This window comes from Lactuca virosa, chromosome 8 (genome assembly GCF_052849685.1).
Source record: "Lactuca virosa cultivar CGN04683 chromosome 8, Lactuca_virosa_CGN04683_v6, whole genome shotgun sequence".
In the NCBI taxonomy this organism is placed as follows: domain Eukaryota; kingdom Viridiplantae; phylum Streptophyta; class Magnoliopsida; order Asterales; family Asteraceae; genus Lactuca; species Lactuca virosa.
The window spans coordinates 316,780,055-316,852,143 of NC_136433.1; the positions used below are offsets into that span (position 1 = coordinate 316,780,055).

Below are 72,089 nucleotides of genomic sequence, written 5' to 3' on the forward strand. Positions count from 1 at the left end.
GATAGTAAAAGTAAACCCACCAGGGAAGGAGTCATTTATGGTGTACGGGGACAAACGCAGGGTAAGTTCTGGAATCATTTCTCTAATGAAAGCCAGAAAGTGTTTGGCCAAAGGATGTACATCATATTTGGCATTGGTGATTGACGCAAAGAAGGAGAAAAAGGAGATGAAGAGCATTCCTGTCGTGTGTGAGTATCCGGAAGTATTTCCCGAAGATCTTCCTGGATTACCGCCTGATCGACAAATAGAATTTTGTATCGACTTGTTACCAGGAACAACGCCAATAGCAAAAGCACCTTACCGATTATCACCAACGGAGATGAAGGAACTAATGATGCAACTTCAGGAGTTATTGGACAAAGGTTTCATAAGACCTAGTTCATCACCCTGGGGAGCTCCGGTGTTATTCGTGAAATAGAAAGATGGGAGTATGAGGATGTGCATCGAATACAGAGAGCTGAACAAGGCAACGATAAAGAATAGATATCCGTTGCCGAGGATTGATGACCTGTTCGATCAACTACAAGGTTCAAGTTATTTTTCAAAGATCGACCTAAGGTCAGGATATCTTCAGCTGAAAGTAAGAGAGCAGGATATCGAGAAGACTGCATTCATAATACGATATGGACACTACGAGTTTTTGGTTATGTCGTTTGGACTAACCAATGCTCCAGCAGCATTCATGGATTTAATGAACAGGGTTTGTAATCCGTTCCTTGATAAATATGTGATAGTGTTCATAGATGACATTCTGGTTTATTCGAAAAACCAAGAGGAGCATGGCAGACACTTGCGCGAAGTGTTAGAAGTATTGAAGAAGGAGAAGTTGTATGCTAAGTTCTCCAAATGTGATTTTTGGATTCGAGAAGTCCAATTCTTGGGTCACGTGGTCAACCAAGAAGGGATAATGGTTGATCCAGCAAAGATCGAAGCTGTGATGAAGTGGGAACAACCAAAAAGTCCCACGGAGGTCCGAAGCTTTTTGGGATTAGCCGGATACTACCGGAGGTTTATCCAAGGCTTTTCTTCGATCGCTACTCCATTAACAGCTTTGACTCACAAAGGAGCTACTTATGCTTGGAGTGATAAACACAAAGAAGCATTCGAGTTGCTAAAGAAGAAGCTATGTGAAGCACCGATTCTTTCTCTACCCGATGGAGTTGAAGACTTCGTTGTCTATAGCGATGCGTCTGGTGTTGGATTGGGTTGTGTGTTGACCCAAAGAGAAAAGGTGATAGCATATGCGTCTCGACAGCTGAAAGAGCATGAAAAGAACTACCCTACTCACGATTTGGAGTTGGCAGCGGTAGTATTTGCTCTGAAAATATGGAGGCATTACCTCTATGGCTCGAAGTGCAAACTTTTCACTGATCATAAGAGTCTCCAATATCTCTTTAATCAGAAAGAATTGAATATGAGGCAAAGACGCTGGCTAGAATTACTTAAGGACTACGACTGTGAGATACTTTACCACCCCGGTAAAGCCAATATTGTTGCTGATGCTCTCGGTCGGAAATCAATCTTGAAAGAAAAAGGCCAAGAACGTTGAGAATAGAAGTTGTCTCGACAATTGTGGAGAGTATAAAGAAGGCTCAAGAAGAAGCTTCAGAGAAGAATGACCGAAAGGAGGAACGTTTGGGCAAAACGTTAGTGTTTGGTACAAACGGTCATGGACTGAAGGTATTCCAAGATCGTATTTGGGTACCTAAGTCAGGAGGAATAAGAGATCTTCTGATGGAAGAAGCTCACAAAACCATGTACTCGATTCATACCGGTAGCACTAAAATGTGTAGGGACCTAAAACCGTATTACTGGTGGCCGACGATGAAGCTTGACATTGCGAAGTATGTGGCGGAGTGTGTGACCTGTGCAAGAGTCAAGGCACAACATCAGAAACCATACGGGAGTTTAGAACCCTTACATGTGCCTATGGGTAAGTGGGAAGACATCACTATGGATTTCGTCACTAAACTGCCCAGAACAAAGAATGGTCACGACATGATTTGGGTGGTCGTTGATCGCTTCACTAAGAGTGCGCACTTCATAGCAGCCAATGAAAATGGTCTATGGATAAGCTTGTGAATTCTTACGTGAAGAAAATTGTGAGGCTTCACGGTGTTCCGTTAACGATTGTATCAGATCGTGACAGCCGTTTCACCTCAAGATTTTGGAGAAGTCTACAAGAGGAGTTGGGTACCAAGTTGTGTTTGAGTACAGCTTACCATCCATAGACTGATGGTCAGAGCGAAAGAACGATACAAACACTTGAAGATATGCTGAGAGCATGTACCCTAGAATTCCAAGGTAACTGGGATGAACATTTACCTTTGGTAGAATTTTCCTATAATAATAGTTTCCACTCGAGCATAAAAATGGCACCTTATCAAGCTTTGTATGGACAGAAATGTCGTACGCCGTCTTGTTGGCTGGAGGCTGGGGAAAACCAGTTTATGGGACCGGAGATAGTCCATCAAACTGCTGAAAAGTTGAAAATAATTAAGGAGAGAATGTTAGCAGTTCAGGTTCGTCAAAAGAGCTATGCTAACAAGAAAAGAAGACCGATGACTTTTGAAATTGGAGATTCAGTTTTGCTTAAAGTCTCGTCGTGGAAGGGACTTATAAGATTTGGTAAAAGGGGAAAGTTAAGTCCAAGGTTTATTGGACCGTTTAAAGTTCTTCAGAGGATTGGGAACCAAGCTTACAAGCTCGAACTACCAGAAGAACTGAGTGGAATTCATAACACTTTTCATGTGTGTTATTTGAGGAAGTTCACGGGAGAAGTTCCCGACATGATTCCACTTTCGGAGTTGAGAATTGATGAGAACAAAAGATTAATTGAAGAACCGGAGGCAATCGTTGACCGAAAGACTAAGAAGTTACAACGTAAGATGGTCAAATTAGTGCTTGTCCGTTGGAAACATGCGAATGGGCCAAATCTCACCTGGGAAACGAAGAGTGACATGATGAGTCGCTATTCACATTTGTTCGTTGATGTGTGATTCCGTGGACGGAATCATTCTAAGGTGGGGAGAATTGTAACCCCCGTGTTTCTGGGCTAGGCATTAATGTTGTTGTAATAGTCTAGGTTAACCCTTGTAACTCATTTTGAAATAATAAGAATGTGTTATTTGAGTATTATGTGTTTTACCCTTAATTATGTGGCTTAATTGAATCAAGGATAAAAATAAGCGATAAAATAAAATATTAGATAAGCCCGATATTGATGCATGAAGGCGTAGGGTTCGTGACAAGGTTTCCGAACATATAAAGAATGCCGAAATCCGAGTTATAACGAAGAAGTTATGACCTGTCGAAGTTTCGCGACGGAACCGACACGACGCTGCGTGACGTAAATAGTTAATTTGCGATAGAGCGATATTTAGCCTTAGTGATCTAAACGGAAGTAGTAGAATACGTTAAACCGAGAGCATGCATAAAAAGAATGCCCAAATCTGACTTCGTATGAGGAAGTTATGATTTTTCTAAGTTTCAGCTTAGTAGTATGCAACCCGAAGTTCGAATATGAGATCGAGTGATTTCTAGCCGAAACAATCTAAACGAGAATCGAAGATCTCGTCAATAGTAGTGCAACGGTAAAAAGACAGACGAAAACGGACGTCGGATGAAGAAGTTATGATTTTATAACGGAGTTTTCCTGTCCCGGCCTACTAAAAATAATATAATAAAAATAAAGTCAAAATTAGCCGACGGAGTCTAAACGAAAGTTGTAGAGCATAATCTCACCTACGCGTGGATATAAACAACGTCGAAAACGGAGATCGTATGCAAGAGTTATGATTTTTAGAAGTTCAAGGCACGCACCCCGAGGAGGGAACGCCCCGCGTTCGGAAGCTTGGCCTCGGATTGGCCACGTCGTCGCTGACTCAGCTGGCATCGGATATGACCCTCGCCTCCGCTCCTGCGCGCTGCGTCCAAAGGAACGCCCAGCGTTCGGTGAACGCGCTGCGTACTCTGAAGGAACGCGTTGCGTTCGCAAGGCCAGCCTCCCCTATAAATAAGATGCGAGGCCAGCCGTCCATGGTTGCCAAATTTCTTTCTTTCACTCCATTTTGCCTCGTTTTGCGTGCTAGTCATACCCCCGAAGCCCCGGTATCATTCCCGAGCCCCGAAGCAAGTTCCAAAGCCCGAAGATCCCGAGAAGTAAAGTTTCCGAGCCGAGACTCTGCCCGCGTAAAGCCCGGTTTTGGAGAAAATATCCCGGTTTCATCAAAGATTATTGTTTTTAAGAGACGAGGTGCTGTCCGATCATCGTGTTATCATGTGAGTGTATATTCGTTTTCTTCTAACACATAAATATGAAGTATTCTTTATAAAAATACGTGCTATGTGTTTACATATTATTTGTTTATTTGAACTAGTTGTTGAATGGATGTTTGTACATGTTTTTAAGCTTTATATAAATGTATTTATTTTATCTACTAATATGTTGGGTAGAACATGGGTAGACAGTTGGTGTGTGAAGAAATAAAATGATGAGAGGCCTCGATGTCGTTGTTGATCTAGTCATCTAGCGGAGTATGGATGACGACCATGGACTCATTCTAGACAGTCCAGTGGAACACTAGCAGGCTGATAACCTGTAGGTGTTGTGAACGATGTGTTCACCGGTGTACTCTATCCCCCTCATGGTTGCCTTTAGGACATCTATTGCGAAGGAAGCCCCTTTGCAGTAATGTCCGTCCCGATGAAAATCCTAGATTAGGTCCCTTGTAATAGTTGTTGTTTTAGGGACATAAAGTGAGGATAACGGGAATGGGTAATCGGGTTATTGTTGGTTGGTGAAATTAAATATAATTATTTATTGTGGGTTGAAAACCCTATATGCTCACCAGGCTCCCAAGCCTGACCCACTCAGTTTCCTTGTATTACAGGTAGTGGCGCAAGGGCATAAGTTGGATGACATTGTCAAGATATTTTTGGATTATAGACCTATAGTTATGTATAACTGTTGTAAGGTCTATTTTGTATTGTTCATGCTTTTGGTCTGTATCGGAACATGACATCCCGAAATTTTGTTATATAATGGAAATACATTTCTTTATGAAATGCTTTGATAAATTTTTATCATATTTTGTTTTGGGAACAAATTCCGCAACTCTTTTAATCAAATGATTACTCTGATTTTATTTAAAAGCATAAATAAAACCGGTCTTTTCTGGCCGTGATTTTGGGGATGTCTCATGGCATCACCTGTCATGGCTCGATTTGTAGCCAGAATCTCCTAGAGGGAGAGCATGAATTTGGGTATAATCATATACTGGATTGACTATTCTACACCTTGCTGTTCGCTACAGTGGGCCTTGCAAGTCTACGGGTGCCAAATGTCATTTCTTCCGACGTCTTTCATCGTCGTGTTATTAGTCGATAGTATGGTACAATCATATCACATTATACCTTAAATAACAATTGATTTAAGGTAGAAAGTACAGCAGTAGTTACTATAATACAACACTACAATACTTTATTATTTCCCCATTTCATTCACATTGTGATCTTCTCACAATAAACAGTAATGTAAAAACTATATTTTTGGTTAATGATAGTCTCACTTGGGAAAATACACAACTCATGCAAGAAACAAACACACATAACATTAGATGCCTTGGTAGAAGGCTACGTTTAGTAGAGAGGACCATAATGCTAACCTTATGATTCCTTAATGTATACATCAAAGGATATATATATCAATAGGATCCGACAGGTAATAGGATGTGTGCTCTCCGCTTCATTTCATGTTCCTTGTTTGGTTGTGGGCTTGGAACGAATTCACCCAGTCTATTTTCTATTCGCTTCTAGGTATATATATGCTCAATATACATTAAGTCATCATAAGGGTACCAGGTATGGGTCAAGTCATAGGACACAGAGTCAATGCACAGTTTTCTAGTACAAAACATACTTTCCAAATCAGAACTTTTGGTATACAAAACTAGAAACTTACTAGTAAAGGGTTTAATCCATTTTATTAAACTAGTATAAACTTAAAGGACCTTAGGTGATTAACTCTATAATACTTTAGTTTATACATCATGATTATATATAATTAATACCCAATAGGTAGTTGGATGTGTGCTTTCCGCCTTACTTCCTGTTCCTTGTTTGGTTGTGGGCTTAGGGCAGATTCACCCAATTAACTTTCTATCCGATATTAGATCATATATATCCAGTATAAACTAACTGATTATACATGTAATCACTGTGGTCACCATTTTATTATCAGAAATAAGGGTTTTCTTAAAGAATCTTTTCATTAAATATAAAGGAACCATTACAATTAACTCCATGAGTAACAAGTGAATACACCAGGGTTATATACCACAATGATCAAACAAACAATGGGATGTGTGCTTTCCGCCTTACGGTAGATGCGCACAATCAATTGTTTGTTTACTCTGAGTCTTATATAACTTGTATCCATTTAGTACTCATAGAAAGGGTTGTAAAGTCATTTTTACTTATCTTTCATTAAAGTAGGAAATATAGGATTTTCTAGAGGAACATGCAAACTTTTCTAAATAGAACTTACAACTTACTACATCTTTCAACTACATTTTCAAATACATTTTCAACTGCATTTTACAACAACATTTTACAACTTACTTACATCACTAAAATCTTATGAACTCACCAGCTTAATTGCTGATCAACTCTTTCAAATAACTTGTATTCTCAGGAGACTAATAGACAGGTACTCGTGCTGGGAATTCAGAAGATGGAGCATAATAGATTCAAGTCTTGTTTTGTTCTTTGCTTATGAATTCTATGTTTTGTGAACACACGCATTGTAAACACTTTCTTTCTAATGAAATGGTTGTTCATTACTTGCTTACTATAATGCATATCTTGTGATACTAAACATGACGTCCTCCACCCCCGAACATTTCCGCTATTCCGGTTTTGGGTGTGACAAAAGACCCCTGAGTACTTACATTTTCCCATTACTTTCATCTTGAGGCAGTTCCACTTGAAAGTTAATGCAAACTATTTTCGAGTTAAGATAGTTATAAACTAGGGAAAACTCACATCTTTTCAAAGCGACAAACAGAACAGTCGGGTCTAGTACATTCAGTAGAAAGGGACCATAATGCTAACGTTATGATTCCTTAATGTATACATCAAGGGATATATAAATAGGATCCGATAGGTAATAGGATGTGTGCTTTCCGCTTCATTTCCTGTTCCTTGTTTGGTTGTGGGCTTAGAGCAGATTCACCCAACCTATTATCTATTCGATCTTAGTTATATATATGTTCCGTATACATTAAGTCATCATAAGGGGTACCAGGTATGGGTCAGGTCATAGGACACTAATTCAATGCACATTTTTCCAGTACAAAACATACTTTCCAAATCAGAACTTTTGGTATACAAAACTAGAAACTTTCCAGTAAAGGGTTTAATCCATTTTATTAAACAAGTATAAACTTAAAGGACCTTAGGTGATTAACTCTATATTACCTTAGTTTATACATCACGGTTATATATCATTAATACCTAATAAGTAGTTGGATGTGTGCTTTCCGCCTTACTTCCTGTTCCTTGTTTGGTTGTGGGCTTAGGGCAAATTCACCCAATTAACTATCTATTCGATATTAGATCATATATAGCCAGTATAAATTAGGTGAATTAACTATCTATTCAATATTAGATCATATATAGCCAGTATAAACTAAGTGATTATAGAAGTAATCAATGTGGTCACCATTTTATTATAAGAAATAAGGGTTTTCTTAAAGAATCTTTTCATTAAATATAAAGGAACCATTACAATTAACTCCATGAGTAACAAGTGAATACACCAGAGTTATATACAACAGTGATCTAACAAACAATGGGATGTGTGCTATCCGCCTTACTTCCTGTTCCTTGTTTGGTTGTGAGCTTAGGGCAGATGCGCATAGTCGATTGTTTGTTTACTCTGAGTTTTATATCACTTGTATCCATTTAGTACTCATAGAAAGGAATGTAGAATCATTTTTACGTATCTTTCATCAAAGTAGGAAATATAGGATTTTCTAAGAGGAACAGGCGAACTTTTCTAAATAGAACTTACAGCTTACTACATTTTTCAATTACATTTTATAACAACTTTCTACAACTTACTTACATCACTAAAATCTTATGAACTCACCAGCATAATTGCTAATCAACTCTTTCAAATAACTTGTATTCTCAGGAGCCTAGTAGACAGGTACTCGCGCTGGGAATTCAGAAGATGGAGCATAATAGCTTCAAGTCTTGTTTGTTATTTGCTTATGTATTCTATGTTTTGTGAACACACACTTTGTAAACACTTTCTTTCTAATGAAATGGTTGTTCATTACTTTGATTACTATGATGCATGTCTTGTGATACTAAACATGACGTCCTCCACCCCAGAACGTTTCCGTCGTTCCGGTTTTGGGGTGTGACAGATTGGTATCAGAGCATTATTTATAGTGAACTAAGTATATCAACCGATAAAAGATATACAGCTATAAATACAATGGGGCTTAAGTGCTCTGGATAATGATATATTTTAAGAGTATAACGATAAGTTATAAAAAGATACCTACTTGCTTATACATGTACATACTAGACCAAGTATCACAAGAAGAACATAACTAAAGTATTTAAAGGTTGAACACTGTCGTCAAACCTGAACAGTTATGTAATCATAGCTAGGATCAATATAGCCTGATCAACTATATTTATTCGAGATGTGACCGACATGTGTTTGGGAGTGATGTGGTGTTGCAACAGTCTTAAAACTTACCTAAACACCAGTCAAGAGAATACTAGATCAAGTGCATTAGAGTTAGAATACTATAGGAGTATTCTATGATACTATAACACGATAACAAGTTTAAAACATACCAAGTAGATTACATTAAAATACTATAGAAGTATTTTAGGCACTATACAAATAACTTATGTGATAACTTAAAAGACCCTTACGGATAGGTCTATAATCTTACAATGTATACTCCCAAGGTTTTATATAATTGAGATCTTATAGACTTTGAATTTGTGATCTACGCTTCACTACCCATTCCTTATTTGGTTGTGGTTTTGGAGTAAGATCACTTATTCGAAGGTCTATTTAATCTTGAATTATATACAACTTGTATACATTGTACAATTATAGTAGGACTCTGTAAGGATCACCCCCATAAAGTTACCATTAATCTCATAGATTCTTTAGTCACATCCATTCTCGCACGACAAACCCAGATAGATGTAACCACTTCCTCATAGTAGACAACAGAAGAGTCAGGAGGAAACGAGAGCAAGATCATGAGGAGCTTTCAAAGAAGTATCAACCGAAGTAACCAAAACGTCTTATGAGTCACACTAATAAATAATAATCTTGTTTAACTTAATGAGCGAGTGGAAACACTGCTCACATTATCTGTTAGGATTATTTTCTTACATGCAGCTGGTAACAATTATTCAGGTAACAAATATTCATTCGAGGATAGCCATTTCTAATTCATAAAGTTTATGCGGTATAGACTTTTTATGAATTGTTTCCAGAACCCTGTGGAAGTCAGGATCAGATACACTCAGAACTAGGATAACCTTGTCTTTCAGCTTTCGGCTTATCTCCACTGCTATAGACTCATTCCCATCTCATCTTTGTATTCTTTTAGCAAAGATGCCTCCTCGCAGACTAAACAGGCGCACTACTCCGATAACTCCAACACCTCCTCCACAAATCGATACGGCAGCTCTAAATGCTACAGTAGCTGCGACTGTGGCAACAGGCATGGCTCAATATCATCCCACCAGTTCCAGCGGAGGTGGAACACCTGTTCATTCTACTCAAGGTGAGGTCCCTGTGCGCTCGAGAGAGTGCTCCTACAAGGACTTCACCAACTGCAAACCCATTTCCTTTAATGGAAATGGTGGTGTCATCGCTCTGATGCGATGGTTCGAGGAAACAGATTCGGTCTTCGAAATCTGTTCGTGCCCAGAAGGGAGCAAAGTGAAGTTTGTTGCCTGCACCTTCTCCAACAGAGCCCTGACATGGTGGAACAGCCATGTTAAGTCACTGACCCTATCAGTGGCTAACTCAATAGGTTGGGAAAACCTAAAAGAGTTAATGCTGGAAGAGTACTGCCCAAGGGGCGAAGTACAAAAATTGGAACAAGAACTGTTGCAGCTTAAGATGGTCGGCTCAGACATAGTGGCCTACACTGACAGGTTTAGTGACCTGGCAGCACTATGCCCCGGGATGGTTACTCCGGAGAGCAAGAAGATAGAACGATACATTTGGGATCTGACTGCCCCGACCCAAGGAGATGTGTTGTCTTCCAACCCAGCCATATTCGATAGTGCCAAGCGCCTGGCCCAGCGACTCATCGATCATGAAGTCCACCATGGCGTAGAAGTCCCGGTTCCCGAGCCATCGAGGGAAGAGGACTATGGACAGAAGTCGGGGAACAAGAGGAGGAAGAAGCAAACAACACAGGACACCCCGCAGGAGGAACGAACGAGTACTATGTACACCACCACAACACCTGCTACTCCAGCACCTGCCAGTCGATATGCTGGAACCCTCCCAAAGTGTGGAAAGTGCAACTATCACCACACCGGAGTATGCTGGGAAATGCAGTGTCTGAACTGCCACAGAAAGGGACACACAGTCCGTTTTTGTATGGCACCGGCTCAACCGATCTCCCAAGTCCCCGGAGCTGAAGAAAACCAAGCCTGTTATGGCTGTGGTGAGTCTGGACACAATCAGAGGGACTGCCCGATACCAAAGAACTCAGGAGTTGATGGACAAATTCTGATGATCACCACCGGAGAATCAACCCCAGAGTCGTCAGCGAGCAGTGGTACGTTTTTCGAAATGGTAATTACTTTAAAAATTAATTAATTAATATTTATATAAGATTAAAACTTGGGGAAAACACTTAAAAAGTAATTATAATAACTCACATATTGAAATAGATCACAGTATTCAAGAGAACTAAAAGATCTGTTTAGAGAAGTTATGATGGTTTAGCATATACATCAGGGTTGTGCATAACTAAGTTGTTGCAGACTTAGAGTGAGTAATTCCGCCTTAATTCATGTTCCTTGTTTGGTTGTGGATTTGAGGCAGAGTTACTCAGTCGACTGTCTTATTCATCTTAAATATTCATAACTTGTATATGACAGGCGATCGTAGTGGTACCGAGGAGGATCATGATATAAAGTATCATCACCAGATATCAAAGCACTTTCATTTGTATGTATGCGCACATAGCGGTACGATACGTAGGAGTGTTAACATCAAAGGGAAAACAGAAAGCACTGGAACATTTACAAAGAGTACATTGTCGAACACACTAGGAGTACATTTTCGAGCACACTAGGGATACATCATCGTATAACAGACGTTTCTTTCAAATTGGCCAAAACTTTGTTCAGTAAAGAGTCTGTTGCTATCATTCGTCATGAATTGGCGTGGTCCTCACCATACTAAGTTCAGATGTTTCTATCGCCTCGATCGCCAAGTTCTTGAAACCTTCGTCAATCGTATCGACTGTCCGACCTAAACCTCAGTTTTATCTTTCGTATTCTAAACCCCGAAGTACTCATGCGAAGATTACTTTGTCCTCGGAACCTTATCGTAGGATGTCCGCAGATCGTCACGAAATACCACTCGTCCAACAGACCAAGTTCGAGCACAGAGGCTATGGACGAATACAGCCCACCTATCACTATTCAGTGCATACGTGAGGGTAGTATATGATTATGATTACGCAGATCTAGTATGTGTGTTTCCGCCCTATCTCCTGTTCCTTGTTTGGTTGTGGACCTGGGGCAGAGTCGCGCATCCGACCGTCTTACTAATCCTAATTATATATGACTTGTATACACGAGGTAATGATAGATGGACCAAGTACAAATCCTATCATGAACGCCAGGGCAAAGTTGCCAGGTCTACGAGTAGGTATTCTGCCAATCAGAGGAGCGCAACTCCAGTAGTACTGCTAAGAAAGCAAATTTTGGGACGAAATTCCATCTAACGGGGGGATGATGTGACAACCCGAAAATTTTTTGCTTTAAAAGCTCAGTCAGTCAACTCAGCTTAGTGTTAGACTCATTGGTAATGAGTTCTAGCCTAGTTAAAGGTCATTCTAAGGAGTTTTAAGCCTAGTACACTTAAGGAATGAGTGTTAGAATGTACCTGCTAGAGACACTGTTCAATGAATCGAGCCTTAACCTCTTCATTTAGAGTTCACGGCCACAATACTTGAGTTTACGGCCGTAAACTCAAGGTGGGCCGTAAACTCCTTCCTTAAGGACTCATATCCTTTATTTTCATTCATTATCTCACTTTCACCTCAAGAACCCTCCATTTCTCTCTCAACTATCATCCCGATTTTCATCCTAGATCTTCAAAAGTTGTAAGTGTTCTTCCTTAATCTGATGTTAATCCTTCCTAACTAGCTTCATCTAATGATTTCATCAATGGAAATCATCTTTTCTTAGATCTTCAAGAAACACCAAGAACACCAAGAACACACACTAGTGTTCTTGGACCTTAATCACCATTTCAAGCCTCTAGATTGTAAGTACTCTTCCCTATACTTGATATCTAGTTAAGACTCATGCTTAGAACCTTGAAAACAATAAGAATGCAAGACCAAAAGGAGTTTATGGCCAAGCCATCTCCCATGGCCGTAAACCCCTATAAGTAGGCCATTTTGGCCATAAACTCTTCCTAAGGCTTGGATTTGAGGCTAGAACACTCCCTTGTGCCTTGTAAGACCTTGAAACATCACCAAACTCATCATTTAGGGAGTTTACGGCCCAAGAGTAAACACCCTTGGCCGTAAACTCCAATTATGGTCAAGTCTTGGACCTTAAACACATCTAGGCCTTTGCTAACCTTTGGGTCATTTAAGCCTTTGAAACTCCTTACCTTTAAGACCCTAAATGTGACCATTTAGAGAGTTTACGGCCAGGAGTAAACTCCCTTGGCCGTAAACACCTCAACACTCTCCATTGAGTTGGTCCTTCTCATCCTTGTGTAGGCAAAAGTCCCTCAAGCTTCCCTAGCCTTCAAACACCCTCTTATGCATGCTTTACCATGAGATTACGGTCGTAAACTCCCTTGGCCGTAAACCCATGGCAGTAAACTCATGGTAGTGCCATTCCACTTTCCTTTGATGAATCACATGTGATTCCAACACTTGGTCAAAGTGTTTCCTAGTCCCGTGAGGTGTTTCCTTGCATTGGGTTGTTTCCAAACACTATATTTATGTCAGTATATGCCAATATATGTCATTTAGGACTTGTTGTATCTCGGGACTTCATTCGTGGAACTTCTCATCCTTACACGCGTATTCGTTGAATTACCCACATCAGGTGAGTTCATACCCCGTAATGAATCTTTTAACTATTATAAATGCTTTTAAGGGGGGAATACAAGTTGAACACAATGATAATTGTGTAAATGTTTGTTATATATACATCTTTCAAAAGATTGCTTATGTCTTTTATAAAGTGATCAAAACATTTCAAAAACTCTTTTAAAGTTATGTTACTTTATAGTTTAACAAAACTCCGTTTTTAAAGTACAAGCATAACTTAGTAGTAAAATGAGTCTTTTCAATATCAGTTCAAGTAGATTACTAGTAAACTATAAGGGGTATAGTTTAGGGGTTCAGTTCATACTGTAACGAGAACATACTAAGATACTATAACAAGAGAAGATACTAAGATACTATAACAAGAGAAGATACTAAGATACTATAACAAGAGAAGATACTAAGATACTATAACAGAACGAACATACTAAGATGCTATAGCATGGAACAACTACAGGATCTAACTATACCAATGAATCACTAACTCATTGTTCTAAACAAAAGGTGATAGTTATATTGGGTATACATGATCACATAACCTTAATGTGGATTACACGGCCTAGCAACTGGGTTGCGGAAGTCGCGTTTGGTTCCCAGAATCTCTTGACAGGGAGAGCGTATAGTATGGGTACTAGCCTTCACATTATGACCTTGATAAAACAGACATGTTTTAAGGTAACCAGTATTGCAGGTCGTCAATTCAAAAGACCCCTGAGTACTTACATTTTCCCATTACTTTCATATTGTGGCAGTTCCACTTGAAAGTTAATGCAAACTATTTTCGAGTTAAGATAGTTATAAACTAGGGAAAACTCACATCTTTTCAAAGCGACAAACAGAACAGTCGGGTCTAGTACATTTAGTAGAAAGGGACCATAATGCTAACCTTATGATTCCTTAATGTATACATCAAGGGATATATATATAAATAGGATCCGACAGGTAATAGGATGTGTGCTTTCCGCTTCATTTCATGTTCCTTGTTTGGTTGTGGGCTTAGAGCAGATTCACCCAACCTATTATCTATTTGATCTTAGTTATATATATGTTCCGTATACATTAAGTCATCATAAGGGATACCTGGTATGGGTCAGGTCATAGGACGCTAATTCAATGCACATTTTTCTAGTAGAAAACATACTTTCCAAATCAGAACTTTTGGTATACAAAACTAGAAACTTTCCAGTAAAGGGTTTAATCCATTTTATTAAACCAGTATAAACTTAAAGGACCTTAGGTGATTAACTCTATATTACCTTAGTTTATACATCACGGTTATATATCATTAATACCCAATAAGTAGTTGGATGTGTGCTTTCCGCCTTACTTCCTGTTCCTTGTTTGGTTGTGGGCTTAGGGCGGATTCACCCAATTAACTATCTATTCGATATTAGATCATATATAGCCAGTATAAACTAAGCGATTATAGAAGTAATCACTGTGGTCACCACTTTATTATAAGAAATAAGGGTTTTCTTAAAGAATCTTTTCATTAAATATAAAGGAACCATTACAATTAACTCCATGAGTAACAAGTGAATACGCCAGAGTTATATACAACAATGATCTAACAAACAATGGGATGTGTGCTATCCGCCTTACTTCCTGTTCCTTGTTTGGTTGTGAGCTTAGGGCAGATGCGCACAGTCGATTGTTTGTTTACTCTGAGTTTTATATCACTTGTATCCATTTAGTACACATAGAAAGGATTATAGAATCTTTTACGTATCTTTCATCAAAGTAGGAAATATAGGATTTGCTAAGAAGAACAGGCGAACTTTTCTAAACAGAACTTACAGCTTACTACATTTTTCAATTACATTTTATAACAACTTTCTACAACTTACTTACATCACTAAAATCTTATGAACTCACCGGCTTAATTGCTGATCGAATCTTTCAAATAACTTGTATTCTCAGGAGCCTAGTAGACAGGTACTCGCGCTGGGAATTCAGAAGATGGAGCATAATAGCTTCAAGTCTTGTTTGTTATTTGTTTATGTATTCTATGTTTTGTGAACACACACTTTGTAAACACTTTCTTTCTAATGAAATGGTTGTTTATTACTTTGATTACTATGATGCATGTCTTGTGATACTAAACATGATCCATGCATGGATGATGAAAGCCCAAAAGGTGATGGAATAGTTATTACTAGTGGGCTAGAAGGTGGTTTGGGCTTAATGGTTGGGTTGTGCATGGTAACCCACAAATTGAATTAAGGTTGCATGAAGGCTACGAAAACACTTTCAAGCCTTCATAAGTGCTAAAAAAACGTTACTCTTTGCTTCATAAAACCTCCTAGTCGTTTTTGACACTCTTTGGTGGATTAGGGTTACACTTTAATGCTTCTTATGGCTCCTTAATGAAGCATAGACATTTTTTTTTCATTCTCAAGTGTGTTGGACGTTTTTTTGTGTTATTTCAAGAGTTTCCTTAATTTTCATTTACTAGTTTTAATGAATAATTGGTTGGTTGGCTTGTAACCACCAAATTTGTAATAAAGGCTTCATATAAAGCCATGTTTATCCAAGGAAATGTAATAGACGAATTTTAATCAAAGAACCCTTTTGTTCACTTTGAATTATTGTCATAGTTCACAAATTATCATCTTTTGGACGTGATCCTTGAGTTGATCGAATTCAAGCTAATAGGTCTTAGTTTGTCTTCAGATTTACAAGCTATAGGTCTAGTTTGTTTATCAAATCTATCCTTTTATTGTTTTTGTCTCAAACATTATTCCATCTCAATACAAAACAGCCCATACACGTATCATAAGTGGTATCAGAGCCTAGTTTTGATTGGGTGTTGTTGAGTTCCTGTTTAAAAAAATCCCTACTAAGTTTGTTTGATTTCAGTTCCTGTTTAGAAGTTGTTGTCCAAAAATGTTGCGCAAGTTATATGATGAAGAAGACATTAAGGAGGAAGAGGAAATTAAAGAAGAGGAGGAAGAAGATTCCGGTCCCATCTACGACACCGATGGGGAAGGGGAAATTTGTGAAAGAATAAATTTCTTTGTTGAAGAGGAACTTGTAGAAAAAATCAATTTCGTGGTTGAAGAAAAAATTGTTGAAGACTCTAGCCCTACCTACGACGCTGACGGGGAAGAGGATCATGAAGAAGTTGAAGAAGAACAAAATTTCGTGGTTGGAAACGAAAATTTTGAAATGTTTGTGAAAGAAATAGATTTTGTTGTTACAAACAAAATTGTTGAAGAAAAAGTTGACGAATCCGAAGAGGTGGAGCGGTTTCTTGACCACGAAGATGTGGTTGTGGTTAAGAAGGATGATGATACCCGTCTTATAACAAATCATCTTTCTAAGAACCTAGAAGAAGGAGTGACCCATCAAGTTCCAAGTTCCAAGCAGTTACGAGGGAGGGGGTTCATAATGCTTGGATTCCTATTCTTGTGGTGTACCTTCAGTTGGGAAGCCATGTTATTGGAACATGTTGTTCATCAACCCACAAGTACAAACCATGATCCATCATTTCGTATGATAATTGTTAATCCTTTACATTATTGCAAGGATAACTTTCTAGGTCCTAATCTTGTTCATGGGAGTGTACGAAAGTGGTTTTTGATCCACAAATGGAAGACACGGTTTGGATTTCATTCGGCGAGTTCTTTTAGTTATTTGAAGAAGAACATGTTTATGTGGAGAAGAGACCAACTTAGAGTAAAGAAAAGGTCACATTCTGCAATAAAAATATGTTTTCAAGACTTTCTGTCATGGAAGGTTTGTACGGAAGAACAACAAAATTTGGTTTTTACTGAAATGAGGACAATTCCTTTCGAAGAAGGAGGGAATGATACATGTGTGGAAGTGACAAATTCTGAAAATGCTAATGGTTACAATGTGGATTTGGGAGGAGACCATGGAATGCATGCTACCTTTAATATGGGAGATCTTTCACCTTATCTTGATGATAATGGACTTGATGAATTGAGGTCAATTCCTTTCAAAGGGGGAGGGGATGATCCATGCATGGATGATGAAAGCCCAAAAGGTGATGGAATAGTTATTACTAGTGGGCTAGAAGGTGGTTTGGGCTTAATGGTTGGGTTGTGCATGGTAACCCACAAATTGAATTAAGGTTGCATGAAGGCTACGGAAACACTTTCAAGCCTTCATAAGTGCTAAAAAACGTTACTCTTTGCTTCATAAAACCTCCTAGTCGTTTTTGACACTCTTTGGTGGATTAGGGTTACACTTTAATGCTTCTTATGGCTCCTTAATGAAGCATAGACGTTTTTTTTTCATTCTCAAGTGTGTTGGACTTTTTTTTGTGTTATTTCAAGAGTTTCCTTAATTTTCATTTACTAGTTTTAATGAATAATTGGTTGGTTGGCTTGTAACCACCAAATTTGTAATAAAGGCTTCATATAAAGCCAGGTTTATCCAAGGAAATGTAATAGACGAATTTTAATCAAAGAACCCTTTTGTTCACTTTGAATTATTGTCATAGTTCACAAATTATCATCTTTTGGATGTGATCCTTGAGTTGATCGAATTCAAGCTAATAGGTCTTAGTTTGTCTTCAGATTTACAAGCTATAGGTCTAGTTTGTTTATCAAATCTATCCTTTTATTGTTTTTGTCTCAAACATTATTCCATCTCAATACAAAACAGTCCATACACGTATCAAAACATGACGTCCTCCACCCCAGAACGTTTCCGCAGTTCCGGTTTTGGGGTGTGACACTTCTATTGTGGAACTCAAGAATTAAACAATCCTCATCAAATCTTTGCGAAATTACATAGACTACTTCTATTGTAGAACCCAAGAATTAAACAATGCTCACCATAGCTTTGCTAAACTGCATAGACTTCTATTGTGGGACACAAGAATTAAACGAAGCTGCTTTCTCTCTCTACTTTCTCTCTCTTCCCTTGATTCTCTCTATCGGTGGTGCGATCTAGTTTTTGGTTCATCGGTGCTGCTTTTCCGACGAATTTCATTTAGTCGTTGAAGCAATTTCTCTTCTGTTTCCGTTGTCCTAATGGGTGCGTCATCTAAAGCGGATCGATTGAAGGAAGTGAAAGTTAAGCCACCGGATAAAAGTGCTGCTGTCTGGTACGTTAGGACTGAAGTGGATGTGAAAGATCTAGTTCCCCCTGGGGTCATTGATCAGTCCTCAGCTACGATTTATAAAGCTCGTCGTAAGCCAAGTGCTTCTGGAGCTGTTGCTTCGGGGATTGGAAAAGTTGAATGGAAAATGGAGGGGAAAGCTTTTAGAGTGAAGAACAGAGCTCGGAAAATTGTGGATGGGATATCACCGATGGATGCAAAGGAATACTACACTGAAGAAGCTAATGAGGAGGAAACGGAAGATGACTCGGAGTCTGTATCGGCCTGGGAGTCGGATTCTAATATTTCAATTCCTGGAAATGATAGCAATATGAAGGGGTTGAAGGATGGGGGTTCTTGTGAGCTGAAGACTATTGGAGTTCAAGTTGTCTCTATTCCTTCAGGTAATACTGCTAATTTGTTGAAAAATTGGGATGGTTCTAAGGTGAATGATGAGTTATTGAGCCCTAGTTCGGAATTGAAGAGTGTTACTAGTGAAATGATTAGGGTGAATCCTAACATTGCTGTGGTTGATGTCAATAAACATGTATGCCCTGATTTGGTTGATGATGAAGTTGAGAAGTCTAGATCTAATGGTGATACGATGGTTATCAGTAATGAAGAATTTATTTCGGGAGTTGGCTTTCAATTTCTTAATGAGTTGAAGGTGGAAACACCTAAGAGGAAGGATTTAGATAGTAAGTTGAATCAGGAAATGGATGTCGATATGTCAAATTTGAATAAGCAAGTTAATGAGGAAGGAGATGATTCTGAAGATGATGGTTCTTCTGAAGAGGATGGGGAAGATGAATCTAGTGAGGATGAGTCTAGTGAAGATGAGGAAATTGTGATGGAAGAGGAGGTTAATACTAAGATGAGTAAAGAGCCTAGTTTAAAGATGAAGCCTGGTACTGTTATTAATAGTATTAATACGCTTCCTTCTATTTTGGGTGATGCTAATAGTTGTAAAAAGGTGGATGGTGATAGTCAGGGGAACTTGTTGAACTCTTATGCAGGTGTGTTAAAAGGTAATAGACATAAGGGTAAGATTGATGTCAAGTTTATTCCAGGGGAAAAAGGCAAAGAAGAAGGACCTGTTATTATCCCGATTGAGAATTTAAAGAAAGCGAGTATTCCATATACTAATACTTTATATGGGTATATGATTGATAAGAAGTTAGCGTTTCCTGTGATTCAGCAAGAGGTTAGAAGGCTATGGAAGAATGTGGGTCTTGAAGAGATATTCATGAACAGTAAAGGGTTTTTCTTTTTTAAATTTAGTGATGAGCAGGGGATGTTATCTATATTGGAGGGAAGCCCATGGTTGATGTTCAATAATATGCCATTATTTCTTCAAAGGTGGAGACCAGGTCTGAAATTAACCAAGAATAGTCATGATAAAATTCTGGTGTGGATCAAAATCTTTGATTTACCTTTGGAAGTATGGAGTGGAGAGAATTTGTGTATTATAGCGAGTAAGTTGGGGGTGCCTCTGGCTTTTGATTCTTTTACTGAGGAGATGTGTTTGGAACACAAAGGTAGAAAAGCTTATGCTCGAATTCTTGTTGAAATGGCGGCTGATAAGGAATGGATGAGGAAAATTGAGGTTTCTACTTGGGATTTTGTTACTAATTCTGCTGTGGTTCAGAGTTTTGATGTGGAGTATGCTTGGATGCCTTCTAGATGTAATCACTGTAAGGTTTATGGGCATACGGATAAAGTTTGTTTGGCAGCTTTGAATGAAGAGAAAGTGGTAAAGAATGGGGATAATGGGAACAATAAGAGAAATAAAGGGAAGGAAATGGTTAATGATGATGGATTTACGGAGGTTGTTTATAAGAAGGTTGCAGGAAATAATGATGGTGAAGGTACTAGTAAATCTAAGGAGGGTCATGCTCAATTATATATAATCAAAGATATAGTGGGAAGAATGGAAATTTTAACAGGGGAAATAATTTCAGAGGCAATTATGGGAATAGAGGTGGTAATGGAAGGGGACATAATGGGAATTGGAATAATAAAGGGGTGGGTCATTGGAATTTGGAAAAGAATAGACGATATGAGAAGTTTGTTAATGGTCAAGCTGTGGTTGGTAATCAGGGGAAAATGGAGAATAAGATGCAGGGGAATACTATAAAGGATGATAACATAAAAGTGGGTGTTAACAAGAGTCTAGAAAATAAGACTGTTTCTAGTGATGGTTGCAGTATTAAAAATAGTTTTGAAATCCTGGGAAGGTTTGATGAGGAAGTTATGGATAGAATGGAAGAGGATGCTAAGGGGGGCAAAGTTGATGGTTATCACGAAGGTGATTGTGTTGATTATTCTTCTGATGTTGTTGGAATAATGAATAATAAGTTGGATCCTTCTAAGTTTGTTGGGAAGGGTAATGTAGGGAATGAAAGTAATAAAATGAAGAATAGTATGATGGTTCAGGGGAATAGTAAAAGCAAAGATGGGATTTCTCAGGCATTTGAGGAGGTAAATGCCAAAAACTCTATTATTTCCCAATGATGTCTATAGGGGTATGGAATGTCAGGGGCTTGAATAAAGCTATTAAACAGAAGGAGGTTATTGATGTTATTAGGAGTAATAACCTTGGTATATATGCTGTGATGGAGTCTCATGTCAAGGTCTTAAATCTTAAGAATGTTTGTGTTAAGACCTTTGGTCAATGGGATTGGGTTTCTAATAATAGTAGCTGTGAGGCTGGAACTAGAATAATTGTTGGATGGAATCCAAGACTTTTTGATGTGATGGTGATTTCTCAGTCTAGACAAGTTATTCACTGTTATGTTAGATTCTGTGATTCCAATTATAGCATGTATTTGTCTTTTATATATGCTGCTTTGAATTATCTTGAGAGAAGGTTATTATGGGATAATTTGAAGAAACATAGTTTGGTTGTCAAGAAGGAAGCATGGGGAATATTAGGTGATTTTAATGTTGCTTTAAAACCATCGGAATATTCTGAAGGTTGTTCCAAAACGCCTTAAGGAGTTGATGATTTTATTGACTGTATAAACTTTATTGAAGTTGAGGATCTGAATTCCTCTGGGTTTCAGTTTACTTGGAATAAAACTCCTGCTGGGAATAAGGGCCTTTTGAAGAAGTTAGATAGGGTGATGGCCAATTTGAAATTTTTTTCGGATCATCCTTTAGCTCATGCTGTTTTTAAACCTTATAGGGTGTCGGATCATTGTCCTGCTATTTTAAATGTTCCTGTTGGCAAATTGAGATGGAAACCTTCTTTTAGGTTTGCTAATTTTATCACTGAAAAGGAGGAGTTCTTACCCCTGGTTAAGGAAGTTTGGGATGCTAATATTGAAGGTTTTTTTATGTTCAAAGTGTGCCAAAAGTTGAAGATTCTTAAAAAGCATTGTAGGGAGCTTTGCAATAAGCACATGGGTTCTGGGAAGAGAATCCAAATGTTAAGAAAGGAGTTGGAAAGTAAACAATCTGAAATTGATCTTAATCCTTTTGATTGTAAGATTAGGGAGGAGCATACTAATATTCTTTTTGATTTTAATGTTGCTTGTAATGATGAAGAAAAGCTTCTTTTCCAGAGATCTAAGATAAATTGGTTACAGGAAGGGGACAATAATACAAAGTTTTTTCATAGAGTTGTGAAGAGTAGGGGCAATAGAAATCGTATTCTGATGGTTATTGATGAAGATGGAAGATGGGTTAGTGGGAAGGCTATGAAGGATAAATTTGTTACTCATTTCAATAAGTTTTTGGGTTGTAAAGATGTTACTGAGTTTTCATGTTTAAATGATGGTTTCTTTCATAATAAATTGGATAGTAGGGTGGCTGCTAATATGATTAGAGTGGTGACTGATGAAGAAATCAAAGTGGCGATGTTTGATACTGATGAAAATCGTGCCCCTGGACCTGATGGGTACTCCTCCAAATTTTTTAAAAGTTCTTGGAACATTGTTGGGCCGGAGGTGTGTAAAGCTGTGAGGGAATTTTTTTGGACTGGTAAATTATTGAAGGGGATTAATGCTACGAGAATAGTGCTGGTTCCTAAAGTGGAGTTCCCGAGGAAAGTTTCTGATTTCCGCCCTATAGCCTGCTGTAACACTTTATATAAGTGTATTAGTAAGATTATAGTGAACAGAATTAGAAATAGTTTGGGTGATATTGTGAGCAAAACTCAATCGGCTTTCATTCCAGGAAGATCTATTTTGGATAATATTCTCCTTGCTCAGGAGCTGATGGTGGGGTATAAAAATAAGAGGGGAGTTCCCAAATGCACCATAAAGATTGATATTCAAAAGGCATATGATACGGTGGATTGGAATTTTCTTAGTAGAATTCTGCAGGGGTTTGGTTTTCATACGATAATGATTCAGTGGATTATGGCTTGTGTTTCTACTCCTTGGTTCATGCTTAACTTTAATGGTGAAGATCATGGGTATTTTGAAGGAAAGAGGGGTCTTAGGCAGGGTGATCCTCTATCTCCTTACCTATTTACTATAGTTATGGAGGTGTTTAATATCATCCTTTTGAAGAAAATTGAAGCTGGCCAGAATTTTAAGTTTCATAGTAAGTGTATGTCCCTTAAAATTACTCATTTATGCTTTGCTGATGATTTGTTAGTATTTTCTTATGGAAATGGGAATTCTGCTAGAGTTATAAGGGATGCTCTTGATGAGTTCAAAAAAGTTTCAGGGTTGAAGGTGAGCATGGAAAAAAGCCAGATTTTCTTCAGTTGTGTTAAACCCAATATGAGAAGGATTATCTTGGGCATTCTTCCTTTTGATATTGGGAGATTTCCTTTTAAGTATTTGGGAATTCCTATGTGTGTTACAAAATTATTTGATAGAGATTGTAAACAGCTTATTGAGAAGATTAAGATGAGAATTTTCAATTGGAAAAGCAAGGCTTTATCGTTTGCTGGAAGGCTGCAGCTCATTAATTATGTTTTGACATCTATTCATGTGTATTGGGCTTCGATTTTTAAAATTCCCATTGCTACTATTAAAGAGATTGAAAAGCTTTGTAGAAGTTTCTTGTGGGCGAATGGTGAGGTAGTCAAAGGGAAAGCTAAAGTCAAGTGGAATGATATTTGTAAGCCGAAAATTTATGGTGGTTTAGGAGTGAAGAATTTAAGGAAATGGAATGATGCTTTGTTAGCTAAACATGTGTGGAATGTGATTAATAGCAAAAATTCTCTGTGGGTTCAGTGGGTGAAATCCAATTACATTGGAAACAGGAATTTTTGGGATATTTTGCAGAAGAAGAGTATGAGCTGGACTTGGAAGAGGTTCCTTGAGGTGAGAAAAATTGTTAGGCCCCATGTTGTTTCGTGTGTGGGAAACGGGATGAATACTTCTCTCTGGCATGATTGGTGGCACCCAATTGGTATTTTATGTTCTATTATATCTAGAAGAGATTGGGTTAGCAATGGGTTTAGTGATTCTTCCTTGGTCAGTGATGTTCTAGTCTATGATTGCTATACTTGGCCGGTTGAGTGGATTAATATATTCCCTGGATTGAAGGATGCTCCCATGTTTTGTATTGAGCCTAATCTGAGGGATGTTCCAGGTTGGAGAGATAAGAAAGGAATATGTAAACAATTTTCATGCAAACAGGTGTGGTGTGATATAAATAATTTTGGAGACCAAGTTCCTTGGCATGATATTGTTTGGTATGGTAATTGCATTCCTCGAAATTCGTTTATTTTGTGGATGGCTATTTTGAATAGATTGAAGACCCAGGATCGTGTCAGAGGTTGGGAAGTTTCTGGTAACTTACTTTGTCCTTTTTGTGCTGTTACTCCTGATTCACATGTTCATCTTTTCTTTAAATGTGATTATTCTCAACTTATTTGGAGGTATTTTTGTAATAAGATGGGTCTTAATCTTTTTATGGATGATTGGAATGAATTGATTATGAAGCTGTGCAGTTTGTTTAAAAGGAATTCTGGTGAGAATCTGGTTAATAAATGTGTTTTTGCTAGTTGTGTTGCACATATTTGGAAGGAGCGAAATTCTAGACTTTTTAGTAACAGGAGAAATTCGTATAAGGGGCTGATTGCTTGTATTGAAAGTGAAATACATTTAATGCTGTTGGGGTTGAGGAAAAAGGCTAAGATGGTCAATGATAAAGTTTTTAAGGCCTGGGGTATTTCTGGAATGGAAAAAGTTTAAGTAATGGATGCTATTTTCTGGTTTTTTAGTTTGTTGGTTGGTGGCTATTGGTTTTGGGGTTGGCATAGAAGGATGTTTAACTTTGGTGATCTTAATGCTGTGGATTGGTGGGGGCATTTTTGGAATAAGTTTCTTTACAAAGGAATTGACGGATTGTGTTACTGGTTTGAGAGTTTGCTCTCAAATCATGTGACTTGTACCTACGGGATTTTCTGTTTGGATATGATCTTTATTGAGATTATCCAAATGGAGAATCCTAGACATGTGATTGATGCCATGTCTAGTATGAATCTTGTTCTGATTTCTTGGAGTTTTGGTGTTAGTTTGTTGTGGTTTGGCTTGTGCTTGATATGCAGGAATTTTTTTCAAAGGTCGGGTTTGGATCATGTTTGCAAGCAGATGGAGTCTTTTCTGTTGAAGACTAAGTGGAGGATTGATGAGAGGAGAAGTGACAGAAGATGTGGGATTGATAAATTGATGGGGTTTTTTTATAGTTGCAATTATGAGTGTTATAATTGTGTTATCTTTTATTGGTTCTATGTTATGTATTGTGTAGGGAGTATTGTGGTTTTGTTGGGTTTTTTCTTAAAGCTTGGCCTTCGGACTGTGGGTTTTTTTAAGGGCCTTACCCCTTGCTTAGGTATTAATGATCTTTGGGGATTTTGGTGGTGCAAGGAGGTGAAGTTACCTTTTTTCCCACTTTCAATAAGTCTTTGGGCTAGCTTTAAGGATAATAAGGTTTTTTGGGTTTTTGGGTGGTTAAGTCTAGTTATTAAAAAGTGGCTTAGTAGTTGGTTATGGATAGGTTGGTTAGATTTGTATTTTGTTTGACTATTTTATTTCCGTTTGTTTTTGTATTCTTTTATTCTTTTTAATAAAGTTTGCTGAGCTTTGGCTCTTTCAAAAAAAAAACTTTAATGGTGAAGATCATGGGTATTTTGAAGGAAAGAGGGGTCTTAGGCAGGGTGATCCTCTATCTCCTTACCTATTTACTATAGTTATGGAGGTGTTTAATATCATCCTTTTGAAGAAAATTGAAGCTGGCCAGAATTTTAAGTTTCATAGTAGGTGTATGTCCCTTAAAATTACTCATTTATGCTTTGCTGATGATTTGTTAGTATTTTCTTATGGAAATGGGAATTCTGCTAGAGTTATAAGGGATGCTCTTGATGAGTTCAAAAAAGTTTCAGGGTTGAAGGTGAGCATGGAAAAAAGCCAGATTTTCTTCAGTTGTGTTAAACCCAATATGAGAAGGATTATCTTGGGCATTCTTCCTTTTGATATTGGGAGATTTCCTTTTAAGTATTTGGGAATTCCTATGTGTGTTACAAAATTATTTGATAGAGATTGTAAACAGCTTATTGAGAAGATTAAGATGAGAATTTTCAATTGGAAAAACAAGGCTTTATCGTTTGCTGGAAGGCTGCAGCTCATTAATTCTGTTTTGACATCTATTCATGTGTATTGGGCTTCGATTTTTAAAATTCCCATTGCTACTATTAAAGAGATGGAAAAGCTTTGTAGAAGTTTCTTGTGGGCGAATGGTGAGGTAGTCAAAGGGAAAGCTAAAGTCAAGTGGAATGATATTTGTAAGCCGAAAATTTAGGGTGGTTTAGGAGTGAAGAATTTAAGGAAATGGAATGATGCTTTGTTAGCTAAACATGTGTGGAATGTGATTAATAGCAAAAATTCTCTGTGGGTTCAGTGGGTGAAATCCAATTACATTGGAAACAGGAATTTTTGGGATATTTTGCAGAAGAAGAGTATGAGCTGGACTTGGAAGAGGTTCCTTGAGGTGAGAAAAATTGTTAGGCCCCATGTTGTTTCGTGTGTGGGAAACGGGATGAATACTTCTCTCTGGCATGATTGGTGGCACCCAATTGGTATTTTATGTTCTATTATATCTAGAAGAGATTGGGTTAGCAATGGGTTTAGTGATTCTTCCTTGGTCAGTGATGTTCTAGTCTATGATTGCTATACTTGGCCGGTTGAGTGGGTTAATATATTCCCTGGATTGAAGGATGCTCCCATGTTTTGTATTGAGCCTAATCTGAGGGATGTTGCAGGTTGGAGAGATAAGAAAGGAATATGTAAACAATTTTCATGCAAACAGGTGTGGTGTGATATAAATAATTTTGGAGACCAAGTTCCTTGGCATGATATTGTTTGGTAAGGTAATTGCATTCCTCGAAATTTGTTTATTTTGTGGATGGCTATTTTGAATAGATTGAAGACCCAGGATCGTGTCAGAGGTTGGGAAGTTTTTGGTAACTTACTTTGTCCTTTTTGTGCTGTTACTCCTGATTCACATGTTCATCTTTTCTTTATATGTGATTATTCTCAACTTATTTGGAGGTATTTTTGTAATAAGATGGGTCTTAATCTTTTTATGGATGATTGGAATGAATTGATTATGAAGCTGTGCAGTTTGTTTAAAAGGAATTCTGGTGAGAATCTGGTTAATAAATGTGTTTTTGCTAGTTGTGTTGCACATATTTGGAAGGAGAGAAATTCTAGACTTTTTAGTAACAGGAGAAATTCGTATAAGGGGCTGATTGCTTGTATTGAAAGTGAAATACATTTAATGCTGTTGGGGTTGAGGAAAAAGGCTAAGATGGTCAATGATAAAGTTTTTAAGGCCTGGGGTATTTCTGGAATGGAAAAAGTTTAAGTAATGGATGCTATTTTCTGGTTTTTTAGTTTGTTGGTTGGTGGCTATTGGTTTTGGGGTTGGCATAGAAGGATGTTTAACTTTGGTGATCTTAATGCTGTGGATTGGTGGGGGCATTTTTGGAATAAGTTTCTTTACAAAGGAATTGACAGATTGTGTTACTGGTTTGAGAGTTTGCTCTCAAATCATGTGACTTGTACCTATGGGATTTTCTGTTTGGATATGATCTTTATTGAGATTATCCAAATGGAGAATCCTAGACATGTGATTGATGCCATGTCTAGTATGAATCTTGTTCTGATTTCTTGGAGTTTTGGTGTTAGTTTGTTGTGGTTTGGCTTGTGCTTGATATGCAGGAATTTTTTTCAAAGGTCGGGTTTGGATCATGTTTGCAAGCAGATGGAGTCTTTTCTGTTGAAGACTAAGTGGAGGATTGATGAGAGGAGAAGTGACAGAAGATGTGGGATTGATAAATTGATGGGGTTTTTTTATAGTTGCAATTATGAGTGTTATAATTGTGTTATCTTTTATTGGTTCTATGTTATGTATTGTGTAGGGAGTATTGTGGTTTTGTTGGGTTTTTTCTTAAAGCTTGGCCTTCGGACTGTGGGTTTTTTTAAGGGCCTTACCCCTTGCTTAGGTATTAATGATCTTTGGGGATTTTGGTGGTGCAAGGAGGTGAAGTTACCTTTTTTCCCACTTTCAATAAGTCTTTGGGCTAGCTTTAAGGATAATAAGGTTTTTTGGGTTTTTGGGTGGTTAAGTCTAGTTATTAAAAAGTGGCTTAGTAGTTGGTTATGGATAGGTTGGTTAGATTTGTATTTTGTTTGACTATTTTATTTCCGTTTGTTTTTGTATTCTTTTATTCTTTTTAATAAAGTTTGCTGAGCTTTGGCTCTTTCAAAAAAAAAACTTTAATGGTGAAGATCATGGGTATTTTGAAGGAAAGAGGGGTCTTAGGCAGGGTGATCCTCTATCTCCTTACCTATTTACTATAGTTATGGAGGTGTTTAATATCATCCTTTTGAAGAAAATTGAAGCTGGCCAGAATTTTAAGTTTCATAGTAGGTGTATGTCCCTTAAAATTACTCATTTATGCTTTGCTGATGATTTGTTAGTATTTTCTTATGGAAATGGGAATTCTGCTAGAGTTATAAGGGATGCTCTTGATGAGTTCAAAAAAGTTTCAGGGTTGAAGGTGAGCATGGAAAAAAGCCAGATTTTCTTCAGTTGTGTTAAACCCAATATGAGAAGGATTATCTTGGGCATTCTTCCTTTTGATATTGGGAGATTTCCTTTTAAGTATTTGGGAATTCCTATGTGTGTTACAAAATTATTTGATAGAGATTGTAAACAGCTTATTGAGAAGATTAAGATGAGAATTTTCAATTGGAAAAACAAGGCTTTATCGTTTGCTGGAAGGCTGCAGCTCATTAATTCTGTTTTGACATCTATTCATGTGTATTGGGCTTCGATTTTTAAAATTCCCATTGCTACTATTAAAGAGATGGAAAAGCTTTGTAGAAGTTTCTTGTGGGCGAATGGTGAGGTAGTCAAAGGGAAAGCTAAAGTCAAGTGGAATGATATTTGTAAGCCGAAAATTTAGGGTGGTTTAGGAGTGAAGAATTTAAGGAAATGGAATGATGCTTTGTTAGCTAAACATGTGTGGAATGTGATTAATAGCAAAAATTCTCTGTGGGTTCAGTGGGTGAAATCCAATTACATTGGAAACAGGAATTTTTGGGATATTTTGCAGAAGAAGAGTATGAGCTGGACTTGGAAGAGGTTCCTTGAGGTGAGAAAAATTGTTAGGCCCCATGTTGTTTCGTGTGTGGGAAACGGGATGAATACTTCTCTCTGGCATGATTGGTGGCACCCAATTGGTATTTTATGTTCTATTATATCTAGAAGAGATTGGGTTAGCAATGGGTTTAGTGATTCTTCCTTGGTCAGTGATGTTCTAGTCTATGATTGCTATACTTGGCCGGTTGAGTGGGTTAATATATTCCCTGGATTGAAGGATGCTCCCATGTTTTGTATTGAGCCTAATCTGAGGGATGTTGCAGGTTGGAGAGATAAGAAAGGAATATGTAAACAATTTTCATGCAAACAGGTGTGGTGTGATATAAATAATTTTGGAGACCAAGTTCCTTGGCATGATATTGTTTGGTAAGGTAATTGCATTCCTCGAAATTTGTTTATTTTGTGGATGGCTATTTTGAATAGATTGAAGACCCAGGATCGTGTCAGAGGTTGGGAAGTTTTTGGTAACTTACTTTGTCCTTTTTGTGCTGTTACTCCTGATTCACATGTTCATCTTTTCTTTATATGTGATTATTCTCAACTTATTTGGAGGTATTTTTGTAATAAGATGGGTCTTAATCTTTTTATGGATGATTGGAATGAATTGATTATGAAGCTGTGCAGTTTGTTTAAAAGGAATTCTGGTGAGAATCTGGTTAATAAATGTGTTTTTGCTAGTTGTGTTGCACATATTTGGAAGGAGAGAAATTCTAGACTTTTTAGTAACAGGAGAAATTCGTATAAGGGGCTGATTGCTTGTATTGAAAGTGAAATACATTTAATGCTGTTGGGGTTGAGGAAAAAGGCTAAGATGGTCAATGATAAAGTTTTTAAGGCCTGGGGTATTTCTGGAATGGAAAAAGTTTAAGTAATGGATGCTATTTTCTGGTTTTTTAGTTTGTTGGTTGGTGGCTATTGGTTTTGGGGTTGGCATAGAAGGATGTTTAACTTTGGTGATCTTAATGCTGTGGATTGGTGGGGGCATTTTTGGAATAAGTTTCTTTACAAAGGAATTGACAGATTGTGTTACTGGTTTGAGAGTTTGCTCTCAAATCATGTGACTTGTACCTATGGGATTTTCTGTTTGGATATGATCTTTATTGAGATTATCCAAATGGAGAATCCTAGACATGTGATTGATGCCATGTCTAGTATGAATCTTGTTCTGATTTCTTGGAGTTTTGGTGTTAGTTTGTTGTGGTTTGGCTTGTGCTTGATATGCAGGAATTTTTTTCAAAGGTCGGGTTTGGATCATGTTTGCAAGCAGATGGAGTCTTTTCTGTTGAAGACTAAGTGGAGGATTGATGAGAGGAGAAGTGACAGAAGATGTGGGATTGATAAATTGATGGGGTTTTTTTATAGTTGCAATTATGAGTGTTATAATTGTGTTATCTTTTATTGGTTCTATGTTATGTATTGTGTAGGGAGTATTGTGGTTTTGTTGGGTTTTTTCTTAAAGCTTGGCCTTCGGACTGTGGGTTTTTTTAAGGGCCTTACCCCTTGCTTAGGTATTAATGATCTTTGGGGATTTTGGTGGTGCAAGGAGGTGAAGTTACCTTTTTTCCCACTTTCAATAAGTCTTTGGGCTAGCTTTAAGGATAATAAGGTTTTTTGGGTTTTTGGGTGGTTAAGTCTGGTTATTAAAAAGTGGCTTAGTAGTTGGTTATGGATGAGTTGGTTAGATTTGTATTTTGTTTGACTATTTTATTTCCGTTTGTTTTTGTATTCTTTTATTCTTTTTAATAAAGTTTGCTGAGCTTTGGCTCTTTCAAAAAAAAAAACTTTAATGGTGAAGATCATGGGTATTTTGAAGGAAAGAGGGGTCTTAGGCAGGGTGATCCTCTATCTCCTTACCTATTTACTATAGTTATGGAGGTGTTTAATATCATCCTTTTGAAGAAAATTGAAGCTGGCCAGAATTTTAAGTTTCATAGTAGGTGTATGTCCCTTAAAATTACTCATTTATGCTTTGCTGATGATTTGTTAGTATTTTCTTATGGAAATGGGAATTCTGTTAGAGTTATAAGGGATGCTCTTGATGAGTTCAAAAAAGTTTCAGGGTTGAAGGTGAGCATGGAAAAAAGCCAGATTTTCTTCAGTTGTGTTAAACCCAATATGAGAAGGATTATCTTGGGCATTCTTCCTTTTGATATTGGGAGATTTCCTTTTAAGTATTTGGGAATTCCTATGTGTGTTACAAAATTATTTGATAGAGATTGTAAACAGCTTATTGAGAAGATTAAGATGAGAATTTTCAATTTGAAAAGCAAGGCTTTATCGTTTGCTGGAAGGCTGCAGCTCATTAATTCTGTTTTGACATCTATTCATGTGTATTGGGCTTCGATTTTTAAAATTCCCATTGCTACTATTAAAGAGATGGAAAAGCTTTGTAGAAGTTTCTTGTGGGCGAATGGTGAGGTAGTCAAAGGGAAAGCTAAAGTCAAGTGGAATGATATTTGTAAGCCGAAAATTTAGGGTGGTTTAGGAGTGAAGAATTTAAGGAAATGGAATGATGCTTTGTTAGCTAAACATGTGTGGAATGTGATTAATAGCAAAAATTCTCTGTGGGTTCAGTGGGTGAAATCCAATTACATTGGAAACAGGAATTTTTGGGATATTTTGCAGAAGAAGAGTATGAGCTGGACTTGGAAGAGGTTCCTTGAGGTGAGAAAAATTGTTAGGCCCCATGTTGTTTCGTGTGTGGGAAACGGGATGAGTACTTCTCTCTGGCATGATTGGTGGCACCCAATTGGTATTTTATGTTCTATTATATCTAGAAGAGATTGGGTTAGCAATGGGTTTAGTGATTCTTCCTTGGTCAGTGATGTTCTAGTCTATGATTGCTATACTTGGCCGGTTGAGTGGGTTAATATATTCCCTGGATTGAAGGATGCTCCCATGTTTTGTATTGAGCCTAATCTGAGGGATGTTGCGGGTTGGAGAGATAAGAAAGGAATATGTAAACAATTTTCATGCAAACAGGTGTGGTGTGATATAAATAATTTTGGAGACCAAGTTCCTTGGCATGATATTGTTTGGTATGGTAATTGCATTCCTCAAAATTCGTTTATTTTGTGGATGGCTATTTTGAATAGATTGAAGACCCAGGATCGTGTCAGAGGTTGGGAAGTTTCTGGTAACTTACTTTGTCCTTTTTGTGCTGTTACTCCTGATTCACATGTTCATCTTTTCTTTAAATGTGATTATTCTCAACTTATTTGGAGGTATTTTTGTAATAAGATGGGTCTTAATCTTTTTATGGATGATTGGAATGAATTGATTATGAAGCTGTGCAGTTTGTTTAAAAGGAATTCTGGTGAGAATCTGGTTAATAAATGTGTTTTTGCTAGTTGTGTTGCACATATTTGGAAGGAGAGAAATTCTAGACTTTTTAGTAACAGGAGAAATTCGTATAAGGGGCTGATTGCTTGTATTGAAAGTGAAATACATTTAATGCTGTTGGGGTTGAGGAAAAAGGCTAAGATGGTCAATGATAAAGTTTTTAAGGCCTGGGGTATTTCTGGAATGGAAAAAGTTTAAGTAATGGATGCTATTTTCTGGTTTTTTAGTTTGTTGGTTGGTGGCTATTGGTTTTGGGGTTGACATAGAAGGATGTTTAACTTTGGTGATCTTAATGCTGTGGATTGGTGGGGGCATTTTTGGAATAAGTTTCTTTACAAAGGAATTGACGGATTGTGTTACTGGTTTGAGAGTTTGCTCTCAAATCATGTGACTTGTACCTATGGGATTTTCTGTTTGGATATGATCTTTATTGAGATTATCCAAATGGAGAATCCTAGACATGTGATTGATGCCATGTCTAGTATGAATCTTGTTCTGATTTCTTGGAGTTTTGGTGTTAGTTTGTTGTGGTTTGGCTTGTGCTTGATATGCAGGAATTTTTTTCAAAGGTCGGGTTTGGATCATGTTTGCAAGCAGATGGAGTCTTTTCTATTGATGACTAAGTGGAGGATTGATGAGAGGAGAAGTGACAGAAGATGCGGGATTGATAAATTGATGGGTTTTTTTTATAGTTGCAATTATGAGTGTTATAATTGTGTTATCTTTTATTGGTTCTATGTTATGTATTGTGTAGGGAGTATTGTGGTTTTGTTGGGTTTTTTCTTAAAGCTTGGCCTTCGGACTGTGGGTTTTTTTAAGGGCCTTACCCCTTGCTTAGGTATTAATGATCTTTGGGGATTTTGGTGGTGCAAGGGGGTGAAGTTACCTTTTTTCCCACTTTCAATAAGTCTTTGGGCTAGCTTTAAGGATAATAAGGTTTTTTGGGTTTTTGGGTGGTTAAGTCTGGTTATTAAAAAGTGGTTTAGTAGTTGGTTATGGATAGGTTGGTTAGATTTGTATTTTGTTTGACTATTTTATTTCTGTTTGTTTTTGTATTCTTTTATTCTTTTTAATAAAGTTTGTTGAGCTTTGGCTCTTTCAAAAAAAAAAAACTTTAATGGTGAAGATCATGGGTATTTTGAAGGAAAGAGGGGTCTTAGGGAGGGTGATCCTCTATCTCCTTACTTATTTACTATAGTTATGGAGGTGTTTAATATCATCCTTTTGAAGAAAATTGAAGCTGGCCAGAATTTTAAGTTTCATAGTAAGTGTATGTCCCTTAAAAATACTCATTTATGCTTTGCTGATGATTTGTTAGTATTTTCTTATGGAAATGGGAATCCTGCTAGAGTTATAAGGGATGCTCTTGATGAGTTCAAAAAAGTTTCAGGGTTGAAGGTGAGCATGGAAAAAAGCCAGATTTTCTTCAGTTGTGTTAAACCCAATATGAGAAGGATTATCTTGGGCATTCTTCCTTTTGATATTGGGAGATTTCCTTTTAAGTATTTGGGAATTCCTATATGTGTTACAAAATTATTTGATAGAGATTGTAAACAGCTTATTGAGAAGATTAAGATGAGAATTTTCAATTGGAAAAGCAAGGCTTTATCGTTTGCTGGAAGGCTGCAGCTCATTAATTCTGTTTTGACATCTATTCATGTGTATTGGGCTTCGATTTTTAAAATTCCCATTGCTACTATTAAAGAAATGGAAAAGCTTTGTAGAAGTTTCTTGTGGGCGAATGGTGAGGTAGTCAAAGGGAAAGCTAAAGTCAAGTGGAATGATATTTGTAAGCCGAAAATTTAGGGTGGTTTAGGAGTGAAGAATTTAAGGAAATGGAATGATGCTTTGTTAGCTAAACATGTGTGGAATGTGATTAATAGCAAAAATTCTCTGTGGGTTCAGTGGGTGAAATCCAATTACATTGGAAACAGGAATTTTTGGGATATTTTGCAGAAGAAGAGTATGAGCTGGACTTGGAAGAGGTTCCTTGAGGTGAGAAAAATTGTTAGGCCCCATGTTGTTTCGTGTGTGGGAAACGGGATGAATACTTCTCTCTGGCATGATTGGTGGCACCCAATTGGTATTTTATGTTCTATTATATCTAGAAGAGATTGGGTTAGCAATGGGTTTAGTGATTCTTCCTTGGTCAGTGATGTTCTAGTCTATGATTGCTATACTTGGCCGGTTGAGTGGGTTAATATATTCCCTGGATTGAAGGATGCTCCCATGTTTTGTATTGAGCCTAATCTGAGGGATGTTGCAGGTTGGAGAGATAAGAAAGGAATATGTAAACAATTTTCATGCAAACAGGTGTGGTCTGATATAAATAATTTTGGAGACCAAGTTCCTTGGCATGATATTGTTTGGTATGGTAATTGCATTCCTCAAAATTCGTTTATTTTGTGGATGGCTATTTTGAATAGATTGAAGACCCAGGATCGTGTCAGAGGTTGGGAAGTTTCTGGTAACTTACTTTGTCCTTTTTGTGCTGTTACTCCTGATTCACATGTTCATCTTTTCTTTAAATGTGATTATTCTCAACTTATTTGGAGGTATTTTTGTAATAAGATGGGTCTTAATCTTTTTATGGATGATTGGAATGAATTGATTATGAAGCTGTGCAGTTTGTTTAAAAGGAATTCTGGTGAGAATCTGGTTAATAAATGTGTTTTTGCTAGTTGTGTTGCACATATTTGGAAGGAGAGAAATTCTAGACTTTTTAGTAACAGGAGAAATTCGTATAAGGGGCTGATTGCTTGTATTGAAAGTGAAATACATTTAATGCTGTTGGGGTTGAGGAAAAAGGCTAAGATGGTCAATGATAAAGTTTTTAAGGCCTGGGGTATTTCTGGAATGGAAAAAGTTTAAGTAATGGATGCTATTTTCTGGTTTTTTAGTTTGTTGGTTGGTGGCTATTGGTTTTGGGGTTGACATAGAAGGATGTTTAACTTTGGTGATCTTAATGCTGTGGATTGGTGGGGGCATTTTTGGAATAAGTTTCTTTACAAAGGAATTGACGGATTGTGTTACTGGTTTGAGAGTTTGCTCTCAAATCATGTGACTTGTACCTATGGGATTTTCTGTTTGGATATGATATTTATTGAGATTATCCAAATGGAGAATCCTAGACATGTGATTGATGCCATGTCTAGTATGAATCTTGTTCTGATTTCTTGGAGTTTTGGTGTTAGTTTGTTGTGGTTTGGCTTGTGCTTGATATGCAGGAATTTTTTTCAAAGGTCGGGTTTGGATCATGTTTGCAAGCAGATGGAGTCTTTTCTATTGATGACTAAGTGGAGGATTGATGAGAGGAGAAGTGACAGAAGATGCGGGATTGATAAATTGATGGGTTTTTTTTATAGTTGCAATTATGAGTGTTATAATTGTGTTATCTTTTATTGGTTCTATGTTATGTATTGTGTAGGGAGTATTGTGGTTTTGTTGGGTTTTTTCTTAAAGCTTGGCCTTCGGACTGTGGGTTTTTTTAAGGGCCTTACCCCTTGCTTAGGTATTAATGATCTTTGGGGATTTTGGTGGTGCAAGGGGGTGAAGTTACCTTTTTTCCCACTTTCAATAAGTCTTTGGGCTAGCTTTAAGGATAATAAGGTTTTTTGGGTTTTTGGGTGGTTAAGTCTGGTTATTAAAAAGTGGTTTAGTAGTTGGTTATGGATAGGTTGGTTAGATTTGTATTTTGTTTGACTATTTTATTTCCGTTTGTTTTTGTATTCTTTTATTCTTTTTAATAAAGTTTGTTGAGCTTTGGCTCTTTCAAAAAAAAAAACTTTAATGGTGAAGATCATGGGTATTTTGAAGGAAAGAGGGGTCTTAGGGAGGGTGATCCTCTATCTCCTTACTTATTTACTATAGTTATGGAGGTGTTTAATATCATCCTTTTGAAGAAAATTGAAGCTGGCCAGAATTTTAAGTTTCATAGTAAGTGTATGTCCCTTAAAAATACTCATTTATGCTTTGCTGATGATTTGTTAGTATTTTCTTATGGAAATGGGAATCCTGCTAGAGTTATAAGGGATGCTCTTGATGAGTTCAAAAAAGTTTCAGGGTTGAAGGTGAGCATGGAAAAAAGCCAGATTTTCTTCAGTTGTGTTAAACCCAATATGAGAAGGATTATCTTGGGCATTCTTCCTTTTGATATTGGGAGATTTCCTTTTAAGTATTTGGGAATTCCTATATGTGTTACAAAATTATTTGATAGAGATTGTAAACAGCTTATTGAGAAGATTAAGATGAGAATTTTCAATTGGAAAAGCAAGGCTTTATCGTTTGCTGGAAGGCTGCAGCTCATTAATTCTGTTTTGACATCTATTCATGTGTATTGGGCTTCGATTTTTAAAATTCCCATTGCTACTATTAAAGAGATGGAAAAGCTTTGTAGAAGTTTCTTGTGGGCGAATGGTGAGGTAGTCAAAGGGAAAGCTAAAGTCAAGTGGAATGATATTTGTAAGCCGAAAATTTAGGGTGGTTTAGGAGTGAAGAATTTAAGGAAATGGAATGATGCTTTGTTAGCTAAACATGTGTGGAATGTGATTAATAGCAAAAATTCTCTGTGGGTTCAGTGGGTGAAATCCAATTACATTGGAAACATGAATTTTTGGGATATTTTGCAGAAGAAGAGTATGAGCTGGACTTGGAAGAGGTTCCTTGAGGTGAGAAAAATTGTTAGGCCCCATGTTGTTTCGTGTGTGGGAAACGGGATGAATACTTCTCTCTGGCATGATTGGTGGCACCCAATTGGTATTTTATGTTCTATTATATCTAGAAGAGATTGGGTTAGCAATGGGTTTAGTGATTCTTCCTTGGTCAGTGATGTTCTAGTCTATGATTGCTATACTTGGCCGGTTGAGTGGGTTAATATATTCCCTGGATTGAAGGATGCTCCCATGTTTTGTATTGAGCCTAATCTGAGGGATGTTGCAGGTTGGAGAGATAAGAAAGGAATATGTAAACAATTTTCATGCAAACAGGTGTGGTCTGATATAAATAATTTTGGAGACCAAGTTCCTTGGCATGATATTGTTTGGTATGGTAATTGCATTCCTCAAAATTCGTTTATTTTGTGGATGGCTATTTTGAATAGATTGAAGACCCAGGATCGTGTCAGAGGTTGGGAAGTTTCTGGTAACTTACTTTGTCCTTTTTGTGCTGTTACTCCTGATTCACATGTTCATCTTTTCTTTAAATGTGATTATTCTCAACTTATTTGGAGGTATTTTTGTAATAAGATGGGTCTTAATCTTTTTATGGATGATTGGAATGAATTGATTATGAAGCTGTGCAGTTTGTTTAAAAGGAATTCTGGTGAGAATCTGGTTAATAAATGTGTTTTTGCTAGTTGTGTTGCACATATTTGGAAGGAGAGAAATTCTAGACTTTTTAGTAACAGGAGAAATTCGTATAAGGGGCTGATTGCTTGTATTGAAAGTGAAATACATTTAATGCTGTTGGGGTTGAGGAAAAAGGCTAAGATGGTCAATGATAAAGTTTTTAAGGCCTGGGGTATTTCTGGAATGGAAAAAGTTTAAGTAATGGATGCTATTTTCTGGTTTTTTAGTTTGTTGGTTGGTGGCTATTGGTTTTGGGGTTGACATAGAAGGATGTTTAACTTTGGTGATCTTAATGCTGTGGATTGGTGGGGGCATTTTTGGAATAAGTTTCTTTACAAAGGAATTGACGGATTGTGTTACTGGTTTGAGAGTTTGCTCTCAAATCATGTGACTTGTACCTATGGGATTTTCTGTTTGGATATGATCTTTATTGAGATTATCCAAATGGAGAATCCTAGACATGTGATTGATGCCATGTCTAGTATGAAACTTGTTCTGATTTCTTGGAATTTTGGTGTTAGTTTGTTGTGGTTTGGCTTGTGCTTGATATGCAGGAATTTTTGCAAAGGTCGGGTTTGGATCATGTTTGCAAGCAGATGGAGTCTTTTCTGTTAAAGACTAAGTGGTGGATTTATGAGAGGAGAAGTGATAGAAGATGCGGGATTGATAAATTGATGGGGTTTTTTTATAGTTGCAATTATGAGTGTTATAATTGTGTTATCTTTTATTGGTTCTATGTTATGTATTGTGTAGGGAGTATTGTGGTATTGTTGGGTTTTTTCTTAAAGCTTGGCCTTCGGACTGTTGGTTTTTTTAAGGGCCTTACCCCTTGCTTAGGTATTAATGATCTTTAGGGATTTTGGTGGTGCAAGGGGGTGAAGTTACCTTTTTCCCACTTTCAATAAGTCTTTGGGCTAGCTTTTAGGATAATAAGGTTTTTTGGGTTTTTGGGTGGTTAAGTCTGGTTATTAAAAAGTGGCTTGGTAGTTGGTTATGGATAGGTTGGTTAGATTTGTATTTTGTTTGACTATTTTATTTCCGTTTGTTTTTGTATTCTTTTATTCTTTTTAATAAAGTTTGCTCATCAAAGCTTTGCTAAATTGCATAGACTACATCTATTGTGGAACTCAAGAATTAAACAATGCTCATCAAAGCTTTGCTAAATTGCATAGACTTCTATTGTGGAACTCAAGAACTAAACAATCCTCATCAAAGCTTTGCTAAAATGTATATACTTCTATTGTTGAACTCAATGATTAAACAACGCTCATCAAAGTTTTTCTTAATTTCATAGACTTCTATTTTGGAACTCAAGAATTAAACAATGCACATCAAAGCTTTGCTAAATTGCATAGACTACTTCTATTGTGCAACTAAAGAATTAAACAATGCTCATCAAAGCTTTGCTAAATTACATAGACTTCTATTGTGGAACTCAAGAATTAAACAATGCTCGTCAAAGCTTTGCTAAATTACATAGACTACTTCTATTGTAGAATCCAAGAAATAAACAATGCTCATCATAGATTTGCTAAATTGCATAGACTTCTATTGTGGGACACAAGAATTAAACGAAGCTCATCAAAGCTTTGCTAAATTGAGTAGACTTCTGTTGTGGAATTCAAGAATTAGACAATGCTCGTCAAAGCTTTGCTAAATTGCATAGAGTACTTCTATTGTGGAACTTAAGAATTAAACAATGCTCATCAAAGCTTTGCTAAATATCATAGACTTGTATTTAGGAATTCAAGAATTAAACAATGCTTATCAAGGCTTTGCTAAATTGCATAGACTACTTCTATTGTGAAACTAGAGAATTTAACATTGGTCATCAAAGTTTTGCTAAATTGCATAGACCTTTATTGTGGAACTCAAGAATTAAACAATGCTCATCAAGGCTTTGTTAAATTGCATAGACTACTTCTATTGTAGATCCCAAGAATTAAATAATGCTCTTCAAAGCTTTGCTAAATTGCATAGATTTCTATTATGGGACATAAGAATTAAACGAAGCTCATCAAAGTTTTGCCAAATTGCGTAGACTTCTATTGTGGAACTCAAGAATTATACAATGCTCATCAAAGCTTTGCTAAATTGCATAGAATACATCTATTTTGGAACTTAAGAATTAAACAATGCTCATCAAAGCTTTGCTAAATTACATAGAATTCTATTGTGGAACTCAAGAACTAAAGAATGCTTATCAAAGCTTTTATGAATTGCATAGACTTCTAATATAGAACTCAACAATTAAATAATGCTCATCAAAGCTTTGCTAAATTGTATAGACTTCTATTTTGGAATTCAAGAATTAAACAATGCTCATCAACGCTTTGCTAAATTGCATAGACTACTTCTATTGTGGAACTAAAGAAGTAAACAATGGTTGTCAAAGCTTTGCTAAATTTCATAGACTTCTATTGTGGAACTCATGAATTAAACAATGCTAATCAAAGCTTTGCTAAATTGCATAGACTACTTCTATTGTAGAGCCCAAGAATTAAATAATGCTCATCAAAGCTTTGCTAAATTGCATAGACTTCTATTATGGGACACATGAATTAAACGAAGCTCATCAAAGCTTTGCCAAATTGCAGAAACGTTCGGCGGCGGAGGACGTCATATGTAGTATCACAACACATGCATAGTAATCAAAGTAACAAACAACCATTTCATTAATATTAAAGTTTTTACAATGTATGTGATTCACAAAAGATTGACTCCAAAAGTAAATAACAAAACAAGACATGAAGCTACTATACTCCATCTTCTGAATCCTAGTGCGCGTACCTGTCTACTACTATACTCCATCTTCTGAATCCCAGTACGCGTAACTGTCTACTAATTTACATAAATATCATGTTGGGTTTCGAGAAAACACATTAAAGTAAATTACAATGTCTAAATGAGAAAGCTGTTAAAAGTGTCAAAACAAAAGTGTTTTGAATATTCGATGAAACTTTTTCACATAATATGAACTTCAATGTCAGATGTCTAAGTTTTATAGCATAGAGTTTAAACACTTTTATGAAAGAAAATGTTTCTAAGTTTTTCGAAAACGTGTCAAAATGGTAAGCAAGGTTTAAAATGGTTTATATGCCCTTAAAAGCACATTTATCCATTGAAATGGATTTGAAATGAAATTGAAATAGCAATGTTAAAACCAATATTGGTTAAATTGAGTTTTGAAGAAAAGTGTTAAGTTAAAGCAAGTTGTTAAAAGATTTTTAGCGAGAATATGGCTTGCATTGTTAGGAAAGGTCTAGTAAGTTTTATGAAGTGGTTATAAAATATTTTATCGATGATAAGTAAAACCGATGAAGCGAAGTAAGTTTTCGATGGAAGATTAAGAAGTAAAGAATAAGTATATTAGTCTAGCTGATCGTACCTAAATACTAAGGCGAGTACAAGGTGAATATAAGGGGAGTACCGATGTCTTTTCCCCAAGATAAAGGACAAGAGAAATTGTTTGTAAAACGTTTTATGGTGTAAATGCAGTTTACGACCTTTTATAGAGGTTAAAGGGACATCCTATGTTTAGTTTTTAAGCTCAAGGTGGGAAACAACCTAGAGCTAAATCTAGCGTAGTAATAAGGTCTCACGTATGGGTTAAACCTCTGTGTCTCCTCGTGAGTCGAATCCGGAATGCCCGCCAATGGTATCCAAGTGATTACTTAGTGGCAACTCATCTACCTCCTTACGCAATGCTCCAATTATCATTCGTGTCGGTATCGAAACGCTTTTCCTAGTTGTAACTCTAGTACGAAGACGATGAAGAGGTATTGAGGAATAATTGGTATAGGTTTCGACTTAAGATTATTACTAGTGTATATCTAGCTACTAACATTACATCTAAATTCAATAGCTACCGAGGAATACCCATTCTCAGTACTAAGTGCATTGTTCCTAGAGTGGCTAGTGATATAACCTAAGTGGTTAACCTAGCACTTGATAAGGGATAAGAATATTTCTAAATAAAGACATTGTTATAAAAGTGCATATAGTTTCTAAGTGTATCTAGATGAATGCCTATAATATGCAATGCCCGTACGCACACCGAAAAATTTTGTTTTTCAAAAGTTTAAGTTGAAAATTGTTTTGAACATAATTCTACTATAACCGTTTCCAGCCTCACATTAATTTTCCTTAATTAAGCATAGTTGGCCAGGCTATAATTAATTAAAGTCCAATAATGCATACTCGAATTAGTTATACCAGTAGTATGTTCAGTATTTTAAAAACGTTTTGAAATTTTTTGGCTATAGTTGTGGTTCTCCAAAGAAACCGGTATTCTCTATAACCTTCGGCTCTGATACCATTTCTGTCACACCCCGCTAAAGCGGAAACACGGCGTGTGGCAGTACAAAGGGTCTCATAGCAAAAGTATAAAGACAACACTAACCATAGTATTATAATCATTACAGATTTACAATGAGTTTGAACAACTTTTTAAAAGAAATTACAATGTATTTAAAAAGTCAACACATGCAAATGCTCCTACAAGTGTTGAGTCTCTACGTGCCTCTTACTAGATGATTCCTGAAAAAGCATCTAAAACGAGTGTCAACTATAAAAATAGTTGGTGAGTACTCACAGATTCAAAATAATATTGGTTTCAAGAAATCGAAATAAAATTTTTGATAAAAGTTTCCATAAATAAAAGTATATTGCTAAAATGAGTTTTCAAAAATCGAAATAATATTTGTTGTTACAAGGAGCAAACAATTTCATTGCTAAAACAAGTATATAAGTTTTCAGTAATAAAAGTTCGTTGCTATAACGAGAAACAAAGTTCGTTGCTATAATAAGCATAAAATTTTCGTTGCTAAAATAAGTATACAAGTTTCATTGCTAAAACAAGTATACAAGTGTCGTTGCTAACATGAGAATAAAAGTTTGATATGTGCATAAAGATTCGTATGTGCATCAAGTTTTCATTCATGAGTTCACAACCCAAGCCTAATGACCGAATCGTGCCCTATTAACTACTATGTGTATCGCAAACATAGTGTATAAAATGGTAAAATGCACTCAAGCGAATCGTGCGAGTGAGGAGTTGTCTACCTCCTGATAGCGCTATCCATAATAACCATAGGCTCAAAAGAGTTAATGAGTTGTGCTTAGAGATTCCAGGGACTTAACCGCGATACAATCCTCATGAATTAAAGTAACCTACACATACATACGAAATATAGCAAACAAGTTTCATACGAGTCAAAATAAATACAACGAACATAAAAAGTTTAGGACATGCTTTTCTACCCCAAAACATGTAAAAACCGAAAATAGGGGAGTGGTGAATACTCACAATACATCGTGATGATGCAAATGGTTCCTTGAACTATGCTCCACTCGTACCACTATCGTTTTCCTACAATAATGGTATTCACTAGTGAGTCTCTAATCGAAATCTAACACTAGTATACTTACTACTACAATAGAATTATACCAATATTGTGTCAAAATTTAATATTGATAAGTTACAAAGTATTTTTCTGTGAAAATAAAACTTCAATGAATCAATTATTATATAACAATTTAAGTGGAAAAATTCCCATTATTGAAATGCTAATATTTAACATTTTTAGAGGTGTTCCAATGATTAAATATTGAAAAACTAAATCAGTTTAGTTCTAAAATTTCCCAAACTTTGTGTTTTAGTTTCAACTGAAGTCAAGGACGCTAAGTTAAGTTTTCTTGCATTTTTTATATGTCTAGCTATTTTTTCACCATTTTAATTTCTTGAATAACCATAAAATTATGAAAAATAGTAAACAGTTAATAAAAATTACCAAACTTCAGATTTTGCTTTTAACTGCATTAAAAGACTTCCAGATAAATTTTCATGGATTATACATATGTATAACCATTTTTCTTATATTTAATTCTCTACATAGATAAAAATTCATGAAAAATAGCAATCAGTTAAGAAAATTCCCCAAACTTTTTATAATACTGCCATTACACACACGTAAGCTGGGAAAAATATAAAAATAGATTTCTAAACTGTTTAACCCAATTTTATGATTTTTGTGCATTTCTTTGAATAAAAATGGGGATAAATAGAAAACAGTTTCCAAAATTACCCAAACGTTTTGTAGTACTGTTATTAAACATTATAAAGTTGGGAAAAATATAAAAACGGATTTCTAAACTGTTTAACTCAATTTTATGACTTTTGTGCATTTATTTGAATAAAAATGGGGATAAATAGAAAACAGTTTTCAAAATTACCCAAACTTTTTGTAGTACTGTTATTAAACATTATTAAGCTGGGAAAAATATAAAAACAGATTTCTAAACTATTTAACCCAATTTTATGATTTTTGTGGATTTAAGTGTATTAAATCTTGGGAAATTAGAAGAAAAATAGCATACAGAAGAGAAAAATCATCAACATTTTTATGTAGAATTCTAATATATTATAAGAGTGTCTGGTAAATTTTCATGAATTTTGGATGAGTAAAACTGTTTTTCCCATTATTAATCCATTAGAAATACAAAAATCGGGGAAAAATAAGAATGCATTATGAAAAATTCTGCAAATATGTTTCTGCGTCTTACACATAGGGTTGGAGCTGTGAAAATTATTAGATACCTTTTTCACATTCGTTAAAGTGGTTTTATGATTTATTTGAATTAAATAAAAAGAAAATTCAAAACCATAGCAAACAGTAACAAAAATTGATGAAACTCACTGATATATAATCATTCACTTTAGGGGTCATCCACGAATTTATCTAGGATTTATAGACCTCAGAAAGTATTTTATATGAATTATTGCCCTATTTTCTTGCAATAATTATAATAATTCGAGAAAAATGAATTATTTTCTGAAACTTTGTAGAACATCTCATTTTGTTAGTGGAGTTCTAGGATAAATCGGATTTGATCAGAAAAGAAGTTTTACATATTTATTTGGGAATAAATCCTTTATGAACCTATTTGAAAGCTTTTTAACAATAAACTTTGAAGATCAAGCCTCTAAGCTTGAAGATCATCACATGCATGTTGGTTTTTGGGTGAAATAATATCACCATAATTATAAAAATCATGGTTATGAACATGCATGTGAATAATCTCAAAGAAAAGTGTTTATGGAGAAGAAGAAATAGTAAAACTTGAAGGAATAGTGAAGTAGAAATCGATTTTACCTTCAAGAACACCACAATATGATGAAGATTTAGAGTTTGAGGAGTGTTCTTGGGTTTGTTTGCTGGAAAATTTCGTGGTTCTTAGAGGGAGGAAGAGAGAAAATGTGTGTGAGAGAGAGAGAGAAATGAGAGAGAATGAGGGAAGATGGAGTGTGAGAGTGGAGAAAAATGATTTGGTGTTGGGAAGAGGAGAGATATGGGGAGAGAGATCGGGATTTTCAATGAGGAGAGAGAGATCCCCCCCCCATCTCTTCCATTTATTTCATATAAATTTCCCTCAATTTTTATAAATTTTCCCATTTTTTTTGTATATAAATAATGCATTAAGCCATGATTTGTTTTTTAAAATTATTAATTTAACTTGATAATTAGGAATAAATGTTGATACTTTAAATTTTATTTTCCTTGAATGCATTTTCATAATTTTAATTATTATAAAATAATATTATAAGTTTCATAATTATTTTTATAGAATTTTTAAGGTTAAAGTTTATAAATATGTGTTTTTAGGGCTTTTTAGGGTTTTGAGGAGTTTGTAAGTCTTTGGATATCAAAATTAATTAAATTTTGAGACTTCAAACTATTTTAGAGTTTCATAACTCTTATTCAAGTTAGAAATAATATTTGTAATTTATTTTTACCGGTTTATTGGCATTATATGTAGTGATTTCGAGATTCAAGCGAAATTGAGGAATCAAGTATACTAGTCCTAGTCTTCAACTTTAACTTAAGTTCCTACGAGACTCGGACCTAATTTATACCACTAGGTCAACTGCATGATGTGTGTATATGGCTCATGAAAAGGTGTTCGAGTCAAAGAGCGACCCGAATATGGATATTCACTACAGTTAAGTAGTTGTAGAATTCACATATCAATGTGAAATCTAAGTGTACTATCCATTGATTCTAAGTGTTTCCAAGTTTCTAGTAAGTTATAACTTAGCTCCTAGTTACAAAGTCTAGTATGTGTCGTGCCTATAAGTGCAACTAAGTTTAGTCCAATCAAGAATCGACTCGAATTTTGACGGTTGTCACAATAAATGATAAGTAAAAATGACTCTATAATTCCTTCTATGAGTACTAAATGGATACAAGTTATATACAAATTAGAGTAAACAGACAATCGAATGTGTGAATCTTCCCTAAGCCCACAATCAAACAAGGAACAGGAAATGGGGCGGAAGTCACACATCCCATTGTTTGTTAGATCTTCATTGTATACAACCCTGGCGTATTCATTTGGTACTTACGGAGAGTTCTTTGATATTTAAAGAAAACATTCCTTAAGAAAATCATATATTTCCTTTAGTAAAAATGGTAACCACAATAGTTCCTTCTATAATCACTTAATTTATACTAGTTATATATAATCTAATATCGAACAGACAGTTAAATGTGTGAATCTGCCCTAAGCCCACAACCAAACAAGGAACAGGAAATGAGGCGGAAGTCACACATTCCACTGCCTATCGGATATTAATTATATATAACTCTGATGTATAAACTAAGGTATTATAGAATTAACCACTTAAGGTCCTTTATGTTAAACTAGTTTAATAAGAAGTATTAAACCCTTTTATAAATAAGTTTCTAGTTTCCCTAACTCAATTGTGAAACGTTGTTTTTGGTAAAAATGCTATCGTTTTCAGAAAGTTCAATCGGAAACCGTTTACCCTAAAAGAATGATGTTTACCATAGAAAATCTTGTATTTTCTATAATACCAACTGGATGTCTATGTTGTTCTAAGTTTGAAAACCACAAGTATACTCCATATACTTACTACAATGATGTCTAGTTTTATTGATATGTTAACTGAATCAAGACTTGGTTGTTCTGGATACTTGATACGACGATACTACCCTCCTATGATTACCTAATACATACGAGTTGCATATAACCGAGATCGAAGAGACAATTGAATGGGTGAATCTGCCCTAAGCCCACAACCAAACAAGGAACAGGAAGTAAGGCGGAAAGCACACATTCCACTGTCTATCAGACTTCAGTTTTATCTAACCCAAAAGTATACATCGGGTAGTTACATAGTTAGTGTCCTTTGAGATTGCTCATGAAAAGTATATTACTACATAAATATATCATTGTTATCTATTGTGAGTTTTACGACCATACTAATTGGACCGGTTAAACACGGCGTATTGTGGACGTCGAAAAGAATATGACATTTGTCACCCGCAGACCTGCCGGTACGGCTGTAGCTAACAGCGAAGTGCGGGATTGTCAATCCCGTATAGATCTATACACAAACTCACGCTCTCCCTCCAGGAGACTCTGGTCGTAAGTGTAGACTTCCACTAGTACTTATGTGAGTACTCGAATACGTGTCTCATAAGCTAGATTAACGACTTTACAAGTAATAATGCGGAAAAACCCTTTTTATAATTAACAAATAAGTTTATAAAAAGATCCTTTTGTTCCTTAAGCTAAACTTATTAAAGTTTATAAGCTCCTTACTATGTTCTAATCCAAGTTTCATGTTCTAAATACAGTTTATTGGTACAAAGACATAATACGCAATTTATATTCTATAACACAAAATTTGTTGTGTTATACTTGTATTCTCCCCCCTAAAACATTAAAAAAGTTGGAAAAAAGACATGGGGTATGAAAAGATGATGAGTGGTTCACGACCCTAAGATGGTTCACAGCCCAAAGATGAGTGGTTCACGGCCCAAAGATGAACACATGAAGGGTTCACGGCCCAAACTTGAAGATCCTTGAGGAAAAGTGATGAAAAATGATGAATCAAGATGGAAAGGTAAGGGCTTTCAAGGAACAGCAAGAAGAGATGAGATACTTACGTTTTTGGGGTGAAATGAGAGCCTTTGTTGGATGATACTTGAGAGAACTTGAGAGGTTTACGGCCAAGGATGGAAGAAATGAGGAATAAATGAAAGAAAGGTATATATATGGAGAGGGGTTCACGACCAATCATGGGTTCACGGCAGTGAACACCCTTTGATGAGTTTTCTGGTTCGATTGCATTCCTCTGATCCCAAGCTAACACTTCTCAACATCCAATTCATAAGTGGACAAGGCTTAGAAACCTAAATATGACCCTTAACACAGTCTAAATGATAGCAGAAAACAAGTATGACTTTTGATTGATTAGATTGACTTACAAGATACAAATTTACGGGTTGTCACATGAAACTCACAACAGTATAACTAAAACATTTGTTTACGGGATTAACACTACTTCAATGGTTTTATTTTCATTAATAAAACTACGGTAGACGACTTTACAATACAGCTGGTAGTAACCAAGCATTCATACATGGTTTTCATGCGAACAATACTATGGTACACTACTTTACACTACAACTGGTGAATACTAGGCATTCATACTAAGGTTTTTATACAAATTCTATTACAATACACTACTTTTAATGCAACTGGTGGTATCCAGGTATACATACAAAGGTTTTCATATAAATACAGATACAATACACTATTTTCTAAGACTGAGTACACTAATACACATTTACAAGGAACATACATGACTACATTACATTCAGTATAGAAAATATTGGATTTTCTGGAGAAACAATACTAGTATTTTCAAAGTACAAAGACAAGATTTCCTTCACTAAAACATGCTCATGAACTCACCAACTTAAATGTTGATACACTTTCAAAATCACTTGTATGCTCAGGGAACCGATAAGACAGGTACACCTGCAGATTTTGAGAAGACGGAGCTTTTAGAGTCGCGTCTTCTATGCTTTTGCTATACATTATGATGTCATACAAACTATGTATTGAACAGATGTAAATACTTTACCTTATCAATGTAATGGTTATGTTTTCTTTGATCAAGCTTGTTATGGCTGTGGGGATATCGGGCACTTCAAGAGAAATTGCCTCAAGGCAACAACTGCTGGCAACACAGGGAGAGTGCTAGCGATGGGTCAGGAGGAAGCAGTTGCTGATCCCACCGTTGTTACGGGTACGTTCCTCCTCGATAACTCTTATTAATGCATTCTTTTCGATTCTGGTGCGAAGAGAAGTTTTGTTAGTCATGCATTTAAGCATCTACTCAAGCATAAACCCCAACTTTTAACCGAAACATTTACCGTCGAGATGGCTAACGGAAAGAAAGAAAACACTAACGGCGTATTCATCGGCTGTACCTTTACCCTAAACAACCATTCCTTTCCAATCGACCTTATGCCAGTTTCCATAAAAAGCTTCGATGTCATCATCGGCATGGATTGGTTGAGCCCCAATCAAGCTGATATCTGTCACACCCCCAAACCAAGGATGGCGGAAACGTCCGGGGGTGGAGGACTTCATGTAAATACAACCATCATAAATATAATTGAAAAGGTTACATCATAGTATATGTTTACATGTTTCAAAATCAATTACATTATGATGACAAAATGAACTGTTTGACGATTTAACGTCCCATCCTCAAAATGTTGTTGGTTTCCTGTATCACTGATTTCTTGAGAATACAAGTAGTTTTGAAAAGTGTCAACAATTAAGTTGGTGAGTTCATAAGAGTTTTTTTTGAAGAAGAAACCGTTTTCCTTGTAAAACCGACAGAGTATGTTTCCAGAAAATCCAATATTTTCTTTATTAAGTGTGAAATGAATGCTCCTATGTTATGCGGTAATGTACCCTAGAAAGACCCATAGATTCCTTCTATAATCACCCAGCATATATAAGTTATATAAAATTGAAGTTAAATAAACCGTTGAATATAATGGGTCTGCCCTAGGTCCACAACCAAACAAGGAACAGGAGATAGGGCGGGCCCACCAATTCTAAGTCGATTTCAATTCAATTTTATATAACTCTAACATGTACACTTAGCGATTATAGCTGAAAACTAACAATTCTAAAAGATATGTAGTTTTAATACCCTAAAACTATTTTTGTGTAAACCCGGTACTTTGTATTCGTACCCCGTTTATATGAAAACCCGGTACTTTGTAATGTACCCCTTTTTGTATAAACCCGGTACTTTGTAATGTACCCCTTTTATATGAAACCCGGTACTTTGTAATGTACCCGTTTTTGTATAAACCCGATACTTTGTAATGTACCCCTTTTATATGAAAGCCGGTACTTTGTAATGTACCCCTTTTTGTATAAACCGGATACTTTGTAATGTACCCCTTTTTGTATAAACCCGGTACTTTGTAATGTACCCCCTTTTATATAACAACCTTTTGTAATGAGTTCGTAATGTAAATGAAATGTAAACTATACCTATTATAGTTTATAATAATGTTTTTAATGTATATGCAACCTAACTATACCTATTATAGTTTAGCATATTTGTTTGTGGTGTATAAGAACCCTTTTCTAGGTAAGTCGAATGTGTAGCGAAAATATAAGTATGTTTATCCTGCCTTGTTTTGTACTATTGGTAATGATGGAGGGTTCTTACAATTCAGTGAGTATTTTCTGTTATATAGTTATACCACAACAAGAAACACATGTAAAATATGAAATCCTCAAAGATTAACACTTTGCTCAACATGTTACAAAGTGTGATGAAAGTTATAAGCTCTTATCTAGTTTTTGACCTTTCTACACTGTTTTAGAAAAATCATAGAAAAATCATACTAAGTTGAAAACTGAATCCGTAAACTCTGAGAGTTCACAAAATGCGTCTAGTTTATTCAAATTTTTTATTATGATTTTTAGAAGTCTTTAACTTCTGTTAAAATGTTCATATTCACAGACTGGTTCGAATTCGTTTCTGAAATGATAGACAGTTTTAAAAAAATCACCATAAATCGTAGAAAATTCATATGGAGATGTGCAAGTAGTCATTTTCAAGTTATGAACCTGAACTATTTGCATATTAAACAGTTTTTAAAGATATTAAGTTTAAGATAGTCAAAACAGTCCGTGAATAAGACTCAACTTTTCTGATGAACGCTGTTGTTTGAGTTTAGTTAAGTTTTTGGTGTTTTAACTTGTCTTCCCCCCCCCCCCCTAAAACTTGAAGAAAACATGAAAATGTAGGGGTATGAACTCACCTTGAGTGATTTCAGAAGATGGATGATGAAGAAAAGAAGTGTTCAACTCAAGAACACTTAGAAGATGCTTGATGATTCGAAGATCTAACAACAAATATGACGATATGTCACACCCCAAAACCGGAACGGCGGAAACGTTCTGGGGTGGAGGACGTTATGTTTAGTATCACAAGACATGCATCATAGTAATCAAAGTAATAAACAACCATTTCATTAGACGGAAAGTGTTTACAAGGTGTGTATTCACGAAACATAGAATACATAAGCAAATAACAAACAAGACTTGAAGCTATACTGCTCCATCTTCTGAATCCCAGTGCGAGTACCTGTCTACTAGGCTCCTGAGAATACAAGTTATTTGAAAGAGTTGATCAGCAATTAAGCTGGTGAGTTCATAAGATTTTAGTGATGTAAGTAAGTTGTAAAATGTTGTAGTAAAATGCTGTTGAAAATGTAGTTGAAAAATGTAGTGAGTTGTAAGTTCTGTTTAGAAAAGTTCGCCTGTTCCTCTTAGGAAATCCTATATTTCCTACTTTGATGAAAGATACGTAAAAATGATCCTACAATCCCTTCTATGAGTACTAAATGGATACAGGTGATATAAAACTCAGAGTAAACAAGCAATCGACTGTGCGCATCTGCCCTAAGCTCACCACCAATAAGGAACAGGGAGTAAGGCGGATAGCACACATTCCATTGTTTGTTAGATCATTGTTCTATATAACTCTGGCGTGTTCACTTGTTACTCATGGAGTTAATTGTAATGGTTTCTTTATATTTAATGAAAAGATTCTTTAAGAAAAACCCTTATTTCTTATAATAAAATGGTGACCACAGTGATTACTTCTATAATCACTTAGTTTATACTGGCTATATATGATCTAATATCGGATAGAGAGTTAATTGGGTGAATCTGCCCTAAGCCCACAACCAAACAAGGAACAGGAAGTAAGGCGGAAAACACAAATCCAACTACCTATTCGGTATTAATGATATATACCCATGATGTATAAACTAAAGTATTATAGATTTAATCACCTAAGGTCCTTTAATTTATACTGGTTTAATAAAATGGATTAAACCCTTAACTGATAAGTTTCTAGTTTTGTATACTAAAAGTTCTGATTTGGAAAGTATGTTCTGTACTAGAAAACTGTGCATCGACTCTGTGTCCTATGACTTGACCCATACCTGGTACCCTTATGATGACTCAATGTATACTGGACATATATATCTAGAATCAAATAGATAATAGACTGGGTGAATCTGCTCCAAGCCCACAACCAAACAAGGAACAGAAATTGAAGCGGAGAGCATACATCCTATTACCTGTCGGATCCTATTGATATATATGTATCCTTTGATGTATACAATAAGGAATCATAAGGTTAGCATTATGGCCCTTTCTACTAAACGTAGCCTTCTACCAAGGCATCAAATGTTATGTATGTTTGTTTCTTGTATTAGTGTGTATTTCCCGAGTGAGACTCTCATTAACTAAATATAGTTTATACATTAATGAATATGTGAGAAGTTCACAAAGTAAATGTAATAGGGAAAATAATATTTTACCTCAGCACTGACACTGCTGGCTATAAAGTAATAAAATACCGACTCCAGGTAGTATTAAATGTACAATACACCTCGGGGAGTCGTTTTGTAATAATATATAGACTCCGGGTGGTATTAAATGGACAATACACCTCGGGGAGTCTTTTTGTAATAAAATACAGACTCCAGGTGGTATTAAATGGACAATACACCTCGGGGAGTCTTTTTTCCTTTAATCTCAAGTTGGTTAATTAAAGGTTTAAATGTGAACTCGTATGTAACCATGCTGATCGACGACTGGATAAAAGATGACCCTCCGGTGTCATATGTAGTGAGGTAACATTTGTCACCCCTTGGCCTTATCGACTGGGAGTGTAGCTAGCAGTCAGGGTGTGGGAGTGTCTGTCCCGTATAGATCTATACACAAGATGCCCGCTCTCCCTCCAGGAGACTCTGGTTACAAAATGATACAACACTGTATTGTTGTATCCTTAAATAGAATGTCACATTAATTTATCGTATAACAGTGTTTGTATAGTAATTCATAGTGTAGTAATGTTCTCTCTGTACTAGTGTATAGTATACTCTCTTGTATAGTGTGTAGTGTGAAATGTTTCTCAAAATAGTGTGTTCTCACTCATGTATGAAATGACTCTTTGTATGCTTCATTGTACTAGAAGTAATGAATAGTGTCTTCCTAAACTATACCTATTATAGTTTACTAGTGTTTTACTTGAACTGTTATTAAAAAGACTCTTTTATCTACCAAGTTATGCTTGTACTTTTAAAAACGGAGTTTTGTGAAACTAATAAGTAACATAACTTTAAAAGAGTTTTTGAAATGTTTTGATCACTTATAAAAGCTATAAGCAATATTTTGAAAGATGTTTATAACAAACAATTACATAATTAACATTGTGTTCAACTTGTATTCCCCCCCTTAAAACATTGAAAACAGTTAAAAGATTCATTACGGGGTATGAACTCACCTGATGTGGGTGATTCAACGAATACGCGCGTAAGGATGAGAAGTTCCACGAATGAAGTCCCGAGACACAACAAGTCCTAAATGACATACATTGGCATATATTGACATAAATATAGTGCTTGGAAGCAACCAAATGCAAGGAAACACCTCACGGGACTAGGAAACACTTTGACCAAGTGTTGGAATCACATGTGATTCATCTAAAGGGTGTTTAAGGCCATAGTTTGGTGTTTACGGCCATGTGTTTACGGCCAAGGGAGTTTACGGCCGTAAACTCATGGTCAAAGATGCATATGAGGGTGTTTGAAGGCTAGGGAAGCTTGAGGGAATTTTGCTCTACACATGGATGAGAAAGACACACTCAATAGAGAGTGTTGAGGTATTTACGGCCAAGGGTGTTTACTCTTGGGCCGTAAACTCTCTAAATGGTCACATTTAGGGTCTTAAAGGTAAGAAGTCTCAATGGTTAAAGTGTTCTAAGGTTTAGCAAGAGTCTAGAAGTGTTTAAGGTCCAAAACTTGACCTTAATTGGAGTTTACGGCCAAGGGTGTTTACTCTTGGGCCGTAAACTCTCTAATGATGAGTTTGGTGATGGTTCAAGGTCTTACAAAGCACATGGGAGTGTTCTAGCCTCAAGTCCAAGCCTTAGGAAGAGTTTAGGGCTCAAATGGCACCCTTATAGGGGTTTACGGCCATGGGAGATGGCTTGGCCGTAAACTCCTTTTGGTCCTTCATTCTTGATGTTTTCAAGGCTCTAAGCATGAGTCTTAACTAGATAACATGTTTAGGGAAGAGTACTTACGATATAGAAGCTTGAAAGGGTCGATTTTGGCCAAGAACACTAGTGTGTGTTCTTGGTGAAACTTGAAGATCTAAGAAAAGTGGATTTTCATGGATGAAGTCAAAGAGTGTAACTAGTAGATGAAGTGTAACAACAAATCAAGGAAGAACACTTACCACTTTTGAAGATCTAGAATGAAAATCGGGATGATAGTTGAGAGAGAATTGGAGTGTTCTTGAGTTGGAAATGAGAGAATGAAGAAAGTTGAAGGATATGAGCCTATATGGGAGAGATTTCACATACTTGGAGAGATTTCTCATACAGAGAGAGATTTAGGAGAGATTTCACACACTTGGAGAGATTTCTCATACAGAGAGAGATTTGGGAGAGATTTCACATTCTTGGAGAGATTTCCCATACAGAGAGAGATTTAGGAGAGATTTCACATACTTGGAGAGATTTCTCATACAGAGAGAGATTTGGGAGTGATTTCACACACTTGGAGAGATTTCTCATACAGAGAGAGATTTGGGAGAGATTTCACATTTTTGGAGAGATTTCTCATACAGAGAGAGATTTGGGAGAGATTTCACATACTTGGAGAGATTTGGGAGAGATTTCGTTTGCGACCTTTTTGAGTGTTTGGCTTCGTAACGCAAGGTTTGTACATCCCGTTAAGTCTCGTTATGATTGTTATATGCCCCCGAGGGTTAAGGAATAATGTTTTATCGAGTAGTTTCATCACTTGCCCTGATTAGGGTTTAGAATTTCCGAACACGTGAAAACTCTAAGTGATACTTTGTTTTAAGATTTGTGAGTTGTACAATAAGAAGCATAACGGAAACCCTAATATACAAGGGTTAGATAAGTTGACCGGTTTGACTTGTTGACTTTAGTTGACTTTGACCTGACCAAAAATTGACGGTTGTCACATCATCCCCCCGTTAGAAAGAATTTCGTCCCGAAATTAGTGTTTCGAATGGGACTTCAAGAATTTGGAGGAAAGATGGGGGAACTTTTCGTAGTACAAGAAATTGATTATGGTGGGGACCAATCCGCCTGATGTTAAATGACGACCTTGGAATTTCTTATTGTAACTTGAGCTGGGTCGATTTAAAAGGAGTTATCGTTTTGGAATGATGGTAATACTATGTGTGCCTTTATGCTCCCCGCTTTATTCTTGATATTACTACTCCGAATATTTTATAATGTAGTTAGCGAATTCCAGCATTACGAATGTTTCAACAATTTGTGACGAAATTTGCATTATAAGTCCTACCAGATCTTTTATAATCGCTTGGTGTAAACTAGTCGTATATCATTAAGATTGCAAAGGCATTCGGATGGGTGACCCCGCCTTAAGCCCACAACCAAACAAGGAACAGGAAATGAGGCGGAATCACACATTCTAAGTCCATAGAATCTTAATGATATATGACCATAATGTTTACACTAGCCATCATAGATTCACTAGTAAAAACCCTGCGTTTTTATATAGATGATAAGACTTATTTGGGTTTTGCCGTGTTCTCGAGATTTATGGTTGATATACTTTAATCGATGCTAGATTTAGTAAAAAAAATTTAAAATTTAAACGTCGATGTTAGAAACACGTACTGATATTTACGGGCGGTTCCGGGGTGGTTTCTCCTGCAGTGATCGTAAGCACCCTTCCACCATCACCGGCATTTCGTGCTCTTGGACAGTCCCTTTTAAAGTGTCCCGTTTCGCCGCACTTGTAACAGGCTGGGCTTACTCCAGTGCCAGGGACCTGGTTGATGGGTCGTGCTGGTGCCTTACAGAAACGGACAATGTGCCCCTTTCTGTTGCAATTTTTGCAATGCATCTCTCGGCAAGCCCCAGTGTGATGGAAGTTACACTTGTTACATTTCGGAAAGGTTCCAACGTCTTGTTTTATGGGTGCTGGCGTGGCGAGGGTTGTGGCAGCATGAACAGCAACGATCTGTTGCTTCTTAGTGAAGTCCTGGGCTGGTTGGTCCTTCTTGTTGTCCCAGAACTTCCTTTTGTTGTTCCCTCCTCTTGCTTGATCAGGGGTGGTTGTCGTAGTGTCATGGCTGGCACGATGGTCGATGAGTTGTTGTGCCAATTCCTTGGCACTGTCAAAGGTAGTTGGTCTTGAGGCCAACACGCTATCTTGAATTTGGGGAGGACAATCCCCAGAGGTATCGCTCCAACTTTTTGTCTTCCGGGGTGACCATAGCGGGTCAAAGGGGTGCTAGATCACAGAATCGGACGGTATAGGTTGCAAGGTCAGAGTCTGTCATTTTGAGGTTCCACAGTTCTTGCTCTAGCTTTTGCACCTCGCCCCTTGGGCAATACTCTTTCAGTATCTTTGCCTTCAAGTCCTCCCAACTCATCGAGTTAGCCACTGTAAGCGTCAGTGACTTAACGTGGCCGTTCCACCAAGTAAGGGCCCGGTCGGAGAAAGTGCGAGCTGCGAATTTGACTTCGTTCGCTTCGGGGTATGCACAGATCTCGAAGTCAGATTCGGTCTTCTCGAACCATTGCATCAAATCGATGACTCCCCCGCTGTCATTGAATGAATCGGGTCTGGCATTGGTGAAGTCCTTAAAGGAGCATTCTCTAGAACACAATGAGTGGAGTTATTAGTACCGCTCCCTGTCCGCCCTGTACCATCAGTACTAATTTGGGACATAGCAGCTGCCACCGCGGTCGTGACCGCAACCTGGAACATAACAGGATCATATTGGGGAGGCGGCGGTGGTGGATTTGTTTGCGTTCCGCTAGTGCGTCTAACATACCTATGAGGCGGCATCTTTCTGATATAGAATTTCAAAGACGAAATGAGTATAAGTCTTTTAGTAATGGTTATTAGTCGGGCGTGATAAAACTAGGTTATTAGTTTTCAAGTATAGTATTTCCCGATTTTTCGAATGTGGCAAACAATTCATAGCAGAGGTTTATATAAATAAACTTATGAATTTAGTAGAAATGACTCGAATGTAAACTCGTGATTTGTTCCATGCCTGATCCACCCCTAAGATCACCCGATGTATACCAATTGTGTGTAATTAAGGTTTAATAGGCCGTTGAACTTAATGAGTCTGCCCTAAGTCCACAACCAAACAAGGAACATGACCTAAGGCGGACTCACCATTTCTAAGCCGATCGTCTCTTAATTACACATAATCTTGAGGTATACATTAAGTAATCTTAGAGTTACCATAAGCAAATCGTTTGTAATACCAGGTTATGAAATATGTGGTAAACTCCCAATGAAATAAAATGCATGCCAATTTTTATTGATATACTCTAGTTATATCCTTACCATTTATATACACACGTATAAATTTCGCACTTTACTGAACTATTCTCGGTGTTTCTGCTAACGTTCCTGAGACGGAGTTATGGTAGTGGGCAGAAGTAGGTTTTGTACGGCGTTAAGTTTTACCCATCACGTTGCTCGTGCGAGATTAGGGGTAGAAGAGATAATTAATAGACGTCTAATCCTATAATTACTTATAGGGGTTGATCCTTATTAGTCACGTCTAAAATCACATAGTGCATACCAGTTATACATAATCTGAGATAGAATAGACCTTCGAATAAATGACTCTACTCTAAGTCCACAACCAAACAAGGAACAAGAAGTAGAGCAATAGTCATAGATTCTGAGTCTATAATATCTTTAATTATGTATAACCTTGGCGTATGCACTCACTCATTATAGACCTACTAATAGGGGTCTTTAGTTTTCACATAAGTTGGTTATAGTATCACCAAATACTCCTATAGTATTTTAATGTTTGACTTATGTTTTTCAATGTTTGTTTGTAGATAGAGTTTGTAAGTTTTTAGACTTGTTGCAACAACACAACCATTCCCGGGCATATGTTAATCACTTCTGGATAGACATAGTTGATCAGGCTATGTCATTCCCAGACCTGACTATACATCCCCAAGCCTACTTGTGCCATTCAACAATTACCACTTTTGTTTTGTTCTAGTATGATGTTGTCCTTAGTATGTATGCATGCATGTATACTTTTAACACGAAAATATTTATTTCTAAAAGTATAGTCTTTCGAAAATGTTTAATCAGAGACTTTAGTCCCAATGCATTTATAGTTTGTATATCTTATGTGGTTCGATATACTTAGTTCACTATAAACAATGCTCTGATACCAATCTGTCACACCCCCAAACCAAGAATGGCGGAAACGTCCGGGGGTGGAGGACTTCATGTATAGTAGTATCACAACAACGAGTATAATAGTGCTCAAAGTAAATACAACCATCATAAATATAATTGAAAAGGTTACATCATAGTATATATTTACATGTTTCAAAATTAATTACATTTTGATGACAAAATGAACTGTTTGACGATTTAACGTCCCACCCTCAAAATGCTGTTGGTTTCCTGTATCACTGATTTCCTGAAAATACAAGTAGTTTTGAAAAGTGTCAACAATTAAGTTGGTGAGTTCATAAGAGTTTTGTTTGAGGAAGAAACCGTTTTCCTTGTAAAAGCGACAGAGTATGTTTCCAGAAAATCCAATATTTTCTTTATTAAGTGTGAAATGAATGCTTCTATGTTATGCGGTAATGTACCTTAGAAAGACCCATAGATTCCTTCTATAATCACCCAACGTATATAAGTTATATAAAATTGAAGTTAAATAAACCGTTGAATATAATGGGTCTGCCCTAGGTCCACAACCAAACAAGAAACAGGAGATAGGGCGGGCCCACCAATTCTAAGTCGATTTCAATTCTATTTTATATAACTCTAACATGTACACTTAGCGATTATAGCTGAAAACTAACAATTCTAAAAGATATGTAGTTTTAATACCCTAAAACTATTTTTGTGTAAACCCGGTACTTTGTATTCGTACCCCGTTTATATGAAAACCCAGTACTTTGTAATGTACCCCTTTTTGTATAAATCCGGTACTTTGTAATGTACCCCTTTTATATGAAACCCGGTACTTTGTAATGTACCCCTTTTTGTATAAACCCGGTACTTTGTAATGTACCCCTTTTATATGAAACCCGGTACTTTGTAATGTACCCCTTGTTGTATAAACCCGGTACTTTGTAATGTACCCCTTTTTGTATAAACCCTGTACTTTGTAATGTACCCCCTTTTATATGAAAACCTTTTGTAATGAGTTCGTAATGTAAATGAAACGTAAACTATACCTATTATAGTTTATCATAATGTTTTTAATGTATATGCAACCTAACTATACCTATTATAGTTTAGCATATTTGTTTGTGGTGTATAAGAACCCTTTTCTAGGTAAGTCGAATGTGTAGCAAAAATATAAGTATGTTTATCCTGCCTTGTTTTGTACTATTGGTAATGATGGAGGGTTCTTACAATTCAGTGAGTATTTTCTGTTATATCGTTATGCCACAACAAGAAACAGATGTAAAATATGAAATCCTCAAAGATTAACACTTTTGTCAACATGTTACAAAGTGTGATGAAAGTTATAAGCTGTTATCTAGTTTTTGACCTTTCTACACTGTTTTAGAAAAATCATAGAAAGATCATACGAAGTTGAAAACTGAATCCGTAAATTCTGAGAGTTCACAAAATGTGTCTAGTTTATTTATAATTTTTATTATGATTTTTATTATGATTTTTAGAAGTCTTTAACTTGTGTTAAAATGTTCATATTCACAGACTGGTTCGAATTCGTTTCTGAAATGATAGGCAGTTTTGTAAAAATCACCATAAATCGTAGAAAATTCGTATGGAGATGTGCAAGTAGTCATTTTAAAGGTATGAATCTGAACTATTTGAAAATTACTGTTTTGAAAGATATTAAGTTTAAGATAGTCAAAACAGTCTGTGAATAAGACTCAACTTTTCTGATGAACGTTGTTGTTTGAGTTTAGTTAAGTTTTTGGTGTTTTAACTTGTATTCCCTCCCTAAAACTTGAAGTAAACATGAAAATATAGGGGTATGAACTCACCTTGAGTGATTTCAGAAGATGGATGATGAAGAAAAGAAGTGTTCAACTCAAGAACACTTAGAAGATGCTTGATGATTCGAAGATCTAACAACAAATATGACGATATGTCACACCCCAAAACCGGAACGGCGGAAAGGTTCTGGGGTGGAGGTCGTCATGTTTAGTATCACAAGACATGCATCATAGTAATCAAAGTAATAAACAACCATTTCATTAGAAGGAAAGTGTTTACAAGGTGTGTGTTCACGAAACATAGAATACATAAGCAAATAACAAACAAGACTTGAAGCTATACTGCTCCATCTTCTGAATCCCAGTGCGAGTACCTGTCTACTAGGCTCCTGAGAATACAAGTTATTTGAAAGAGTTGATCAGCAATTAAGCTGGTGAGTTCATAAGATTTTAGTGATGTAAGTAAGTTGTAAAATGTTGTAGTAAAATGATGTTGAAAATGTAGTTGAAAAATGTAGTGAGTTGTAAGTTCTGTTTAGAAAAGTTCGCCTGTTCCTCTTAGGAAATCCTATATTTCCTACTTTGATGAAAGATACATAAAAATGATCCTACAATCCCTTCTATGAGTACTAAATGGATACAAGTGATATAAAACTCAGAGTAAACAAGCAATCGAATGTGCGCATCTGCCCTAAGCTCACCACCAATAAGGAACGGGGAGTAAGGCGGATAGCACACATTCCATTGTTTGTTAGATCATTGTTCTATATAACTATGGCGTGTTCACTTGTTACTCATGGAGTTAATTGTAATGGTTTCTTTATATTTAATGAAAAGATTCTTTAAGAAAAACCCTTATTTCTTATAATAAAATGGTGACCACAGTGATTACTTCTATAATCACTTAGTTTATACTGGCTATATATGATCTAATATCAGATAGATAGTTAATTGGGTGAATCTGCCCTAAGCCCACAACCAAACAAGGAAGAGGAAGTAAGGCGGAAAACACACATCCAACTACCTATTGGGTATTAATGATATATACCCATGATGTATAAACTAAAGTATTATAGAGTTAATCACCTAAGGTCCTTTAATTTATACTGGTTTAATAAAATGGATTAAACCCTTAACCAGTAAGTTTCTAGTTTTGTATACCAAAAGTTCTGATTTGGAAAGTATGTTCTGTACTAGAAAACTGTGCATCGACTCTGTGTCCTATGACTTGACCCATACCTGGTACCCTTATTATGACTCAATGTATACTGGACATATATATCTAGAATCGAATAGATAATAGACTGGGTGAATCTGCTCCAAGCCCACAACCAAACAAGGAACAGGAAATGAAGCGGAGAGCATACATCCTATTACCTGTCGGATCCTATTGATATATATGTATCCTTTGATGTATACATTAAGGAATCATAAGGTTAGCATTATGACCCTTTCTACTAAACGTAGCCTTCTACCAAGGCATCAAATGTTATGTATGTTTGTTTCTTGTATTAGTGTGTATTTCCCGAGTGAGACTCTCATTAACTAAATATAGTTTATACATTAATGAATATGTGAGAAGTTCACAAAGTAAATGTAATAGGGAAAATAATATTTTACCTCAGCACTGACACTGCTGGCTATAAAGTAATAAAATACCGACTCCAGGTAGTATTAAATGTACAATACACCTCGAGGAGTCGTTTTGTAATAATATACAGACTCCGGGTGGTATTAAATGGACAATACACCTCGGGGAGTCTTTTTGTAATAAAATACAGACTCCAGGTGGTATTAAATGGACAATACACCTCGGGGAGTCTTTTTTCCTTTAATCTCAAGTTGGTTAATTAAAGGTTTAAATGTGAACTCGTATGTAACCATGCTGATCGACGACTGGATAAAAGATGACCCTCCGGTGTCATATGTAGTGAGGTAACATTTGTCACCCCTTGGCCTTATCGACTGGGAGTGTAGCTAGCAGTCAGGGTGTGGGAGTGTCTGTCCCGTATAGATCTATACACAAGATGCCCGCTCTCCCTCCAGGAGACTCTGGTTACAAAATGATACAACACTGTATTGTTGTATCCTTAAATAGAATGTCACATTAATTTATCGTATAACAGTGTTTGTATAGTAATTCATAGTGTAGTAATGTTCTCTCTGTACTAGTGTATAGTATACTCTCTTGTATAGTGTGTAGTGTGAAATGTTTCTCAAAATAGTGTGTTCTCACTCATGTATGAAATGACTCTTTGTATGCTTCATTGTACTAGAAGTAATGAATAGTGTCTTCCTAAACTATACCTATTATAGTTTACTAGTGTTTTACTTGAACTGTTATTGAAAAGACTCTTTTATCTACCAAGTTATGCTTGTACTTTTAAAAACGGAGTTTTGTGAAACTAATAAGTAACATAACTTTAAAAGAGTTTTTGAATGTTTTGATCACTTATAAAAGGTATAAGCAATATTTTGAAAGATGTTTATAACAAACAATTAAACAATTACCATTGTGTTCAACTTGTATTCCCCCCCCCCCCCCCTTAAAACATCGAAAACAGTTAAAAGATTTATTACGAGGTATGAACTCACCTGATGTGGGTGATAGGAAACAACTTACGGGACTAGGAAGCAACCAAATGCAAGTAAGGATGAGAAGTTCCACGAATGAAGTCCCGAGACACAACAAGTCCTAATTGACATATATTGGCATATATTGACATAAATATAGTGCTTGGAAGCAACCAAATGCGCGTAAGGATGAGAAGTTCCACGAATGAAGTCCCGAGACACAACAAGTCCTAATTGACATATATTGGCATATATTGACATAAATATAGTGCTTGGAAGCAACCAAATGCAAGGAAACAACTTACGGGACTAGGAAACACTTTGACCAAGTGTTGGAATCACATGTGATTCATCTAAAGGGTGTTTAAGGCCATAGTTTGGTGTTTACGGCCATGTGTTTACGGCCATGTGTTTACGGCCAAGGGAGTTTACGACCGTAAACTCATGGTCAAAGATGCATATGAGGGTGTTTGAAGGCTAGGGAAGCTTGAGGGAATTTTGCTCTACACATGGATGAGAAAGACCCACTCAATGGAGAGTGTTGAGGTGTTTACGGCCAAGGGTGTTTACTCTTGGGCCGTAAACTCTCTAAATGGTCACATTTAGGGTCTTAAAGGTAAGAAGTCTCAATGGTTAAAGTGTTCTAAGGTTTAGCAAGAGTCTAGAAGTGTTTAAGGTCCAAAACATGACCTTAATTAGAGTTTACGGCCAAGGGTGTTTACTCTTGGGCCGTAAACTCTCTAATAATGAGTTTGGTGATGGTTCAAGGTCTTACAAAGCACATGGGAGTGTTCTAGCCTCAAGTCCAAGCCTTAGGAAGAGTTTAGGGCTCAGATGGCACCCTTATAGGGGTTTACGGCCATGGGAGATGGCTTGGCCGTAAACTCCTTTTGGTCCTTCATTCCTGATGTTTTCAAGGCTCTAAGCATGAGTCTTAACTAGATAACATGTTTAGGGAAGAGTACTTATGATATAGAAGCTTGAAAGGGTCGATTTTGGCCAAGAACACTAGTGTGTCTTCTTGGTGTTCTTGGTGAAACTTGAAGATCTAAGAAAAGTGGATTTTCATGGATGAAATCACAGAGTGTAACTAGGAGATGGAGTGTAACAACAAATCAAGGAAGAACACTTACCACTTTTGAAGATCTAGAATGAAAATTAGGATGATAGTTGAGAGAGAATTGGAGTGTTCTTGAGTTGGAAATGAGAGAATGAAGAAAGTTGAAGGATATGAGCCTATATGGGGGGGAGTTTACGGCCCACCTTGAGTTTACGGCCGTAAACTCAAGTGTTGTGGCTGTGAACTCCTTTTTGATGAGGATTAAGGCTCGAATGTTGCACAGTGTCTCTAACAGGTACTTCCCAACACTTATTCCTTAAGTGTACTAGGCTAAAACTCCTTAGGATGACCTTTATCCAGGCTAGAACTCATTACTCTTGAGTCTGACACTCAGTTGAGTTTACTGACTGAGCTTAAAAAGCAAAAAAATTTCGGGTTGTCACATCATCCCCCCTTTAGATGGAATTTCGTCCCGAAATTAACTTTCTTACTGTACTACTGGGGTTGCGCTACTCGGATTTGCAGAATACCAACTCGTAGACCTGGCAACTTTGCCCTGGTGTTCATGATAGGATTCGTACTCGGTCCATCTATCATTACCTCGTGTATACAAGTCGTATATAATTAGGATTAGTAAGACGGTCGGATGTGCGACTCTGCCCCAGGTCCACAACCAAACAAGGAACATGAGATAGGGTGGAAACACACATACTAAATCTGCGTAATCATAATTATATACCACCCTCGCGTATACACTAAATAGTGATAGGTGGGCTGTATTCGTCCTTGGCCTTTGTGCTTGAACTTGGTCTGATGGACGAGTGGTATTTCGTGACGGTCTGCAGACATCTGACGGTAAGGCTTCGGAGATCAAAGTACCCTTCGCACGAGTACTTCGGGGTTTAGAATACGAAAGATAAAACTGAGGTTTAGGTCGGACTGTCGATACGAATGACGAAGGTTTCGAGAACTTGATGGTCGAGGCGATAGAAACATATGAACTTAGTATGGTGAGGATCACGTCAATTCATGACGAATGGTAGTAACGGACCCTTTACTGAACAAGGTTTTGGCCGATTTGGAAGAAACGTCTGTTATACGATGATGTATCCCTAGTGTGTTCGACAATGTACTCCTAGTGTGTTCGACAATGTACTCTTTGTAAATGTTCCAGTGTTTTCTGTTTTTCCCTTTGATGTTAACACTCATACGTATCGTATCGCTATGTGCGCATACGTACAAATGAAAGTGCTTTGATAACTGGTGATGATACTTTATATCATGATCCTCCTCGGTACCACTACGATCGCCTGTCATATACAAGTTATGAATATTTAAGATGAATAAGACGGTCGACTGAGTAACTCTGCCTCAAATCCACAACCAAACAAGGAACAGGAATTAAGGCGGAATTACTCACTCTAGGTCTGCAATATCTTAGTTATGCACAACCCTGATGTATATGTTCAGCCCTCATAGCTTCTCTAAACGGATCCTTTAGTTCTTTTGAATACTGTGACTTGTTCCTATGAGTGAGTTATTATAATTACTTTTAGGTGTTATCCCCAAGTTTTAATCTTATATAAATATAAATTAATTTTCAAAGTAATTACTAGGTCGAAAACGTACCGCTGCTCGAAGGCGACTCCGAGGTCGATTCCCCTGCAGTGATCATCATAATTCGTCCATCCGCTCCTGAGTTCTTTGTTATCGGGCAGTCCTCCTGGTAGTGTCCAGTCTCACCACAGCCATAGCAGGCTTGGTTTTCTTCAACTTCGGGGACTTGGGAGATCGGTTGAGCCGGTGCCCTACAGAAACGGACTGTGTGTCCTTTTCTATGGCAGTTCAGACATTGCATTTTCCGGCATACTCCGGTGTGGTGATAGTTGCACTTTCCACACTTCGGGAGGGTTCCAACATATCGACTGGCAGGTGCTGGAGCAGCAGGTGTTGTAGCAGCGTACATAGTACTCGCTTGTTGCTCTTACGAGGTGTCCTGTGTTGTTCGCTTCTTCTTCCTATCGTTCCCCGACTTCTGTCTATAGTCCTCTTCCCTCGATGGCTCGGGAATCTGGACTTCTACGCCATGATGGACTTCATGGTCGATGAGTAGCTGGGCCAGGCGTTTGGCACTATCGAATGTGGCTGGTTTAGAAGACAACACATTTCCTTGGGTCGGGGCAGTCAGACCCCAGATGTACCTTTCTATCTTCTTGCTCTCTGGGGTAACCATCCCGGGGCATAGTGTTGCCAAGTCGCTAAACCTGTCAGTGTAGGCCACTATGTCTGAGCCAACCATCTTGAGCTCCCATAGCTCTTGTTCCAGCTTTTGTACTTCACCCCTTGAGAAGTACTCTCTCATCGTCATTTCCTTCAAGTTTTCCCAGCCCATAAAGTTTGCCACTGATAAAGTCAGTGACTTAACATGGCCATTCCACCATGTTAAGGCTCTGTCGAAGAAGGTGCAGGCAGCAAACTTCACTTTGCTCCCTTCGGGGCACGAACAGATCTCGAAAATCGACTCTATTCTCTCGAACCATGGCATCAGAGCGATGACTCCGCCATTTCCATCAAAGGAATTTGGTTTGCAGCTCATGAAGTCTTTATATGAACACTCCCTTGGGTGTTCGTGGGTATCTTCGTGGTTGGTTAGGTGAGCACCGCTACTAGATCCAATGATAACCCTTGCGTGAATTTGGGTTAGGGCGGCTGTCGGTGCTGCCGTTACCGCTGCCTGAAAAGCAGCTAGGTCGAACTGTGGCGGGGGTAGTGGCGGTTGAGTTGGAGTTATCAGAGTAGTGCGTCTGTTCGATTTGCGAGGAGGCATCTTTGCTAAAAGAATACAAAGATAAGATGGAATAAGTCTATAGCAGTGGACACAAGCCGAAAGCTGAAAAGACAAGGTTATCCCAGTTCTAAGTGTATCGGGTCCTGACTTCCATTAGGGTTCTAGAAACAATTCATAAAAGAATCTATACCAAATAAACTCTATGAATTTGAAATGGCTATCCTCGAACGAATATATGTTACCTGAATAACTGTTACCAGCTGCATGTAAGAAAATAATCCTAACACATAATGTGAGCAGTGCTTCCACTCGCTCACTAATGTTAACAAGATTATTATTTATTAATGTGACGTGTAAGACGTTTTGGTTACTTCGGTTGATCCCTCATCGAAAACTTCTCATGAACTTGCTCTCGTTCCTCCTAAACTCTTCTGTTGTCTACTATGAGGAAGTGGTTACATCTATCTGGGTTCGTCGTGCGAGAATGGATGTGACTAAAGAATCTATGAGATTAAGTGAAACATTATGGGGTGATCCTTACAGAGTCCTCCTATAATTACACAATGTATACAAGTTGTATACAACTTTAGATTAAATAGACCTTCGAATAAGTGATCATACTCCAAAACCACAACCAAACAAGGAACAGGTAGTGGAGCGTAGATCACAAATTCTAAGTCTATAAAATCTCAATTATATATAACCTTGGAAGTATACATTGCAAGATTATAGACCTATCCGTAATGGTCTTTTAATTTATCACATAAGTTATTTGTATAGTGCCTAAAATACTCCTATAGTATTTTAATGTAATGTACTTAGTATGTTTCAAACTTGTTATCGCGTTATAGTATCATAGAATAGTCCTATAATATTCTAACTCTAATGTACTTGATCTAGTATTCTCTTGACTGGTGTTTAGGTAAGTTTTAAGACTGTTGCAACACCACATCACTCCCAAGCACATGTCGGTCACATCTCGAATGAATATAGTTGATCAGGCTATATTGATCCTAGCTATGATTACATAACTGTTCAGGTTTGACGATAGTGTTCATCCTTTAACTACTTTAGTTCTGTTCTTCTTGTGATACTTGGTCTAGTATGTACATGTATAAGCAAGTAGATATATTTTTATAACTTATCGTTATACTCTTAAAATATATCATTATCCATAGCACTTAAGCCCCATTGTATTTATAATTGTATATCTTTTATCGGTTCATATACTTAGTTCACTATAAACAATGCTCTGATACCAATCTGTCACACCCCAAAACCGGAACGGCGAAAACGTTCTGGGGTGGAGGACGTCATGTTTAGTATCACAAGACATGCATCATAGTAATCAAAGTAATAAACAACCATTTTATTAGAAGGAAAGTGTTTACAAGGTGTGTGTTCACGAAACATAGAATACATAAGCAAATAACAAACAAGACTTGAAGCTATACTGCTCCATCTTCTGAATCCCAGTGCGAGTACCTGTCTACTAGGCTCCTGAGAATACAAGTTATTTGAAAGAGTTGATTAGCAATTAAGCTGGTGAGTTCATAAGATTTTAGTGATGTAAGTAAGTTGTAAAATGTTGTAGTAAAATACTGTTGAAAATGTAGTTGAAAAATGTAAGGAGTTGTAAGTTCTGTTTAGAAAAGTTCGCCTGTTCCTCTTAGGAAATCCTATATTTCCTACTTTGATGAAAGATACGTAAAAATGATCCTACAATCCCTTTTATGAGTACTAAATGGATACAAGTGATATAAAACTCAGAGTAAACAAGCAATCGACTGTGCGCATCTGCCCTAAGCTCACCATCAATAAGGAACAGGGAGTAAGGCGGATAGCACACATTCCATTGTTTGTTAGATCATTGTTGTATATAACTCTGGCGTGTTCACTTGTTACTCATGGAGTTAATTGTAATGGTTTCTTTATATTTAATGAAAAGATTCTTTAAGAAAAACCCTTATTTCTTATAATAAAATGGTGACCACAGTGATTACTTCTATAATCACTTAGTTTATACTGGCTATATATGATCTAATATCAGATAGATAGTTAATTGGGTGAATCTGCCCTAAGCCCACAACCAAACAAGGAAGAGGAAGTAAGGCGGAAAACACACATCCAACTACCTATTGGGTATTAATGATATATACCCATGATGTATAAACTAAAGTATTATAGAGTTAATCACCTAAGGTCCTTTAATTTATACTGGTTTAATAAAATGGATTAAACCCTTAACCAGTAAGTTTCTAGTTTTGTATACCAAAAGTTCTGATTTGGAAAGTATGTTCTGTACTAGAAAACTGTGCATCGACTCTGTGTCCTATGACTTGACCCATACCTGGTACCCTTATTATGACTCAATGTATACTGGACATATATATCTAGAATCGAATAGATAATAGACTGGGTGAATCTGCTCCAAGCCCACAACCAAACAAGGAACAGGAAATGAAGCGGAGAGCATACATCCTATTACCTGTCGGATCCTATTGATATATATGTATCCTTTGATGTATACATTAAGGAATCATAAGGTTAGCATTATGACCCTTTCTACTAAACGTAGCCTTCTACCAAGGCATCAAATGTTATGTATGTTTGTTTCTTGTATTAGTGTGTATTTCCCGAGTGAGACTCTCATTAACTAAATATAGTTTATACATTAATGAATATGTGAGAAGTTCACAAAGTAAATGTAATAGGGAAAATAATATTTTACCTCAGCACTGACACTGCTGGCTATAAAGTAATAAAATACCGACTCCAGGTAGTATTAAATGTACAATACAGCTCGGGGAGTCGTTTTGTAATAATATACAGACTCCGGGTGGTATTAAATGGACAATACACCTCGGGGAGTCTTTTTGTAATAAAATACAGACTCCAGGTGGTATTAAATGGACAATACACCTCGGGGAGTCTTTTTTCCTTTAATCTCAAGTTGGTTAATTAAAGGTTTAAATGTGAACTCATATGTAACCATGCTGATCGACGACTGGATAAAAGATGACCCTCCGGTGTCATATGTAGTGAGGTAACATTTGTCACCCCTTGGCCTTATCGACTGGGAGTGTAGCTAGCAGTCAGGGTGTGGGAGTGTCTGTCCCGTATAGATCTATACACAAGATGCCCGCTCTCCCTCCAGGAGACTCTGGTTACAAAATGATACAACACTGTATTGTTGTATCCTTAAATAGAATGTCACATTAATTTATCGTATAACAGTGTTTGTATAGTAATTCATAGTGTAGTAATGTTCTCTCTGTACTAGTGTATAGTATACTCTCTTGTATAGTGTGTAGTGTGAAATGTTTCTCAAAATAGTGTGTTCTCACTCATGTATGAAATGACTCTTTGTATGCTTCATTGTACTAGAAGTAATGAATAGTGTCTTCCTAAACTATACCTATTATAGTTTACTAGTGTTTTACTTGAACTGTTATTGAAAAGACTCTTTTATCTACCAAGTTATGCTTGTACTTTTAAAAACGGAGTTTTGTGAAACTAATAAGTAACATAACTTTAAAAGAGTTTTTGAATGTTTTGATCACTTATAAAAGGTATAAGCAATATTTTGAAAGATGTTTATAACAAACAATTAAACAATTACCATTGTGTTCAACTTGTATTCCCCCCCCCCCCTTAAAACATCGAAAACAGTTAAAAGATTTATTACGAGGTATGAACTCACCTGATGTGGGTGATAGGAAACAACTTACGGGACTAGGAAGCAACCAAATGCAAGTAAGGATGAGAAGTTCCACGAATGAAGTCCCGAGACACAACAAGTCCTAATTGACATATATTGGCATATATTGACATAAATATAGTGCTTGGAAGCAACCAAATGCGCGTAAGGATGAGAAGTTCCACGAATGAAGTCCCGAGACACAACAAGTCCTAATTGACATATATTGGCATATATTGACATAAATATAGTGCTTGGAAGCAACCAAATGCAAGGAAACAACTTACGGGACTAGGAAACACTTTGACCAAGTGTTGGAATCACATGTGATTCATCTAAAGGGTGTTTAAGGCCATAGTTTGGTGTTTACGGCCATGTGTTTACGGCCATGTGTTTACGGCCAAGGGAGTTTACGACCGTAAACTCATGGTCAAAGATGCATATGAGGGTGTTTGAAGGCTAGGGAAGCTTGAGGGAATTTTGCTCTACACATGGATGAGAAAGACCCACTCAATGGAGAGTGTTGAGGTGTTTACGGCCAAGGGTGTTTACTCTTGGGCCGTAAACTCTCTAAATGGTCACATTTAGGGTCTTAAAGGTAAGAAGTCTCAATGGTTAAAGTGTTCTAAGGTTTAGCAAGAGTCTAGAAGTGTTTAAGGTCCAAAACATGACCTTAATTGGAGTTTACGGCCAAGGGTGTTTACTCTTGGGCCGTAAACTCTCTAATAATGAGTTTGGTGATGGTTCAAGGTCTTACAAAGCACATGGGAGTGTTCTAGCCTCAAGTCCAAGCCTTAGGAAGAGTTTAGGGCTCAGATGGCACCCTTATAGGGGTTTACGGCCATGGGAGATGGCTTGGCCGTAAACTCCTTTTGGTCCTTCATTCCTGATGTTTTCAAGGCTCTAAGCATGAGTCTTAACTAGATAACATGTTTAGGGAAGAGTACTTATGATATAGAAGCTTGAAAGGGTCGATTTTGGCCAAGAACACTAGTGTGTCTTCTTGGTGTTCTTGGTGAAACTTGAAGATCTAAGAAAAGTGGATTTTCATGGATGAAATCACAGAGTGTAACTAGGAGATGGAGTGTAACAACAAATCAAGGAAGAACACTTACCACTTTTGAAGATCTAGAATGAAAATCAGGATGATAGTTGAGAGAGAATTGGAGTGTTCTTGAGTTGGAAATGAGAGAATGAAGAAAGTTGAAGGATATGAGCCTATATGGGGGGGAGTTTACGGCCCACCTTGAGTTTACGGCCGTAAACTCAAGTGTTGTGGCTGTGAACTCCTTTTTGATGAGGATTAAGGCTCGAATGTTGCACAGTGTCTCTAACAGGTACTTCCCAACACTTATTCCTTAAGTGTACTAGGCTAAAACTCCTTAGGATGACCTTTATCCAGGCTAGAACTCATTACTCTTGAGTCTGACACTCAGTTGAGTTTACTGACTGAGCTTAAAAAGCAAAAAAATTTCGGGTTGTCACATCATCCCCCCTTTAGATGGAATTTCGTCCCGAAATTAACTTTCTTACTGTACTACTGGGGTTGCGCTACTCGGATTTGCAGAATACCAACTCGTAGAGCTGGCAACTTTGCCCTGGTGTTCATGATAGGATTCGTACTCGGTCCATCTATCATTACCTCGTGTATACAAGTCGTATATAATTAGGATTAGTAAGACGGTCGGATGTGCGACTCTGCCCCAGGTCCACAACCAAACAAGGAACATGAGATAGGGTGGAAACACACATACTAAATCTGCGTAATCATAATTATATACCACCCTCGCGTA

At 36.8% G+C, this 72,089-nt stretch overlaps 2 protein-coding genes across 2 annotated transcripts; both read left to right on the plus strand.

The window, feature by feature from the left end:
- Positions 1 to 24,599: 24,599 nt before the first annotated feature.
- LOC145131720 (uncharacterized) lies at positions 24,600 to 27,267 on the plus strand. Its single transcript, XM_079066379.1, has 6 exons — positions 24,600 to 24,879; positions 25,153 to 25,334; positions 25,477 to 26,145; positions 26,203 to 26,544; positions 26,663 to 26,709; positions 26,823 to 27,267. The coding sequence occupies exons 1-6, from the start codon at positions 24,600 to 24,602 to the stop codon at positions 27,265 to 27,267; spliced, it is 1,965 nt and encodes a 654-aa protein (XP_078922505.1).
- A 3-nt stretch (positions 27,268 to 27,270) lies between these two features.
- On the plus strand, positions 27,271 to 29,938 carry LOC145131721 (uncharacterized). The gene is made up of 6 exons (XM_079066380.1): positions 27,271 to 27,550; positions 27,824 to 28,005; positions 28,148 to 28,816; positions 28,874 to 29,215; positions 29,334 to 29,380; positions 29,494 to 29,938. Exons 1-6 carry the CDS (start codon positions 27,271 to 27,273, stop codon positions 29,936 to 29,938), a joined length of 1,965 nt encoding a protein of 654 aa, XP_078922506.1.
- Positions 29,939 to 72,089: the final 42,151 nt, after the last annotated feature.

Bases quoted from the DNA above. Each gene is read 5' to 3' on its own strand.
- LOC145131720 (XM_079066379.1), top strand. From the start codon at position 24,600: ATGGATGCTATTTTCTGGTTTTTTAGTTTGTTGGTTGGTGGCTATTGG. The intron at 25,335-25,476 runs GTTTTTTGGGTT...TTTTTAATAAAG, and splicing joins CTAGCTTTAAGGATAATAAG to TTTGCTGAGCTTTGGCTCTT. The intron at 26,545-26,662 runs GTCAGTGATGTT...GGGATGTTGCAG, and splicing joins GGTTTAGTGATTCTTCCTTG to GTTGGAGAGATAAGAAAGGA.
- LOC145131721 (XM_079066380.1), top strand. From the start codon at position 27,271: ATGGATGCTATTTTCTGGTTTTTTAGTTTGTTGGTTGGTGGCTATTGG. The intron at 27,551-27,823 runs GTATGAATCTTG...TGTATTGTGTAG, and splicing joins TGTGATTGATGCCATGTCTA to GGAGTATTGTGGTTTTGTTG. The intron at 29,381-29,493 runs GTGTGGTGTGAT...TATTTTGAATAG, and splicing joins AACAATTTTCATGCAAACAG to ATTGAAGACCCAGGATCGTG.